Source organism: Mustela nigripes, chromosome 17, assembly GCF_022355385.1.
Source record: "Mustela nigripes isolate SB6536 chromosome 17, MUSNIG.SB6536, whole genome shotgun sequence".
Taxonomy (NCBI): domain Eukaryota; kingdom Metazoa; phylum Chordata; class Mammalia; order Carnivora; family Mustelidae; genus Mustela; species Mustela nigripes.
Window position 1 is genome coordinate 11,911,719 of NC_081573.1, and position 52,852 is coordinate 11,964,570.

General features: G+C 45.5%; 1 protein-coding gene, 1 long non-coding RNA gene and 1 pseudogene across 3 annotated transcripts; all 3 read left to right on the forward strand.

Moving 5' to 3' along the window:
• Positions 1 to 3,125: 3,125 nt before the first annotated feature.
• On the forward strand, positions 3,126 to 8,038 carry LOC132005237 (uncharacterized). Its single transcript, XR_009400770.1, has 3 exons — positions 3,126 to 3,551; positions 5,324 to 5,630; positions 7,451 to 8,038. It is a non-coding gene; the product is annotated as an uncharacterized LOC132005237 (long non-coding RNA).
• Positions 8,039 to 9,346: 1,308 nt separating this feature from the next.
• LOC132005924 (zinc finger protein 17-like) lies at positions 9,347 to 16,675 on the forward strand (annotated as a pseudogene).
• Positions 16,676 to 22,463: 5,788 nt separating this feature from the next.
• On the forward strand, positions 22,464 to 32,921 carry LOC132005120 (zinc finger protein 548-like). 2 transcript variants are annotated; one of them, XM_059381918.1, is made up of 4 exons: positions 22,464 to 22,749; positions 24,663 to 24,704; positions 27,751 to 27,877; positions 29,456 to 32,921. In XM_059381918.1, the coding sequence occupies exons 1-4, from the start codon at positions 22,735 to 22,737 to the stop codon at positions 30,994 to 30,996; spliced, it is 1,725 nt and encodes a 574-aa protein (XP_059237901.1). In that variant the 5' UTR covers positions 22,464 to 22,734; the 3' UTR covers positions 30,997 to 32,921. The 2 variants fall into 2 exon arrangements, with proteins under 2 accessions (XP_059237901.1, XP_059237902.1); XM_059381919.1 differs by lacking the exons at positions 22,464 to 22,749; positions 24,663 to 24,704 and adding an exon at positions 24,958 to 25,522.
• Positions 32,922 to 52,852: the final 19,931 nt, after the last annotated feature.

The following is a 52,852-nucleotide window of genomic DNA, read 5'->3' on the forward strand; positions in this document are numbered from 1 at the left end:
ACTGAGATCATGACCTGAGCCGAAGGCAGCGGCTTAACCCACTGAGCCACCCAGGCGCCCTCATTTTTCTTTCTTATCCTTGGTTTGGGATTAGTTTGGTCTCATTTTCTTTTTTTCTTTTTTTTTTTTTTTTAACATAGATGTTTAAGTTATTGACATCTGTCTTCATTTTAATAAGCTGTTTAAAGCTGTACATTTACCTCTAATCATTTTGTTTTGCTGTGGCACATTGACTTTTATATTAACATTTTTACTTTTATCAAACTCAACGTCTAAAAATTTTCTCTTGTTTCTCCATTTACACATAGAATCTTTGGTAGTATGTGGTTTAATAAAACCCTATTAAATTTTCAGGGCTGGTATCACAGAGCAGGAGGAATGCTCCTAATCATTCAGTCAGGGGCCCAGGTGTTAAAATTAAGGCTTGAAATAGAGAAAATGTATTTGTTAATTTAAATAGATTACATTCTGAGAAAGAGACTGAGCAATGGTGTCAGTTTTGTGTGTGTGTGTGTGTGTGTTTAAAGATTTTATTTATTTGAGAGGCAGAGATCACAAGTAGGCAGAGAGAGAGAGGTGGAAGCAGGCTCCCTGCTGCGCAGAGAGCCCAATGCAGGGCTCCATCCCAGGACCCTGGGATCATGACCTGAGCCGAAGGCAGAGGCTTTAACCCACTGAGCCACCCAGGTACCCCATGGTGTCAGTTTTTAATGTAGAAAGAGTAACCCACTCTATCAGGAATTGATTAGGATGACCATCGGTTAATTCATCTTGGTTATTAGGCACTTTTTCCTTCCTCAGAGCACCCTCATTGACCTTGCTTGAGGTGTTTTCTTTGTCTTGGTTTTTGTTTCATAAGATGGCACAATCCTTTTTCCAGTGTTCCTTCTATATACAGTATCTACAGGTATCTTTGTCAGTAAGTGGTTGGTTGGGAAGTGGGCCATTATCTGTTTGACCTGCAGGGACACAATTTAGAGTGGGTCCTGTCCTGTTTTTATTCTGGAGCCCTTTCAAAATGTGCTGCTATGTGCTAGAGTTCCTCTAAAGGGACTGTTTATTATTCCAATTTCTGTAAGTGCTTATTGACCAGTCACAGATCACTTAAGACACAACAGAACAACTTCCTTTTTTCCTTATCTTTCTGGCAACTCTGTAAGTATTGTGTGTTCCTCTCCCTACACAGGCCGTTGCTGCACGATGTTTTCAGGTATTAAAAATAGTCACATTTTGGGACCAAACCAAGAATGAAGCCAAGGTTGCAGTCTCTGCCTCATTCTCTAACTCCCTAAACTCGGTGACTCTTGCTCAGACTTCACTGATCTTAACTCTACCCCCACTTGTCACAGATATATTTCTCTAGAACGATTTTTGCTTTTTTCCTTGAAAAACATTTTTTTTTAAGATTTTATTTATTTATTTGACAGAGATCACAAGCAGGCAGAGAGGCAGGCAGAGAGAGAGGAGGAAGCAGGCTCCCTGCTGAGCAGAGAGCCCAATGCGGGGCTTGATCCCAGGACTCTGAGATCATGACCTGAGCCGAAGGCAGCAGCTTAACCTACTGAGCCACCCAGGCGCCCCCCTTGAAAAACTTTTTTTTAAGATTTTATTTATTTATTTGACAGAAATCACAAGTAGGCATAGAGGCATAGAGGCAGGCAGAGAGAGAGAGGAGGAAGCAGGCTCCCCGCCAAGCAGAAAAACATTTTTAATAGCATTCAATATTATCAATTTCACAAGTGTTTTTCCAGAGATAATCTCCACTCTCTGTGCATTCACCGTTGCTGCAGTTACAGATGAAACGATAATCACTAACCAGCAAAGAGATGAGACTATGGCTACTCAACTCTTTTATCTCAGGGATAGGATGTCCTCCTGTTGCACACATGGCCAAGTTGTCAGGAAGGCATACACTGTTAAGGTAGAAGATGGCATGTGAGAAGTCTTTTTTTCAGATAGGTTTCAGAGTTTTTTTTTTTTTTAATAGGCTGTAGTTGTCTCTACATGTTACTTTTTTTTTTTTTTTTAAAGATTTTATTTACTTATCAGAGAGAGAGAGAGAGAGAGAGCAAGCACAGGCAGACAGAATGGCAGGCAGAGGCAGAGGGAGAAGCAGGCTCCCCGCTGAGCAAGAAGCCCGATGTGGGACTCGATCCCAGGACGCTGGGATCATGACCTGAGCCGAAGGCAGCTGCTTAACCAACTGAGCCACCCAGGCGTCCCAGGTTTCAGAGTTTTAAAGACATGGGACATATCTCAGATATTCAGTAATTAATATTATGTGAATTGAAGTATTGTTCTCTAGGTTGGAACACACAGGAGGAATGTTTTCAGTGGGAATCAGAGGCGCATCCTCACCCTTTCTAACTGCTTCAGGGCCTTCTCAAACCCCTCTTTCAATTTCCCCACCACAGCCCTGTCTGGAGGCCCTTCCTCCCTTCCACCCCCCTCCCTTCCCCTCCCCTCCCCGTCTTCCCTCCCTCCCTATCTAGTTAGTTAGTTAGCTGGTTGGTTAAGGGCAAAGGGAGAGAATCTCAAGCAGATTCTGTATGCTGAGCATGGATCTCCAGGCAAGGCTGGATCTCATGACCCTGAGATCAAGGCCTGAGTTGAAATCAAGAGCCCCACACTTAAAGGACTGAGCCACCCAGTCACCCCTGGAAGTTTTTCTTTTCTTTCTTTTTTTTAGTTTTATTTATTTATTTGACACAGAGAGAGAGATCTCAAGTAGAGAGGCAGGGGGAGAGAGAGGGGGAAGCAGGCTTCCCGCTGAGCAGAGAGCCCGATATGGGGCTCGATTCTGGGACCCTGGGATCATGACCTGAGCCCAAGGCAGAGGCGTAACCCACTGAGCCACCCAGGCGGCCCTTTGGAAGTTTTTCCTATGAAACTATTGGAGCCTGTAAAAAGGATTCTAAAGGGTCAGTATTCCGGTCTTTGGCAAGCAACAAGATAGCTGAGAGCTACTCGAGGCGGCGAGTAACGTCACGGTGTGCTGTGTCCCTTTCTGTGTGCAGGCTTTTGGAAATACGCTGCGATTCCCGGAACCTGGAAAAAAGAGGTCTCGGGAGGTTTCTGTGACGCCTGCCTATCTCTCCTTTAAGAACCAGCGAAGCCCCGCCCCCTGCAGAACCCGGAACTCCATTTCTCAGAGCTCTCCGTACTTCACCGAGCCTTTATCCTCTGGCAGGAATTACCTACGGCCTGTGTCTGCGCAGTAGCGGCGCGGAAACTACATTACCCAGAAGGCCGTGCGGCCGCAGCGGCGGGGACAGCCCCCCTCCCAAGGTGTTCACGCGTGCGCTTCGGGCGGGGGCGGGATTTCCGACGACGCCCCTGTAGTGTCGGGTTCTACTGTTGTTCTTGGGACCTTTTCTGGTTTAATGCGACCAGAGTCGTGACTGAAGTACACGGAAAGCGCGGGGAGAGGCGTTGTCCCCGTCGCGGAGGCCGCTGCGAGGCTCTCCTGTCTCCGCCCGGTCGCCCGCCGCTCCCCGCCCCACTCTTCCCGCCGGTCGTTGGTGGAGGACGCGCCGATGAAGCCGGCTCCGGTGGGTGCTGCGACCCCTAGACCCCCAGCCGCCCGCCCCCCGCCCCGAGCGCTGCAGCGGGATGGAGGGGCGCCCACACAGCTCCCCGCAGCCGGGCCGGCGGGGTGGGAGCAGAGGGCGCCCCGGCGTACGGTCCCAGCTCCGTCGGTGCGGTGGGGCGTGGCGGGGGAGGGCCCGGCAGGTGCTCCTGAGTCGGGGCCGGGTGGTGGGGGGAGGCGGGCCTCTCGCGGGTGTGGGGAGCGGAGGGCGAGGCGGAGTGCCGCCTGCAGTGGCGGCCTGGGCAGCCGGGGCGTGGGCAGCCGGGTCCGCGGAGGGTCGGAAGGGGCGGGGATGAGAGAGGCCCCTGCGCAGAGTCACAAGTTTAACGCAGGGGAGCGCAGGATGGGGACCGGAGCGGAGATAGCGGAGCAGAGATGAGATCCTGCGTGGAGTCCACAACGGAACCCACGGGGTTTCAGGCCGCATTACACACACCTGTAAGTAGAGGTAGCGAGAGAAGGGCCATGTCCAGGCTTCTTGGCCTGAACATCTAAAGGGTGGAGGGTGGGGAGCAAGCCCAGGGAGTAGGAGGTGGGAGATCCTGAGTTTGGTTTTGGACTGGGCGATGCTGAGATACCGCGGATGGAGATACAGTACTCATACATGAGTACTTGGAGGTAACAGGCTGGAGGACAAGAGGGGCTGGGCTGTCAGGAAGTGGGGGTTGTACACTGCGGCAGAGCAGGGCCTGAAGGCAAGATCAAGGAGCGAGTCCTAAGGTGGTTATTGCTGATGGGCTCTGTGGTGTCAGGAGGGCTGAGATGGAGCGTGTAGGGGATTCAGCATCCTTAATGCTCCGTGAAGGAGCGTACCTGACATAGAAGGTGTTCTGGCCTGTGCCTAGAAAAGCATGCCTGGAGGCTGTAAGTTTGCTGGCCTGGGTGGGGGTGGGTGTATGGACTCTCAGCCCTGCAGGTCAGTTGATCCCTGTGAGACCAAGGAATAGTCATATTTGGGGAGCAAATGTGTCCCAGACAGGGGCACTGTCATCTCCTCCACCTCTGAGTGTCAGAGGAAGGAAGGAGAACTTCAGTAAAGGGGTCCTGCGAGCGCCCTTCAGGGGATTATGTAGGAGGTGGGGTTGTTCGCAGAAGGGAAGAGTAGCTGAGCTGCCTGCTCAGACTCTCCCTACAGCTGATTGTGTGTTGTGCGTGAATGTATGAAACATTTATCGGTTAAGACATCAGGTAACCAGTTGTCATCTCTATATGTACACATGAGGAGGCAACTAGAAGTTAATTCCTTCAATAAGGTAAACATGGCAATACTTAATAAAATTGCAAAATTAATTTATCTGTGGTATTTGCCAACCATAGAATGTTATATATCACATCTTCTGAAAAATTTAAAAAGCAGAAGTAGTGCAGACCCATGTTTTTAAAACCCTGTCCCTTTATTTGCACTGACAACATACAGAATTGCTAATCCCACAGATAACAGTGGCTGCCAAGTTGTGTATTAATCGTGTTTAATACTGTTATCAGCTCTGTGAGGTGGGGACCACCGTTAACCCCATTTTTCAGGAAAGGAATTGAAGCTCAGGAGACTCAGTCCCTCTGCAGTCACATAGCTGCAGGACGTGCACCGAAGGATATGGCACCGAAGTCAGAGGAGCTGAGAGCTTAGTGATCAGACGGAGATCACTGTGCTCCAGCGTGGGCAGGGGTGGTCCAGTTCAGTCTGTAGGATCCTATGATGGTTGCACCTTTCTCATGGCCTCCCTCTTCCCACAGGTTCCCATGGCGTTTGCAGAAATGCTTATGGACCCTGTACGGGTGAATGGAGGATGTGACAGACCTTCACGCACCCCAGTTGTCACCCTGATGGTTTTGCTACTCCCATAGAAAGAATGGTGGTATCCTGAGATTGTTCACCTGGACTTCTTCCTCCCTTGGGCCTAAAATCCCTGTGGTTTCACCAAAGCTCAGGGTTTTGAACTGAGCCCTGGATCCTATGGAGTGTTGCCCATTTCTGGCAGCTGATGGGGTGAGATGTGGAAGGGCGTCCTGAGCACAGGTTCCGGATTGCTCAGGTGATGGGGTGAGAGTTGGAATGCCCAGGGAACTGCAAGGCTCCTGTGTATGGTGGGAATATGGGGTGGGAAGGGGAGTGCTGGGGGTGGAGGCACACAGTTACCAGATCCACAATCACAACACTGGGTCGTGAGCCTCTGATCTGAAGGAAGTAGGAGCTAGAGAAGGTTTGGAGCAGAAGAGCCTGGTGATACCATTCAGAGCTGAAAGGGCTCTGTCTAGCCGCAGTGTGGATGAGAGGCTAAGTGAAGGTGGGAATAGTGAACTGGTGACACTGCAGGTGAGTCCTGCTGATGGCTGGACAGGGGGTGGTGGCTGGGGAGGTAGAGGACTGGTGCCTTCTGGACAGTTCTTCTGCACAAATTGCCCACGGTTAGTGATGCGGCAAGTGAGGGCGTCTGGGTTGTGAAGTGGGGGTAGTCAGGGACAGCCCCAAGGCCTTTGGGTTTCCCTGGAAGTTTGGATGTTCTGTCAGTTGAGATGGGGAAGTGAGTAGTCACAGGGCTTTTCAGAGGGAATAGGAGGTCAGGTTTTGTCACCGATGTCACAGATGTTCCAGAGACTCCTGAGTAGGGGTACCTAGTTGGCGAGGGACACACAGGTCTGGAGTTTTGGGGAGGCATTCACATTGCAGACAGCCACAGCACAGTGGCCGGAATGTGGACTGAAGTGTCGCTGTGCCTCAGTTTTCAGAGAGGGGATCATGAGGTTGTGCAGGTGAGAAGGGGCAGAAGGAGGCCAAGAACTGAATCCTTTTTGGGAGCCTGGGTGGTGGTAGTGGACGTCACAAAGGCAGGCGAGAAACCAGAGTGGGGGACGGGGGTTGCAGGGAGGTGTGCCTCTGAGGGGTGCAGGTGGAGTCTGAAAGGCTCCCGGGGTCAAGGGTAGGAGGTAGGTGTTGAAGCATCTGCACGAAGGCGGTCAGATGTCGGTGAGCTCAGGACAGGGCTCATTATCTCTTCTTGGACTCATCAGCGTTGTGGTGACTCTTGGTCAAACCCGATTGTTTCGTTCAGGCTGGTAGAGGAGTTGAGGTTAAAATGGAACGGCCAGCAGCGTTGCTAGGCCTGCGGTGGGGAGGTCAGTATGCTGGGCTCTGGATGTGGGTCAGGTGAACACAGGCTGTTCGTGACTGCCTGCAGGACAGCGTGTGCAGCGGCAATGTAGCTGAGGACCAAGAGTCTGTGCAGTACTGACGTTAGGTTTGGGAGGGCGAGTGTGCCACAGGTGGCAGGGCCAGGTGGGGAGAACCACAAAGGGACCCTAGTGGTCTCTGGTTCTAAGGAACTTGGGTTTCTGGGGCAGGATGGGGCCACATTGGCTGTTGATTCCATTTGCAAACGACTTCCCAGACCCCACCCACACAGCGGCGTGCTGGGCAGCTGTGGCGTTGCCTGCAGAGCAGGCTGGAGGGCCTCAGCACTGAGTGGCCGAAGTGGAGGGGCCAGATCCGTAGCTGCAAGAGCGACACGTGGGCGAACAAGCACAGGAGTGTCTGACCCCAGGTCCTGGGCTGTGGTGCATATGGAGGAGAGATAAGTCCAGCTTTTGTTGTCTGGCAGGCAAGACCTGGGGGACCTGAGCCACATTTACTGATAGAGCAGAGTGCCTCCCCTTCCTGCAGCCCCAGAGCCTAGGTGAGGCTTTCTGTACCCTCCGCCACTTGTTCTCCCGCATTCTGGGTGTGGCGATCAGTGGCAGTGACAGAGAGAGGCCCGGTGCCACCAGACCTTGCATCTCTTCACATCGGGAAGTTGGGGTGGGGGGTGGTGCTGAAGATCCTGGGGGAGAAGCTGCACCTTGGTTGAACCGTCCCCATTTTGGCAGGGCCTTGTGGTTTTTACGAACGTGGCCATACACTTCTCCCGGGAGGAGTGGGGGCTCCTTGACGAGGCTCAGAGAAGCCTGTACCACAGTGTGATGCTGGAGACCTTGGCACTTTTGTCATCGTTAGGTAAGGCCCTTGCACCCACTGCAGTGTCCTGAGCTGGACGCTGGTTTTCTGTTTCCCAGGGGTAACTCTATCGTTCCCACCCACATCACAGTCACTGCTTCCCTCCTGGATTCCCAGCACACATTTATGGGAGCCAGGTCTGGGCCCAGTGCACTTCTGCTCCGAGTTTGTCTGAGAAATCCCAGTGGTCTTGCTCATCATCGATCTGGTGTTTGGCTTCATGCCGTCCTCCTCCTCACTGACATTCCTTGGGGCACACCTGTGCTGGCAGTTTCAGCCACTAGTGTGGTCTCTATTTGTACAGACCACTGGTTCTGCAAGACCCTCCTTTGAATTTGTTTTGCTTTTAGAATGTGGATGTTGTTTGAAGGATCACTGTGGGGGCATGCTTTCCACTCCCTTTTCCTGTGTTTCACCTGGGTTGGCCCATTCCAGGCCCCACAGAAGTGCTCATCTTGAAGAAGTCGGGGGGGTGGGGCTGGGTGCCTGACAGCGTGGCCATTACTCCATCAGTGGCAATAGGACATGGCCCTGGGGCTTGGGGGCTGGGGGCTGGGAATGGGTGTGGTATCGGGGCTGGGTTCCCCACTGTATGCTTCCAGGGACAGTGGTCATACCTCATTTCTACCTCCTCTTTCCCATGATCATTTACAACCCTGCATTTCCCTGTTCCCCTGCTTTTGTGGCTTCCGTCTGTCATCCTTTCCCTTTGGTCCCTTTACAGTACACTTGACATATGGCCTATCCTGAGGTATTGTGATGGCCGCACATATCTTTAAATACTCTATGAACACCGGCCACTGTGTTGCAGTCACCCATTTCTGCATTTCTGCGTAGGACCCAGTCTTGTGTCAGTGCTCAGCGGTCCCCAGCAGCTCCGGCCTTGTTGAAAGTCACCTGCAGAGGAGGAGGTTGGGGAGCCTTCCTCTCCTCCCCACACTTTCTCTCCCTCATGTCCTTCCCAGAGTGAGGGCTCTCCCATCACAGGGGCTTGCCAGGCTGAGCTCCGCACCACAGGGCTTCCTCTTCCTGTCTTGAATCCTCCTAGCCTGTCAGTCCTGTGGCCTCAGTGGGGCCACCTCCTGCCACTGAAGTCAGCTGGCACTTTCCCAGCATTTCTCTGCTTACAGGTTGCTGGCACGGAGCCCAGGACGAGGCGGCCCCTTTGGAGCAAGGTGATTCTGTAGGAGGGTCACAGGTCAGGACTCCAACCCAGAAGTCCCAGCCTTGGGAGCGGTGTAGCATGCTCTGGAAGGACTTTTTGCGCTGGGCTGAGCGTGATGGAACACGCCCTGAGCGAGGCCCGCAAACTTGTGGGGGAAAGCATTTGCAGCACCAAAAGCAACAAATTAGAGAGAAACTTTCCAGAAGCGGTGAGGGGAGGCGTCCGTTTGTGAAGAACTGCAGAGGTCACGTGACAGAGACAGGCTTTATACGCAGGGATAGTGGGAACGCCATCCCAGCCAGCTCAGGCCTTCTCCAGCCACAGGTTCCTCATGTTATACGAAAGCCATACTGGGACACAGGAGGTGGAGAGGCCTTTCTGAATGAGCAGAATTATTGTAAGTGCACCCCGTGTGGGAAAACCTTTAGCCATAAACATATATTTGTGGACCGTGAGAAAAGCCCCAGAAGAGGAAAGCTTTATGAGTACCGGGAGTTTGGGAGGGCCTTCCTCCGAAAGTCCCACCCCTGTCAGCACCTGAAAGGCTATGACGAAGATCGGCTTTATGAGAACCCGGAATGTGGAAGATTCTTCACACAGATAACCTGGCCTCGGTGACCATCAGAGTATTCACAGCAATCCGAGGCCTTTTGAGTGCAACCAATGTGGGAAGGGTTTCCTTAGACTTTCCCAACTTGTTGGTCACCAGAAAATCCACACGGGAGAAAGACCTTATGGTTGTAGTGAATGTGGAAAATTTTTTAGGAATCGCTCCACGCTCGTTAGACACCAGAGAGTTCACACTGGTGAAAGGCCACATGAGTGCAGTGAATGTGGGAAAGCTTTCACCCGCAAGCATAAACTTGCTGAGCACCAGAAAATCCACAGCGGCAAAAAGCCTTATGAGTGCAGTGAATGCGGGAAAGCCTTCAGCCGCAAAGACAAAGTCGTTGAACACCAGAAAATCCACACTGGAGAGAGGGCTTTTGAGTGGAGAGAATGTGGGAAATTCTTTATGGACAGCTCCTCATTATTCATCAGAGAGTTCACACTGGAGAAAGGCCTTATGAGTGCCACCAATGTGGGAAATTCTTTAGGTACTGCTTCACACTCATTCGACACTAGAGAATGCACACTGGAGAAAGGCCTGATGAGTGCAGCAACGGAGGAAGGCCTTCAGTTGCAGCTCCACTCTCACTGGATGTCAGGCAGATCACAATGGAGAAAGGCCTTCTTACTGTAGCAGGTGTGGGAAGTTTCTGTGCTACGACTCCAGTCTCACTGCACAACGGAGAGTTCACACGGATTTGAGAGTCCTTACAAGAACTGCGAATGTGGGGACATCTTCACTCACAGCTCTGGCCTCGTTAAACACTGTCAAGTTTGCAGCAGCGGAAAAATGCCTTAAGAGTGCGGTGGATGTGGGAGAGTCTAGCGATTTATGTCATTTTACACTAATTTGCATTTCTTTAATTTTTCTATATACTTGGAATCCTACAGACTACTTTTGCACAGCTGCTTTTCATTCAATTTTTGTATAAATGGACTCCTAAAGTGTATCCTCGTACAGCTAATTTGAGATTTATCCCTGTTGTGTCCATTCCTTTTTATCACTGAGTGGTCTTCCATTGGCTGTGTTATGACACAGTGTGTTTATCTTGCTGACCTACTACCAGAATGGATGTTATACATAAATACCTGAGAAGGGGGTGTCGCTCACAGCTGAATGTTTAACTTTTAAGAATTGGCCAAATTGGTTTCCAGTGTGAATGTGCCATTTTATACTCCCACCAGCTCTTTATCAGTGTTCCATTTGGAACACCTCTTTGTCAACAATAGGTATAGCCTGTCTTTTTTAAGTTAAAATAAGTGTATCATAGTCTTACTTAACCTACAATTCTATAATAATTTGTGGTACTATTTTTTTAAGATTTTATTTATTTATTTGACAGAGGTCACAAGCAGGCAGAGGCAGGCAGAGAGAGAGGGGGAAGCAGGCTCCCTGCTGAGCAGAGAGCCCGATGTGGGGCTCGATCCCAGGACCCTGAGATCATGACCTGAGCCAAAGGCAGAGGCTTAACCCACTGAGCCACCCAGGTGCCCCATGTGATACTATTTTTTATGTGCTTTATTGCTCTTTTGGCAAAGTGTCCAAATTTATTGACTTCTTTATTATCTAATTATTTCAGTAGACAGTTAATTTCAGACAATTTTAGATTTAAAGCAGAATTACTAAGATAGTACAGGAAGTTCTCATTTACCCCATACCCAGTTTTCCCGACCGTTAACATGTTATATCGATACATTTTATGCAATTGATAAATGAATATTCATACATTATTAGTAACAGGAGTCATGCTTGATTGAGATTTACTTAGTTTTTACCAAAATCCATTTTCTGTTCCGGGGTTCCTTCTAGGATATCACATTGCATTTAGCCCCCATGTCTTCTTAGGTTCCTCATGGTTGTGACAGTTTCCTTGTTTTTAGTAACCTTGACAGTTTGGGGTTTTTTAAAGATTTATTTTACGGTGCCTGGGTGGCTCAGTTGGTTAAGCATCTGCCTTTAGCTCAGGTCATGATTCCAGAGTCCTCAGATCAAGTCCGGTATCAGGCTCCCTGCTCATTGGGAAACCTGCTTCTCACTCTACCCCTCCCCTCTGCTCATGATCTCTCTCCTGTTCTCTTTCTGTCTCAAATAAATAAGCAAAGTTAAATTAAAGAAAAAAAGAAGGGACGCCTGAGTGGCTCAGTTGGTTAAGTGACTGCCTTTAGCTCAGGTCATGATCCTAGAGTCCCGGGATTGAGTCCTGCATTGGGCTCCAGGGGAGTCTGCTTCTCCCTCTGACCCTCTCCCCTCATGCTTTCTCTCTCTCTCAAGTAAATAAATAAAATCTTAAAAAAAAAAAAAAGATATATTTTAGAGAGAGAGTGGGGGGAGGGGCAGCTAGAGAGATAGAGAGAGCGTCCCAAACAGACTCCACACTTGAGTGTGAAGCCCAGTGGGGGCTCAGTCCTACAACCCTGAGATGACCACCTGAGCAGAAATCAGGAATCACACGCTCAGCCTATTGCGCCACCCAGGTGACAGTTTTTTATTAATGTGATAAAATATATATAACATAAAATTTATCCTTTTAGCCATTTTTCAGTGTACAATTTAAATGATCTTAAGTACATTCACAATATTGTGTTACCATCTCCACTATTGCTAGAACTTTTCATCATTCCAAGGAGGAACTCTGCCCATTAAACAATCCCCATTCCTCACCTCATCTCCAGCCTTTGTAATCTGTATTATACTTTCCACTTCCTTGATTTTCTTACTCTAGGTGCATCATGTCAGTGAAATCCTACAATATTTGTCCTTTTGTGTCTGGCTCATTTAAGCACATTTGCAAGGTTCATTAATGTAATAATATACATGAGACTTCCTTTCTAAGACTGAACAATATTTCATTGCATATATTTGCAACTTTTGATTTTCCACTCATCTGTTGATAGACATGAATCGTTCCCCTCTTTTGGCCTCTTTTGGCGTTTGCCAGAAATCCTCTGGCAGAAATGCTCTGAGCATTGATGTGCAAATATCTCAGTCCCTACATTCACTTTCAGGGAGGGTGGGTATGTAAAGAGTTGGCATTGTTCTGGGAAATAAGGATCATATGGTGATTCAAAATTTTCAGGATCCATTGAAGTGTTAGCACCAAAATTTTAAGCTTAAATATTTTCTTATGTCCAGTGTCCTTATATTATTCTTGTTTTTCGTTTGCTCTGCTTCCCAAACTTTAGCTTCTATCAGAATCCCATGAACACAGACTGCTGGGTTCCACCCCCAAAGGTTCTCATTGAGTCAGAAGTAGGAGAATTCACATTTCTTTTCTTTTTTCTTTTTTTAGATTTGATTTATTTGCCAAAGAGAGGGAGCACAAGCATGGGGAGCAGCAGGCAGAGGGAGCAGCAGGCTCCCCCCACCAAGCAAGGACTCCATCATGACCTGAGCTAAAGCAGACACTTAAATGACTGAGCCACCCAGGCGTCCCTGAGAATTCCCTTTTCTTTTTTTTTAATATTTTATTTATTTATTTGACAGAGAGAGAGATCACAAGTAGGCAGAGAGGCAGGCACGGGGCGGGGGGGTGCAGGCTACCCGCCAGGCAGAGAGCCTGATGTAGGGCTCGATCCCAGGACCCTGAGATTGTGACCTGAGTCAAAGGCAGAGGCTTAACCCACCAAGCTGATGAAGTCCCAGAACCTAAGTCAGGTTCAGTGGGGTGAGGAGGTTCAGAGCCGACGACTAAAGAAAGAATTCTTAAGACATCGTTGGTGCAAAAGGTGATTTATTAGAGCACGGGGACAGGGCCCGGGGACAGGGCCTGTGGGCAGGCGGAGATGCGGCTGCCCCGGGTTGTTAGGAGTGGTTGGTTATATACACAGGAGTTGGGTAGGTGAGGACAAAGGGGTGTTCAGAAGGGCTATTGGGGCAAAGAATACTATCAGGATATTGAAGGCTTAGTTGCTATCAAGTAAAGACAATTGGAAGTCTGGTGGAATGTTACATTCCTGCTATCAAGCATCCTTGTTAATGAGATTTAGGTTTAGAAAAAATTTAACTTTATTTACTTTTCCTTCTACCTCCGCCTCCTTCAGTTTTTTATGGAGGGGAGGGTGAAATTAGGGCTTGAGGAACTGAGTTCTGTGTCTTTGGAAATTGGGCTATTGATAAGGTAACTTCTTTGTTATAATCTCAAGGAAATTTGCAAACCAAGGGAGACTTCTGTCGTGCAGGATTGTGATCTCAGCAAGTTAACTATTTATCATTTTATGGCAGTCAGGGGTGCCTGAGCAATGCTACACATATGGAGGGGAGCGGGAGAAGAGGGGGTGCAAGGCGCCAGCTTTTGCTTTGTCCTCAGCCAGCCTCCTGTTTCCTCATCAAAGCTACCCAGGTGCCCCAAGAATCCACATTTCTAACAAGTTCCCAGTTGGTGGTGGTACTGTGCACCGTGTGAGGACTGCTGTCTCACTCTATTTTGAAAATATTGCACATATTCTATATATTTTTCCTATTTCCATATATACTTTTCCATAGTCTTTTCATGGCATTGTTTGATTCCTTCAGGATTTACAACTAGGAAAGAAGTTGGTATCTTTCTTAAATATAAATCTTCACAAAATAGCAAAGCAAAATTGCAACTGCCCCTCAGAACAATGTGTTACTTAAACTATAACCCCTGGAGGTACGAGGATACACTTTAGGAGTCAATTTATAACTAGTTACCAAGCACATTTAGATACGCCCTTAAGAAAAACATACTGGCAACACGTCTTTGACCATGAAGCTGGGCAGCTGGGGATGCCTGGCCCGCCCAGGGCAGAACGCAGCCTGTTTCAGGGAAACCTAGAGAGCACGGGTCAGCTCAGGGTGGAACGAAATACCGAAATACCGAAATACCGCCTGCTTCCCTTTTCCGCCCCGTCGCTCCTTTGTCTTCCCAGAAGCGCTATTGTTATTAGATGAGTCCTTTGAATGTGCTTGGTTAACTATAAACTTGATCCTTCTCACTTTTCCACAAGACATGTGACTAATGTGTGACCTTCGGTTCTTCTGTTGGCTATTGTTTCTATAAAAGTGAGACTGTGGAGTAGCTCGGGACAGCAGTCTTTTCGACTGTTGTCCCCTGCTCCCAATCTCTTGCAGATGACTTATTTGTGCGTAATTCTTCTCCCGTTCGCTGACTGGAAGCGGCGCAAAATCACCATGAAGCAGTTGCAATGACTCCCTTGGGTTATTTTCCAGTCCAGTTCTTGTCTAGATATTTCCTAGCATGTAATCTTGTATAAGAATATATTTTATAGTAAGGCTAAACTACATTTTTAGGGATTCATGTTAAAGTTCAAAAGTAGAGAAATTAATTTACTTATGGACTTGCCCCCCTCCCAGGCAGTCAGATCCTTCTCAGTGGTGTGGTGAGATGTCACTGACTTTGCTGCTTTTTTGACACTTATCTTCATGTGTAATTTCCTCTGATCTCACCTATTAATGGGTTCTACTGCAGCAAGTAACTTACCTTCTGGACATAAAATAATACAGCAAAATTTGGCTGCTGTGAATAATTACACAAAACTATAAATTGTCTCATGGGATTTGAGGGATTTCATTGGGACTCTCCATTTGGCTATAATGTTGTAATAAAAAACACCAACAAAAAAGTTTTAGTACTCCCAAAATGAGCAAGACTGCATTATGTGTTAGAGCTGTATGAATGTATAAACAACAAAAGTACTTTTAAGTGTAGGCAATAACTGAGCAAAGAATAAGAAAGTGAAATTTAAAGTAAGTGATTGCCAATAAAACTTTATGAACCATTTGCCTTTAAACAAATGTCCACCAAGGCATTGTTTTAGAATTTTCTCTTTTTACTCGAATACTTTTTTATAGTGTTTTCAAGGTATACTTTTGCATCGTAAAATTTCTTTTTTTTTTAAAGATTTTATTTATTTATTTGACAGACAGAGATCACAAGTAGGCAGAGAGGCAGGCAGAGAGAGAGGAGGAAGCAGGCTCCCTGCTGAGCAGAGAGCCCGATGTGGGGCTCAATCCCAGGATGTTGGGATCATGACCTGAGCCGAAGGCAGAGGCTTTAACCCACTGAGCCACCCAGGCGCCCCGCATCGTAAAATTTCTTAGAAACGTTTTAAATAATCATTTTTATAGTGATAAAAATAATATAAAATGTATTATTTTAATCACTTTTAAGTATTTGGTTCTGTTGCATATTAGAATTATCCAGAAAAACAGCACTAAACTGGTGTATGTCTGTACATATACATCTGTATAGAGAGAGATTTATTTTAAAAAGATTGGGTGACACTATTATGTCGGCTAAGCAAGTCCAGAATCTTCAGGGTAACCTGGCAGACTGGAGACTCAGGGAAGAATTTCAGTGCAAACCCAAAGCAGTCATAGACAAAATTCCTTCTAAACTTATGCAAGTTACTGCTTGTCTATTAATGCCTTTCAGTGGATGAAGCCTACCCTCATTACAGGAGGGTAATCTGCTGATTGAAATGTTAATTCAAAAAGCACTTGAAAGAAACATCCAGAATAATATCTGACCAAATAATGTGGTTGCCATGGTCTAGCCTAGTAGACCCACAAAATCAACCATCACATGTGGTATTAAGTACGTCGCAGTCCGTCTTCAGAGCTTTTTTAGTTTCCCCAACTGAAATGTTTTTGTATCATTAAACACAATCTTCCCAGCCTCACTCCCCCCAGGCCCACGAAAACCACCATTCTACTTTGTATCTCTATTGTCTATGAATTTGACTACTCTAAGAACCTCATATAGGAGAAATCGTACGTTTGTCCTTCTGTCACTTATTTCATTTAGCATAATAGCTTCATTTTGGACATTTTGACTACAAATATATAGTATAGAAAAATCTTGAATTAACGCTTATCACTTCTTCATTTTTTATGAGCTATTTTTCTAGACTTGTATCACCCGGGTTTGATCAAAATTTATAGCTCGGTCCCATTGTTGTTCTAAAGTGGTCTGTTTTTTTCTTGTCAGTTTGCAAGATTTTCTTTATTCTGTGATAAAGTGCTTTATTTTAATGTGACTAGTTAATGGATTATTCTAAGTATTAGTCTCACTAAATTTTCCTCATTCATAGGTTCTATGCTCATGTCCCTTATTAAAAAAAAAAGTTTTAGATTTTTTTAAAGCATCCTCTGAAATGAATTTACAGCATTTTAATTCATAGCTAGTTGTATCCATTATGTTATTCATCCCAATCCCATGTACTCTTTCACATGTTTTGTATTTTATAGTTATTTTGAGTTGAAATCCTCATTACTTATATGACTCTAATGTTGTTCTTTCTAGTTTTTAATAAAACATATGCATGCTTTATTTTACTCAAACTATTTTTAAAGATTTTTTTTTTATTTATTTGATAGAGAGATTACAAGTAGGCAGAGAGGCAGGCAGAGGGAGAGAGGGAAGCAGGCTCCCCACTGAGCCAGGAGCCTGATGGTGGGGCTCCATCCCAGGACCCTGAGATCATGACTTGAGCCGAAGGCAGAGGCCTTAACCCACTGAGCCACCCAGGTGCCCCTACTCACACTATTTTAAATTTTTACAATAAACTTATAATGCTTTTACTCTTCAGGTACCTAAAATACATCCTATGAGGTCATGGTCCACTAGGGGGTATCTGTCCAGCCATATGCTGAGGATGGGATTGACTGTTGCCGTGCACTGAAAGTAAAACACTCAGACTCAATACTGAGCAGATGTGCAGGACTGCCTCCAGAGGAGAACAGCAGCTGCACAGGCATAAACATGGTTTTTATTAAAAATCTTATCAGACAGGGGCGCCTGGGTGGCTCAGTGGGTTAAAGCCTCTGTCTTCGGCTCAGGTCATGATCCTGGAGTCCCAGGATTGAGTCCTGTGTCAGGTTCCCTGCCTCCTCCCCTCCCCTCCCACCCATGCTTGCGCTCTCTCTCTCAAATAATAAAATCTTTTTTTTTTAAGTTTACTTTTTAAAAATAAACATTAACTACTAACTCACCTATAGGATATGTGCAGTTATTCAGAAAGTACGTATAGAAAAAAGATTGGCTATAATTACCCCTACCCTCTAGAGCCTCGTAAGGGTCATGAGAGCTTTGTTTCAAATAACATTGCGTATGGTAAGTTGAGGCAAAACTGATGCCGAGGTTTCAGCAAATGCCTTGGACTCATGCCCAGAGGTTCAAAGGATATTTTCTAAAATTAACTCCACAGGGGCGCCTGGGTGGCTCAGTGGGTTAAGCCGCTGCCTTCGGCTCAGGTCATGATCTCAGAGTCCTGGGATCAAGTCCCGCATCGGGCTCTCTGCTCAGCAGGGAGCCTGCTTCCTCCTCTCTCTCTGCCTGCCTCTCTGCCTACTTGTGATCTCTGTCTGTCAAATAAATAAATAAAATCTTTTAAAAAAATTTTTAAAAAAATAAAATAAAATAAAATTAACTCCACAGTTGAGTTCAGGCCTTAGTTTTTGCCCCTTGTGTATGGTTGAACCTGGCAAGAATAAAGCCCTCCCACACCAGTCCTGCTGATAACACTCACTTCCATCTTCCACTTCCAGACAAAACTTCTTCTTTTTTTTATTTTCAGTTTTTGAAAATCTTAATTCCAGTGTCGTTAACATACAGTGTTGTACTAGTTTTGGGTGTACAATATAGCATTTCAACAGTGCAGGCAGAACTTTCTCTGAATTTTAAATATTTGGAAACTGGTGAACATAAATGCAAAAGTCCTCGAAGAAATGCTAGCAAACCACATTCAGCGGCACCTTAAAAGTTTTACACTATGATGAAATCGGCTTTTTCCCTGGGCTGCAAGAATGACTCAGCTTATGCAAAAGAATAAATGTAATACTCCACATTAACAGGATAAAAATCATGTGATCATCTCAAATAAATGCAGAAAGAGCATTTGACAAATTTCCACATCCTTTTATGATAAAAAGTTGGTAACAAGTAGAGGGGTATACGTTAGCATAATAAGAGACATATCAAAAAGCACATAGCTAACATCATACTCAACGTTGAAAAGCCAAAATCTTTTCCTCTAAGATTATGAATAAGGGTGCCCATTCTCTCCACTTTCATTCAACATAGTACTGGAAGTCCTAGCCAGAGCAACTGGGTGAGAAAAAGAACTGAAAGGCCTCCAAAATGGAAAGGGAGAAGTAATGTCTGTCTGCAGATCTTACATGTTGAAAACGTGAAAGGTTGTACCAAAAGAAACTGTAAAAATTAGTAAATCGATTCAGTGAAATTTCAGAATATAAAATCAATACACAAAAATCAGTTTTGCATTTCTACACACTAGCTTTCTGGAAAAGACATTAATAAAACAATCTGCTTGATAACAGTGACAAAAAGATTAGTTCAGAATACATGTAAGGAAAGAAGTGAAAGATCTGAACACTTAAAGCTATAGAACATTGATGAAAAAAATCAAAGATACAAATAAATGTGAAGATATTCCATTTTTCATTGATTAGAATAATTAATAATGTTAAAATGTCTGTTCTACCCAAAATAATCTACAGATATTTGAATGCAATCCTTGTCAAAATTCCAATGACACTTTTCACAGAAATAGAAAAAAATCTAAAATTTATATGGAACCACAAAAGACACTGAATAGCTCAATCTTGAACAAGGGAAACAAAGCTGGAGGTATCAAACTTTCTGTCTTCAAGCTACACTACAAAGTTGTACTAATGAAACTAGTACAGTACTGGCGTCAAAACAGACACAAAGACCAATGGGAAAAAAGAGAGAGCTTGGAAATAAACCCACACATATAAAGGCAGCTAATTTTTGACAAAGGAATCAGGAATATACAATGGGGGAAAGGATAGTCTTTTTAATACATAGTGTTGGAAAAACTGGATATCCACATGCAAAAGAATTAAATTGGACCCATATTTTACACCATAGACAAAATCAACTAAAGATGAATTAAAGGGGGCACCTGGGTGGCTCAGTTGGTTCAGCGATGGCCTTCAGTTCAGGACATGATTCTGGAGTCCTGGGATCAAGTCCCACATCGGGCTCCCTGCTTGGTGGGGAGTCTGCTTCTCCCTCTGATCTCTTGCCTCTCATACTTTCTTTCTCTCTCATTCATTCTCTCCCCCGAAAAAGATGAATTAAAGACTTAGACATTAGACCTGAAACAGTAAAGCTAGAAGAAAACATAAAGGGAAAGTTCCCTGACATTGGTATTGAAAAGAATTTTTAATTAACACCAAAGCACAGGAAATGGGTGGGACTACATCAAACTAAAAAGTTTCTGCACAGCAAAGGAAACAACAAAATGAGAAGGCAAGGAGTTTATGCTGTTTTCATGTGTACTGAATAGCAAATGCCAAAATGCATGTGTCAGTTTGTGGTGAGTGTTCTGAAGAGTTGGCTTTACCCTTCCAAAGGTATTTGGGTGGTATGCAATTGTTCACTCAATATTGAAAATGATGAGTAGGGGCCCCTGGGTGGCTCAGTGGGTTAAGCCTCTGCCTTCGGCTCAGGTCATGATCACAGGGTGGGATCGAGTCCTGCATCGGGCTCTCTGCTCCGCAGGGAGCCTGCTTCCCCCCCCTCTCTGCCTGCTTCTCTGCCTACTTGTGATCTCTGTCTGTCAATAAATAAATAAAATCTTTAAAAAAAAAAAAAAGCAAATGATGAGTAGTCAAGTTCACACTTCTCTCAGGAGCTTTCCCAAGTGTAGTCTAAAACCAGTTCCTGGGGGCACCTGGGTGGCTCAGTGGGTTAAAGCCTCTGCCTTTGGCTCAGGTCATTATCCCAGGGTCCTGGGATCGAGCCCCATTGAGCTCTCTACATAGCAGCCAGCCTGCTTCCTCCTCTCTCTTTCTATGCCTGCCTCTCTACCTACTTTGTCAAATAAATAAATAAAAACCCTTTTAAAAAATAAAAAATAGGGCGCCTGGGTGGCTCAGTGGGTTAAGCCGCTGCCTTCGGCTCAGGTCATGATCTCAGGGTCCTGGGATCGAGTCCCGCATCGGGCTCTCTGCTCAGCATGGAGCCTGCTTCCTCCTCTCTCTCTCTGCCTGCCTCTCTGCCTACTTGTAATCTCTCTCTGTCAAATAAATAAATAAATCTTTAAAAAAAAAAAATAAATAAAAAATAAAAAATAAAAAATAAAACCAACTCCTGTATGCAGAGGGTAGGGAGAGACCAAAGAAAGAGGCCAGTCCAGATTGGTAGGTGGCTGTTTTAATAAGCAAAGGGAATGTAGTATGAGGCTTGTCTGGGGCAGCAACAAGACGAATGGATCCCTGCACCGTGTGTCAAATCTGAGAAGTTTATGAAGAGGCCTTAACTGGGTTCAGTCCCATATGTTGTGCAGGTGTTCTCAACACCACATCATGATCTCAAGGCTGTGTCCTTGGAGCAGTCTCTGGGAGGGAGAAAGACAAGCAGGACCCACATTCCAAGGACAGTGAGTGGGTGAGGAGCCGTGGAGTGCCCGGGGTCTAAGTCACAGGTCAACTGGTGGTCTTATCTTTTTGGTGACGTTTTCCAACAGGTAAAAAACCAGTGTATACTAACAGTTAAACATGAGAAATGTCGGATTTCCTTTAACAGCAAAGAAAATGATTAAAATAACATTTTGTATTACCTAACTGAAACTTTATGCCTGTTGGTTAGTAACTTCTCATTTCCCCCTCCCTCTAGCTCCTGTCACCATCATTCCACTCTTATGAATTTGACTAGATTCCTCCTCACCTAAGTGGAGTCATGCAATACTCGTCTTTATACTGTGTCTGGCTTATTTCACTTGGCATCATCTCCTCAGGGTCTATCATGTTGTCACGTATTGCAAAACTTCCTTTTAAAAAACTGAGTAATATTTTTGTTATTTGTGTATATTGTGTTTTCATCCATTCACCTGTTGATGGGCATTCAGTTTGTCTCCACATCTTAGCTATTGTGAATCGTGTCGCAGTGGACGTGGACTTGCTAATATCTCTTCCAGGTCCTTTTGTGTGTGTGCTTGGAAATGGAATTACTGCATCGTGTGGCAGTTCTATTTCCAGTTTTTTTGAGGAACGTCCATGGTGTGCTCCATAGCCCTCTACGATTTTGCATCCCCACCGACAGTGTGAAAGGGGTCCAGTTTCTCACATCATTGGCAAGACTCGTGTTCTGCTTTTTGGATAATAGTTCTCCTGTTGGGTGTGAGGTGATGTCTCATTGTGGTCTTGATTTGCACTTCCCTGATGATTAGGGACCATGAGCATTTTCTCATATACCTGTTGGCCATTTGTGTGTCTTTGGAGAGACGTCTGTTCTCTGGGTGTTGAGTTTGATAACTTCTTTTTTTTTTTTTTTTTTTTTTTTAATTTTGTCAGAGAGAGAGAGAGCGCGCGCTCTCAGAAGCAGGGGAAGGGGCAGGCAGAGAGAGAGGGAGAAGCAGGCTCCTCGCTTAGCCTGGGAGGACCCAGGACCCCGGGATCATGACCTGAGCCGAAGACAGCCGCTTAATGACTGAGCCTCCCAGGCGCCCTAGATTTCCAGTCCTTGGAGGAATTGACAGTTCGGCTATGGAGTCGTGGCATTTTAGGAAACAGTACTCTCGGGGTTCAGTCACTGAGTGGTTCTGCGTGCTGGAAGGACGTTTTCCGGGAATCAGAAGCACAGCGTCACCCTTTCCACCTCCTTCGGGCCGGTCGTCCCGCCCCCGTCTCCCCTCCACAGCTCCGTCGGAAGCCTTTTCTTCCCGTCCTGGTCCAAACGGACCGCTGGTTAAAACGGACTCCAGAGATTGTATTTGAAAAGGGACAAGGTCGCAGACAGCTGTAAGTGGACGTGGTGCCGGGATGCGGTGCGTCCCTTCGGACGTGTGGCCCTGAAGCGCTTCCCGTGCTTCTTAGCCCACGAAGCAACCGCGCCCCGACCGGTCTGTGACTTCCCAGCCTGCGCTCCAAGATATCCTGTAGGTCCCCTTTAAGAGCGGGCGAGACCCCGCCCCGTTGGGGGCCACGGGACTCCATTTCCCAGAGGTCCAGACGAGGCCTCACGTGCTTAATCCGCGACGGTAGGAGAGGGGACCTTTGGCTAAGAGAGGAGGGTGACGACGGTAGCGGAAACTACGATACCCAGAAGTCTGCGGGGCGCGGCGGCGGCGGCGGCGGCGGCTGAGCCAATGAAGCCTTGAGAGCGCGACGCCTGCATGCGTGCGCGCCGGGGGGCGGGACTTCCGGCGTTCCCTCTCTGTGTCAGTTGGTTGCTCTCGGTCTCGGGGATTCAAGGCTTCCAAGGCGTTTGGCGGTTGCGGAGGTGACGGGGCGGGAGAACGAGGGGAGCGGCGTCGTCCCCGTCGCGGAGGCCGCTACGAGGCTCTCCTGTCTCCGCCCGGCCGTCAGCCGCTCCCCGCCCTTCCCGCCGGTCGTTGGCGGAGGCCGCGCGGATGAAGCCGGCTCAGGTGGGTGCTGCGACCCCCGGCCCGCCAGCCGCCCGCCCCCCCGCCCCGAGCGCTAGCAGCCGGATGGAGGGGCGCCCGCACAGCTCCCGGCAGCCGGGCCCGCGGGGTGGGAGCAGAGGGCGCCCCGGCGTACGGTCCCGGCTCCGTCGGTGCGGTGGGGCGTGGCGGGGGAGGGCCCGGCAGGTGCTCCTGAGTCGGGGCCGCGGGGTGGGGGGAGGCGGGCCTCTAGCGGGTGCGGGGAGCGGAGGGCGAGGTGGAGTGCTGCCTGCAGTGGCGGCGTGGGCAGCCGGGTCCGCGGAAGGTCGGAAGGGGCGGGGATGGGAGAGGGCCCTGCGCAGAGTCACAAGTTTAAGGCAGGGGAGCGCAGGATGGGGACGGAGCGGAGACAGCGGAGGAAACACTGCAGCCCCCCGCCCCGGGGGCAGTTCTGATGGCTGCTGGGCCAGGGCGGCGGCGTCGGCAGGAGATGCGATGAGATCCTGCGTGGAGCCCACAACGGAACCTACGGGGTTTCGGGCCGCATCACCCACACCTGTGAGCAGAGGTAGCGAGCGAAGGGCCATGTCCAGGCTTCTTGGCCTGAACATCTAAAGGGTGGGGGTTGGGGTGGGGGAGCGAGCCCAGGGAGCAGGAGGCGGGAGATCCTGAGTTTGGTTTTGGGCTCGCCAATGCTGGGATACCGCGGATGGAGATACTCATGAGTGCTTGCAGGTAACGGTCTGGAGGACAGGCGGGGTTGTTCTGTCAAGGATGCAGAGGGCGTGCACTGCGGCAGAGCAGGGCCTGAAGGCAAGATCAAGGAGCGAGGCCTAAGGTGATTCTAGATGGTGAGGGAGGCAGAGGCTGAGAGTTTGTGGGCAAGGCATGGGAGGCAGTTGTCCGCATCCCTGACGCTTCCTTGTAAAAAGAGCAGATGTGCTGTAGGAGAGGTCTGTCCCCGTGTCTTTAGGAAGGGAGGTGTTGGGGTGAGGAACTTCCCTCGGGTGGAGCTGGTGTTATGTGCTAGTGTTGACTGTGTGCTTGCGGCTCAGCTGACCCTCAGGACCACTCCCAACGGAACAAAGTAAAGGTCAGCCAGGCTGATGGAGCCTCAGGATCCCAGACAGGGGACTGCTTCCTCACCCCTCAGGGCAAGACTGATGAGCTGCTGTCCAGTCAAGGGCCTCCAACAAGCTCCCTGAGGGTTATGTAACAGGCAGGTTTTGTTGCTGTATGGACTATGAGCGTGTCCCTCTGCTCAGCCTTTTCCTACAACTCGTTACCTTAAAAACATGTAACAAAATGCATTGACTTAAGTACTCATTAATCAATATTATTTTAAATATGTACGCAGAGGTAGACAGAAACAAACCCATTCTGCAAGTTAAATTTATACAAACACTTAATAATTGATTTGACATTAAGTTACCTGTTGTTTACAGTGTAAAATTTTATGTATGATATCTTTTTTTTTTTTAAGATTTTATTTATTTGGCACAGAGAGAGATCATAAGTAGGCAGAGAGAGAAGGGGAAGCAGGCTCCCTGCCAAGCAGAGAGCCTGATGTGGGGCTCGATCCCAGGACCCTGAGATCATGACCCGAGCCGAAGGCAGAGGCCCAACCCACTGAGCCACCCAGGTGCCCCTATGTATGATATCTTCTGAAATCTTAGAAAGTGGTAAAAACGAAGACCTCAAATTTCAAAACCCTAGTACTTCATTTGCACTGCAAATGTATACAAAAGTATTGATCCTCTGGACAGGAACAGTTGTCACCCTGCTGATAAAAGCAGCCATTTTCTGGAGGAGCTGGACTTGGGCCACCAGGCTGAGATCACTCTGCTCCAGGGCAGGGCAGGAGGAGTGGTGGTCCAGCTCAGTTCATGACATCCTTCCATGGTTACTCATTTCTCATGATCTCCTCCCTCCCATAGGGTCCAGCGGTGGTGGCAGAAATGCTTATGGACCCTGTGCAGGTGAGTGGAGGGGGTCCCTCCTTTCAGCCATCCTGGTTGTCACCGATATATGTACCCTCAGAGAGTGATAGTGTCCTGAAGCTTCTCTTACCCTTCTCACTCTCTTAAGTCTGAGTACCATGTGCTTTCCCCGAGTCCAGGATCATGTATTTAGATTACATGCAGAGCAGTTCCCGTTTCTAACCCGTGATGTAAGATGCGGCACTCAACCCTGGCCACAGGATTCAGAATGTTCACACGCTTGGAGGTGAGACTTAGCTGGGATGTTCAGGAAACCGCAGGTCTCTCTTATAGCTGGTGAGAATGGGGAGCCAGGTTGGGTTTGACTGGGGTGCACAGGTGTCAGACCTTGAGTGACAGCTGGGGCTCTGGACCTCTAATCTGTGGTTGCTGGGAAGTAGGGAAGGTTTGAAACAGAAGAGAAGGTGTTGTGTCGGAGATTTTAACAAATTCCCTTTGGCTGCAGAGAGGAAGACAGATGGGCAGGGAGGGGATTGTAAGTGAAATGCTGGCGGCAGTCCAGGTAAGCGATGTGGCAGCGGCTGCCCAGGACCGGTGGCCATGCATGTAGAGGAGCCGTTGGTTTCTGAATGTGTGTTAAACAGCACTCCTCATATTTTGAGATGTGGAGACTCGGGTTGATGAGGAAGTGGGCTAGTGGGAAGAGTCCAGGATGCCCCCAGCTTTTGGCCTCGTTAGGAAGGATGGATGCTTGAACTAAAACGGAGGAAGTCCATGGTAGGAATTTGCAAGGGGAACGTGAAGAGTCAGTTTCTGTCTGTCACAGAAGTCCCAGAAATTCCAAGGAAAGGTGTCAGGTAGGTGCTTTATGTTCTTTTTAAAGATTATATTTATTTGAGCGAGAGTGAGCATGTGGAGGGGGGAGAGAGAAGCTGACTCTGCACTGAGCAGGGAGCCCAACACAGGGCTCCATCCTAGGACCCTGGGATCATATCCTGAGATGAAGGCAGATGCTTAACCAACTGAACCCCCTGGTGCCCCTCAAGTAGGCACCTGAACACAGAGTTTGGGGGATAGAGTTAAGCTGGGGACAACCACAGCACGGTGGCTGGGTTGTGGGCTGGGTGGAAGCTGTGGGTCAGATTGAGGAGGCAGCATCTCTAGGTTATGGGGGTGACGCCATTTGAAGAGCATGAGTGAGAATGAAGGGCCTGAGTACTGGGGTTTTTTGTTTGTTTTTAAAAGATTGATTGGGGGCGCCTGGGTGGCTCAGTGGGCTAAAGCCTCTGCCTTTGGCTCAGGTATGATCTCAGGGTCCTGGGATTGAGCCCTGCATTGGGCTGTCTGCTCAGCGGGGAGTCTGCTTCCCCCCTCTCTCTGCCTGCCTCTCTGCCTACTTGTGATCTCTTTGTTGAATAAATAAGTAAAATCTTAAAAAAAAAAAAAAAAAGATTGATTGATTTGTTTGAGAGAGAGAGAGAGTGCCTGAGTGCAGGGAGGGGCAGAGGGAGAGAGAATCCCAGACCGACTCCCTGCTGAGTGCAGAGCCCAGCAAGGGCCTCCATCCCATGACCCATGAGATCATGACCTGAGCTGAAACCAAGAGTCAGATGCTTAACTGACTGAGCCACTCAGCTGCCATGTCTTGATTGGGCACCTGGTTGGTGGTGGGGCATCACAAAGCTGAGGAAGCTGAGTGTGTGTGTGTGCGCGCAAGAGAGAGAGAGGGACACGGGGAGAGAGAAAGAGACCGTGGACGTAGGAGTGAGAAAGTCTTCTGAGACCGGACTGCACCTGCACAGATGTTGCAGGGGAAGCCGGCCAGCCTGACATCGTGCTGGACCTCATGTGGAGTGGGTGTGGGGAGTTGCGGGTGCCTGGCCTTCAGATGAGAGAGGAAGGTTCTAACTGCTTAGGGGACAGCTGGTGTGATACAGAAGTGGGGAAGGGCTGAGAGTGTGTGATGTCCTCACATGGGCAGGTGGCTGGTGGTGACGCCGGAAGCCAGGCCTGATAGGGAGACCTTCAAACCAGGCTTGGGCTGGACCTGGTGCTGGGTGCCTTGGGGACTTCGTTGTTCAGGGGCAGGGCCGGGGCTGAATCAGATCCGGGATGTGTTTGCCTATTAGTTCGTGAAGGAGATGCCTGTGGTATGGGCCGGGGGTGTCTGGAGTTGTCACTGTGGAGGAGTCAGGGTTGTGTAGAGGGGCTGAGTCCAGCGACCAACATGCAGGTGAGGCAGAGTGTGAGTGGTTGGCTCAGGGTGCTCAAGGGAGAGGGACAAGTCCAAGTTTGACTTGAGTGTCTGAGTCTCACCTCTCAGACAAGACTGGGGGGACCCCCAGGGCAACTGGCTGTCGGGCCCTTTACCTAGATGATGTTCTTCTGCCCCTTCGCTCCTCATGTTTTACACCACCTTCTGGACTCAACTGGTCAGTGGGAATGAGGCGAGAGCAGGCACCAGTGCCACCAGCAGCTGGTAACTCTTCTGCACTGGGAAGTCAGGGAGGAGGACAAGCGGGGGCGGGGAATATGTGCGGGAAGGACATAAAGGCCTGGAGAGAAGTGTATCCCATACTTGCACCCACGGGAGTTTAATTTATGGAGGTGGATGAGTGATGACATGGAGACCAATGATACTGAAAGGAGGTTCTTACTCTGTTTCTCAGGGGTTGGGAGCACATCAGGTACAGGGCCACGTGGCCAAGTGCCCAACTTGGTTAGGAGGCATATATGCCAGCAGAGGGACGCCTAAGGTCAGAGCCTTTATTGAGCTTTCTGGGAGAAATGCCGGAAGAGTGGGGTGAGAAGCTTGGTGACGACTATTTTCTGTAATTTCCCTCTAAGTGGGGTAGAAGGGGCATCCCTGGCTGTCTGGTACCCGGTCCTGCTTGATTTTGGGCAGGGCAAGTGTGGCTTGGGGTACAAGTTCAGTGTGGGCTGCGGATTGCAAGGGAGATGGAGAAGCACATCTGGCTGTTTGTTTAGTGTATGATTAGCGGATGGTGAATAGCTAACTAGAGAATGCACGAGGCACAGTTCACAAAGGAAGCTGCTTGTGAACCAGATGTTCCAACTTCGGCAGAGCCGTGTGGTCTTGGAGGACGTGGCCATCTGTTTCTCCCAGGAAGAGTGGGGCCTCCTTGATGAAGCTCAGCGTTTTCTGTACCACACCGTGATGCTGGAGACCTGTGCACTTCTGTCCTCCGTGGGTAAGGCCTGCACCGCCCCTGCCACGTCCCGAACTGGGCTCTACTCTTCCCCTTTGGTTGAGGGGCAGCTCTGCCTTTCCACAACGAGACTGTGGATACTACTTTCTGTCGCGGTTTCCTGGCATCTGTGTTACTGGTGCCAGGCCTGGGCCATGCACCCTGCACCCACTCTCCTGATGCAGTCCCGTCCCTGCTGCTTGGAGCACTTGCAAGATCAGGCTCAGAAGTCAGAGATGTTCAAGTTTGTCTTGGAGATCCCTCAGACCGCCCTTGTCCCTGGTTGGGTCACCATGTCTAGATGCATGGAACTATAATGCCCCGGGCTTTCCCTTTTCCTCTTGCTGACATTTCTTGGGTTCTCCCTGTGCCAGAAATTTCAGGCACCAACCTAATTACTGATTTGGGGGTACACTGGGTTGTTTCTATAGCCTCTCCTGCGAAGTTCTTGTAATTTTAAGATGTTGGATATCCTGTGTTGGGTTGCTTGGGGTCACGCTGGCCTTGCCTTTTCCTTTCTTTCATCTAGGACTGGCCTGTCTCAGGTGTCACATCAGTAGTACCTACCATGTGGATATTACTGTGTCAGTGGCAAAAGACACTCAAAAGTGTGTGGCCCTGGTGCGAGGGAACAGTTGAAGGGTGTGTCAGAGTTGGGGATCTGTCCTTTGTTCACCACTGATTGAAGCCAAGGTCAGGGGCCACACCTCATTTCCACCTTTTTCTCCACTTTCATGTCTACTCTGAATTTGAATCCTCCTCCTAGCACAATCCAACACCTGCAGGCCTTGGCCCCTGACTGTGTCACTGCTCCCTGGGCAGGGTTCACCAACGTCTGAGCTATACCGAGGATATGGACTGGTCCACACATACCCTTAAGTAGTTCTGGAGTTGCAGTGTGTCCACGTGGTTCATTATTTCTAGGTCTGTTTAGTTTTCTGCACCAGGCTCACCGGTCACCAGCAGCTATGGCCCTTTGCACAGCAGGAACTCGAAAACCCTGCGTCTCCTCCCTGCACGGCATCTGCTCTGTCTTGAGTGTTTGTGCCCCACCACCCGCCACCAATGCATATGTTGCAACCTCATTCCCAGTGTGATGGTGCTGGGAGATGGTGCCTTCGAGGCATGCTTAGGTCGTGAAGGCAGAGCTCCCACAAATGGGATTAGTGCTCTTGTAAAGGAGACTCCACAGAGCCCCCTAGCCCCTTCTGCTGGGTGAGGACATGATGAGAAGTTGGCAGCCTGGAAGAGGGCCCTCACCTGGCCGTGCTGGCACCCTGATCTCGGAATTCCAGCCTCCAGGACTGTGAGAAATAAATTTCTGTCGTTTGTAAGCCTCCCAGTCTGTGGGATTTTGTTGTGTCAACCCAGATGGACTAAGACAGGACCCTCCCTTGTGTCCTTCCCCAGAGTCAGGGCTCTCCCATCACGGGGGCTTGCCAGGCTGAGCTCTGCACCACAGGCCTTCCTTTCCCTGTTCCCGTGGTCTCCTCCGTGGGTGTGTCTAACAGATATTCCCCATGGGGCCGCCACCTCTCACCAAAGTCAGGGGGCAATTTACCAGCATTTCTCTGCTTACAGGTTGCTGGCACGGAGCCCAGGACGAGGAGTCCCCTTCAGAGCAAGGTGATCCTATAGGAGGGTCACAGGTCAGGACTTTAACTCCAGGCCCACCCACCCAGAAGTCCCCGCCCTGGGAGTTGTGTGGCCTACTCTGGAAAGACCTTTTGCGCTTGGCTGAACATGGTGGAATGAACCCTTACCAAGAGTTATCTGTTTGTGGGGCAGACCTGCACCAGCACCAAAAGGAGCAGATTGAAGACAGATTTTCCAGAAGGGATGAGGGGAGTCCTTCCTTTCCAGTGAACGACAGCGTTCGCGTGGCAGGGAGTAGCTTCACATGCAGCAAAGGCCTTCTCCAGCACCTGACCCCTCACCATGCGCTGAAACCAGACAGGGACACTGAGCATGGGGAGACCTTTGAAGCTGGACAAAATGATTACAAGTGCACTGAGTGTGGGAAAGCCTTCAGCCAAAAACAGGTCCTTGCCAAGCACCAGAAGATCCACACTGGAGTAAGACCTTATGAATGCAGCAGATGTGGGATGGCCTTCATTAGAAAGTTTCACCTTGTTCAGCACCAGAAAATTCACACCGGAGAAAGGCCTTTTAAGTGCAATGAATGTGGGAAACTCTTTAGGTACAACTCCACACTCATTAGTCACCAGAGAGTTCACACTGGATTAAGCCCTTATGAGTGTAGCAAATGTGGGGAGTTCTTTAAGTACAACGCCAACTTCGTGAAACATCAGAGAATCCACGATGGAGAAAGGCCTTACGAATGCAGAGAATGTGGAAAATTCTTTAGGTACAACTATCGATTGATACGACATGAGAGAGTTCATACTGGAGAAAGGCCTTATGAATGCAGTGAATGTGGGAAATTTTTCAGGTACAGCTCCACATTCATTAGACACCAGAGAGTTCACACTGCAGAAAAGCCTTATGAGTGCAGTGAATGTGGAAAATTCTTTAGGTACAATTCCACACTCATTAAACATCAGAGAGTTCACACTGGAGAAAGGCCTTATGAGTGCAGTGAGTGTGGGAAATTCTTTAGGTATACCTCCACACTCATTAGACATCAGAGAGTTCACACTGGAGAAAGGCCCTATGAGTGCAGCTTATGTGGCGAATTCTTTAGGTACAAGTCCAAGCTCATTAAGCATTGGCAGAGTCACACTGGAGAGAGGCCTTATGAGTGCAGCGAATGCGGGAAATCCTTTAGGTACCACTGCAGACTCATTAGACATAAGAGAGTTCACACCGGAGAAAGGCCTTATGAGTGCAGTGTCTGCGGGAAATTCTTCCGGTATAACTCCAATCTCATTAAACATTGGAGAAATCACACTGGAGAGAGGCCTTACGAGTGCAGCGAATGTGGGAAAGCCTTCAGCCACAAGCATATACTTGTCGAGCATCAGAAAATCCACACTGGGGAAAGGCCATATGAGTGCAGCAAATGTCAGAAGGCCTTCATTAGAAAGTCCCACCTCGTTCATCACCAGAAAATCCACAGTGAAAACAGGTCTGTGAGCACTTTAAATATGGGGAAATCTTGAGATACAACTTGAAGCCACTGACCAGAGAATTCCATTGGCAAACTCAGGAGTGCGGAGAATAGAGTGAAGCTTTAGGCACTACTCTAAACTCAGTACCCGGAGGAGCGCCTTACGAGGACAGCGGATATGCAGCATGGTTTTGGTACAGCTTGCCACTCATTAGGCATCAAGAGGTCATGGGAAGAAGACCTTCTGAGGGCCGTCAGTGCGTAGCCTTAGCACAACTCCAGCCTCATTACACATCAGAGAATTCACGATGGAAAAAGACCCTATTTGTGCAGCAGACAGAGGCCTTTGTTCATCTCAAACTCCAACCTTGTTCCTCACCAAGAAGTTCACACTGCGCCAAAGAGCATTGCAGAGGGGGAAAGACTTCAGCCAAATATCTGCTCTGACCTGTCCTGCTGAAAGACACTTCATTTCACATTTATGTTGGGGCAAAGTGCATGTAGCAGTTTACCCTGTCTTTGAATCGCACAGTTTAGTAGTTTCAAAAATTCACATATTTATGCAACTAATTTCCAGAATTCCCTTCATCTGGCAAAACTGAAACTGTATCCATGGAGCAGCTCCTCCTTCCCCTCCTGACCACCCCCGGCAGCTGTGGTTTTACACCCCGTCTCTGTGAACTTGACTGCTCCAGATACTATATGTCAGTGGAATCAGACAGTATTGGTCTTTTTGAGACTGGCTTGTTTTTCTTGGCTGGATTTCTCAATTTGTCCAGCATTTCCTTCTCTGAGCATTTCCTTCTGTTTTGAGAAGGGATCAGAGTTAACAAACCTAAGATACAGGGAAGGGTGTTGATGGAGTCAGTACAACTTTGCCAGATGTTATATGATTTCCAGAGGAAGAGGAGATCCAGATTTTATATGGAATCTTTATTTCTAAACAGATTTATGGAGGTATTGACATAAACTACATTTATTAAAAGTGCAAACTATATATTTTTTTTAAGATTTTATTTATTTATTTGACAGAGAGAGATCACAAGTAGATGGAGAGGCAGGCAGAGAGAGAAAGAAAGAGAGAGAAGCAGGCTCCCTGCTGAGCAGAGAGCCCGATATGGGACTCGATCCCAGGACCCCGAGATCATGACCTGAGCCGAAGGCAGCGGCTTTAACCCACTGAGCCACCCAGGTGCCCCAAACTATATTTTCTTATATGTGTGCACAGTGGGAGCATCACTGGAGTCACCATGACTGATCCATAGGCCCTGTAGTTTCCATTAGCCCCATTTCTATTCTCTCTCCCAGCCCTACCCACTTGCCAGCCCTGGGTGGCACTTCAGTTTGCATTTGCTAGAATTTTATATAAAGGGTATCCAACAGTTAACTCCTAAATAGCTGTTTTCACTAAGTGCATATATGTATTTTTAGTATTATCCATGTTGTGTGTGCAAAAGCGTGGCATTCAATAACAAGCAAGGCTCTGTGGCATATGTTAGAGCCACATTGTCTATACAACAAAGGTGATCATCACTGAGTGAAAGAGTTGTTTAGAATGGGAGGGTGAGGGGCGCCTGTGGGGCTCAATCATTCAGTGCTTGCCTTCCGCTCAGGTCATGATCCAAGGATCCTGGGATCGAGCCTTGCATCAGGCTCCCTGCTCAGCAGGAAGCCTGCTTCTCCCTCTCCCACTCGTCCTGCTTGTATTCCCTCTCTTGCTGTGTCTCTGTCAAATAAATAAATAAATCTTAAAAAAAAAAATGGGAAAGTGAAGTTTAAAGTAAATTTAAGTTCAGTTTCATATTAATTCATTTTCAAAAGTTTTTGAACCATCTGAACCACCTTTCTAGAAAATTCTTGTTTGGCCTTTTTTCTACCAGTGTTTTTAAGCTATGTCTTTGTATCATAAAAATTCTTACAGTATTTAAAAAAAACATTTGTTATTGTATAAAACACACATAAAGTTTATCAACTTGTTATTGCTAAGTGTTCAGTTCTGTGGTATATAAGGTTCCTCAGAGAAACAACCATCAGGGTGTATGTGTAGAGAGAGAAGGGAATATGTGTTTTTTTAAAGACTTCTCTAAAGCTTTTGTGATGGCTTGGCAAGTAGAAAATCTGCAGGATGGGCCAACAGGCTGGGAATCGAGGAAGTGTTGACATTCTGCTGGTAGGATTTCTTCTTGCATGAGGTCATCTTTTTGTCATGTAATCTTCAAACCAGGTGGCTCATTGAGAAATTTAGAAAGTGCAGCAACAAGCGTTATAGAATAGGAAATGGAAAGAAAACAGTTTGAGAGTGAGACATGGGAAACAATTCCCGATTCCACTCCCTGATTATATTTGTCAAATCTCAACATGCACAAAATATTTAATGAAAAAATTATATTTATATTTACATTTAACACTTTCTGTTTCATGAATCACTAAGTTCTATACCTGAAAAAAATCTTAATGTATATGTTAACTATCTAGAATGTAAATAAATTGAAGTTTTAAAAAAAACTTCATAAAGATCATTAGTCAAAATTTTAAGATTGGGGTGATTGAGAAGATATTAAAATATTGAAATGATCCTAGTTTTAGATAATTATAGACATGCACATTCTAAATTCTTAGTAAGAAACGAGTTAGAGGGGTGCCTGGGTGGCTCAGTGGGTTAAAGCCTCTGCCTTCGGCTCAGGTCATGATCCCAGGGTCCTGGAATCAAGCCCCACATCGGGCTCTCTGCTCAGCAGGGAGCCTGCTTCCTCTCTCTCTCTCTCTCTGCCTGCCTCTCTGCCTACTTGTGATCTCTCTCTGTCAAATAAATAAATAAAATCTTAAAAAAAAAAAAAAGAAAGTTAGAGACTAGAACAAGATATGAGAAGACAGGGACTTTTGTGTTCTAGCATGTAAGAAGCTGGAAATTGCCATTAGATCCTGACAAGTAAAAAGCTGAAAATAATGGAAGATCAACAACTCTTCTTAGTCTATAAGACAAGTGAGGTGGCAAGATAAACTCCTGTTCCCCAGATTAGTCCAACAGGAACAGAGAATGAAGGAAACCCAGGAGCTGACCCTCCGCCCTCCTCCATGAACCCCAATGCTGTGGTAGGAAAACCTAAATCAACACACATCTGGGAATTTTCCTCACACTGAATATCAGAGAAAAACACTCGTGTGCAGGGAGAGGGACAAAGGAGCCATTTTGAAAAATATCTGGACATTCTGTTCTTAACAGGACTGCTCTTGGAAGAATCAGCTGGGGATTTTTCAGAGCCTCGGAAATACCCAAATCCAGACCACTCTAGCCATCTTGTCCTACTTGGGGTGCTGGAACTGGGGAAAGTGTATGAAATTCATAGGCCAGAAGCAAAGTCTTACTGAAAGACAGACCTAATTCTAGTCCTATAGTATGTTTCCTCTCATGACACCAGTTACCACCACATTGCAAAACTTCTATTTATAGCAGTTCATTTTACCAGTGCACCATGTCCCAAGTGTTAAGAAAAAGTTACAATACATACTAAAAAGGCTAAAATCAAAATTTGAAGAAGCAGAGCATCAGAACCAGACACACAAGGCAGGGATGTTGGAATTGTCAGACCAGGAATTTAAAACAACTGTCATTAAGATGCTAAGGGCTCTGTTAAAGTAGACAGGAAGAACAGATTGGTAATGTAAACAAAGTGATTGAAAATCGCGGGGGGGGGGGTAGCGTCAAAAGCACTAACAAAACTGAAAAATGCCTTTAATGGGCTTGTTGGTAGACTAGACAGACATGACAAAAGAAATGAGCTTGAGGGTATTTCAGTAGAAATGGTCAAAACTGAAAAGCAAACATACAGAAAATACTAAAAAAAAAAAAAAAGAATATCCAAGGACTATGTAACAACTGAAACTATGTAACATAAATAATAATACCAGAAGGAAATGAAAGAGGAACAGAAGAAAGTTTTGAAACAATAGTGGCTGAGAATTTCCCCCAAAGGAAGTCAAATTTAAACATTCAGGTACCATTCCAAGAAGCTCAGAGAACACCAAGCAGGAAAGATGCTAAAAGAAAAAACTACACCTAGGCGTATCATTTTCAAACTACAGATAATCACAGATGGAAGAAAAAATCCTGAAAGAAGTCAGAGGAAGGAAACACTTCACCTGTAAAAGAGTAAAGGTAATGACATCCAACTTTTCAGAAACCATGCAAGCAAGATGAGTGGAGGGCAATATTTAAAATGTTGAGATAAGAACCCTACCAATCTAGAATTCTATACCCTGTGAAATTATCCTTTCAAAAGTGAAGGAGAAATAAAGGATTTCTCAGAAAAACAAAAATGGATAGAATTTGTTGCTAGTAGACCTGCCCTGCAAAAAATATATATATATATAAAGTTCTGTAGAGAAAAGGAAAACGACATAGCTCAGGAGCTCAGATCTATAAAGAAAGCAAGCAAGCATCAGAAAAGGAATAAATGAAGGCAAATTAACATTTGTCTTATTCTTAACTGATCTAACACATTACAGTTAATCTAACTAACACATTACAACTGATCTAACATTAGTTCGTCCAAAAAATAAATAGCAATAATGTACTTAAGTATATATGTGTGTGGATATACACATACACACACACACACACATAATGAATAACAGCAACGACACAAGGGAGAGACAGAGGAATCAGTATTATTTTGTTATATTAAGGTACCCACACTACCTGTGAAATGGTAGTGTTATTTGAAAGTGGATTTGGGTTAGCTGTAGAGATATACTGTAACCTATACAGTAATGAGTAAACAAAGTAAAAAAATAACTGTTACATTGAAAAGGAGAGTAAATGGAATCCATAAAATGCTCAAACTACAAAAGGAAGGAAAAGGGTTGAGGACAACAATAGGAACAAATTACAAGGGTAACAAATAAAAAAAAAAACGATAACCACTGTGCTAGATTAGTAATCCAACTATATCATCAATTACTTTGAATGTCTAAATGCAATCTGAAGAAAGATTGTTAGAGTGCATCAAAACACAAGACCCAAGTATATGTTGTTTACAAGAAGCTCACTTTAGGGACGCCTGGGTGGCTCAGTTGGTTAAGCAGCTGCCTTCGGCTCAGGTCATGATCCCAGCGTCCTGGGATCGAGTCCCACATCAGGCTCCTTGCTCGGCAGGGAGCCTGCTTCTCTCTCTGCCTCTGCCTGCCATTCTGTCTGCCTGTGCTTGCTTGCTCTGCTCTCTCTCTCTGATAAATAAATAAAGTCTTTAAAAAAAAAAAAGATTTTATTTATTTATTTGAGGGGAGGAGATAGGAACTGGGAGCAGCAGAAGGAGAGGGAAAAGTAGACTCCCCACTGAGCAGGGATCCCGATTCAGGACTCCATCCCTCGATGCTGGAATCATGATCTGAACCAAAGGCAGATCCTTAACGACTGAGCCACTCAAGTGCTCCCCGTTTCTCTTTCTTATTCTTCACTCTTGCTCCCTGGGATTGCCTTCCCCCCAAAATTATCTGCACACAATCTTTTGTCTGCTTTTAGGAAGACCCACAAGATAATATAAAAAAGGCACTTGGCATAATTCAAACCTAATTTTACCTATTTAGCTGCCCAACAGTTGGCACCTTATCTTACTTAATATAGAAATACTGGGGTGCCTGAGTGGCTCAGTCATCAAGTGCCTGCCTTCCGCTCAGGTCACGATCCTGAGGTCCTGGGATTGAGCCCTGAATCAGGCTCCCTGCCCAGTAGGAAGCCTGCTTCTCCCTCTCCCACTCCCCCTGCTTTGTTCTCTCTCTCTCGCTATTACTCTCTCTCTCTCTGTGTCAAAAAAACAAAAACAAAAACAAAAACAAAAACTTAAAAAAAATACAGATATACTGAGGTTAAGAATAGTGCTACTACTTCACCTATGATTTAATAGGATTTTGAAGTATTAGCCAACACATACATAAGAGAAAGCATTTTAGACAAGAAATATAATAATGGAAAAAGAAGAGAGAAAAGGTTCTCTATTTAGCAGTTTACCTGGCAGTCGGCACATCTGTCTTTTGCTCCAACACTGTTTGGATGGAACATATTCCAGGAATCCCCTTCTTCCTGCCTTGGAACACTTCAATATCTTTTCCATTCCCAGCGGCAGGACCACTTCCTCATCCATCCCCTTTCTTCCAGACCAGCTAACACCATTGTGTGTGTGTGTGTGTGTGTGTGTGTGTGTGCATAGCTACACTTACTGCCAATACCTGAGCTCCCAAATATGAGTTAATCAGAATAATTCGCATAATTCAGAATTATTCCACCAACATGGAGGCTGCTGTCAACCACTAGGTTCATCCACATCCTCTGGCCTCCACCTCCTCTGCTGGGCTCCTCTTTTGAGATTTACATGTGTCTGGAGGGGTTGGCCCTCTTTCAGACATGCGGAAGCCAACTCAAGACGAGTGAGGCAAAGCCGTGGACACACAGAAAACACCACACCCTGGGAGGGAAAGCTGAACCAGGCCCTTTGGCGTCTGCCAGCCCCGGCTTCTGCCCACTCAGAGCTCCACTTCCTGGAGAACCACTTCCTAGATGAAGTGAAACTCACCAGGAAGATGGCGACCACCTCTTTCACCTCCACAGGCCAGCCAGACGCTAGGCTGGGCGAGGATCTCTTCAAAAGGCTCATCCCTCAAGTAAGACTAAGAGCCTGCAGAGCCCGGCAGCCTTTGAGGGGCCCCTCTGGTAACCCCCTCGTGTCCCAGCTTCTGCCTGAGCCTCTCCCTGCAGCTACCAGGTGACTTTTCAATCCCCTGTAGTCCTGCCCAAGCCATGGACCAAATGGAAACAATAACGTCTTTTGCAGAAAACACCAGCACACATACACACAAAGAACAAAGAAAAATTTATCTCTGTTTTTAGATAATATAATTATTCAGCTGGAGCATCCAAAAAGGTTGAAAAAAAAATAATCACAAGGATAAGAAAATTTAGTAAAGTAACATGATATAAAATTAACGTGTAGAAATCAATAACCTTTATATATATATAAACAGTAAGCAACTAGAAAGTATAATGAAAGAGAAGATCCTTTTTTTTATTTTTTTTTAAGATTTTATTTAACAGAGAGAGATCACAAGTAAGCAGAGAGGCAGGCAGAGAGAGAGGAGGAAGCAGGCTCCCTGCCAAGCAGAGAGCCCAATGTGGGGCTCGATCCCAGGACCCTGGGACCATGACCCGAGCCGAAGGCAGAGGCTTTAACCCACTGAGCCACCCAGGCGCCCCAAGAAGATCCTTTTAAAAATAGCAAAAAGGGGCATCTGGCTGACTCAGTCAGTAGAACATGAGACTCTTGATCTCTGAGTGGTAAGTTTGAGCCCCACACTGGACAGAGAGTTTACTTAAAAAAAATTTTTTTAATCTTTATTTTTAATTTTTTTTATTTATCTGTTTGAGAGAGAGAGCATAAGCCAGGGGAGGGGCAAAGGGAGAGAGAAAGGGACAGACCTCCCCGCCCAGCACCAAGCCTAGCATGGGTGTTGATCCCTGGACAGTGAGCTCATCACCTGAGCTGAAGTCAGATACTTAGCCCACCGAGCCACCCAGGTGCCACTTTTTAAAAAAATCTTTAAAAAAATAAAAGCAGAAAGGGCTGATAGGGTGGCTCAGTCGGTTAAGCATCTGCCTTTTGCTCAGGTCATGTTGTCAGGGTCCTGGGATCCAGCCAGCATCCCATCCCACTTCTGCTCAGCAGGGAGTTTGCTTTTCTCTCTCCTTCTGCCCCTCCCCTCCAACTTGTGTTCTCAAATGCTCTTCTCTCCCTCTCTCAAACAAATAAATAAAAAATCTTAAAAAAAAAAAAAAAAGCATGGGGCACCTGGGTGGCTCAGTGGGTTAAAGCCTCTGCCTTCGGCTCCGGTCACGATCCCAGAGTCCTGGGATCAAGCTCTGCATCGGGCTCTCTGCTCAGCAGGAAGCCTGTTTCCCTTTCTCTCTCTCTGCCTGCCTCTCTGCCTACTTGTGATCTCTGTCTGTCAAATAAATAAATAAAATCTTTAAAAAAAAAAAAAAGCAAAAAGAAACTAAATTATCTGGTGTAGACCTAAAGAAAATGTGCAAAGCTGTATTAGTGTAAACTCCAAAACACACATTAAAGCCATAAAAGTGGGCTTAAACAAATGGAAAGATGTACCATCCTCTGGAATAGAAAGCATTATTATCATAAAGATGTCAGTTCTCCGTAACTTCTGTAATACATTAATCATGACTTCAGTGGTAATTACCACTATCAGTTTTGCTTGTTTTATAGAGTTGAACAAGTTTATTATATAATGTATTTATATTATAAAGCTAGTACACTTCTTTAAGAAAGAGAAACATGGAGAGGCTAGCCTCCAAGACATTATAACATTAAAGTCTCTATAATTAAAACAGTATAGAAGTGACACATGAACAGACAGACAGACCAATGGAATTGAATAGGAAATCCAGAAATAGACCTAAGTGTAAAAGGAAATTTGGCATACAAGAAAGGATATATCTCAAATCAGTGGGGGAAAAGACAAACTTTTAAATAAGTGGTGTTGAGACAACTGTGTACCCATATGGAAAAAGATAACATGAGATTCATTCTTCTCATGTACTGGAAAATAAACGATACATGACTAGGAGACCTAAATGTGAAAAACGAAAATGTAGAAATACTAGAAAGAAACCAGAATGCACTCCTTTATAGCCTGGGAGTGGGGAAACATTAATAATTTTACAAATCAGAAGAAACACAAAAAAGATGAGAAACTTTACTACATAGATATAAATATGCTTTTGCAGGAGAGAGAGGGAGAGAACATAAATTTTCAAAAGAGAAATTGACAAACTGGGAATAGTATTTACAATTTATATCACAAAGGGCTAATAATTCTAATATATGATATGAAGTGCTCCTGATTTTTAAAATGAGATAAATATATGAACATAGAAAAAGAAATGCAAATGGCAAAGATGCTCGATCTTTTTTATAATAAAGGAAGTGCATATTAAAATTACCCTGAGATAACGTTTCTTCCCTATCAGATTGGCAAAAATCCAAAAGTTTGACAACATACTCTGATGGTGAGATGTGGGGAGCTGGGCTCTCTTATATGTTTCTCATGGAATGCAAAATGATACAATCTTTATGGAAGGCAATTTGGCAAAATCTAGCAAAATTAAATATGCATTTACCCTTCGATTTAGCAATCCTACTTCTAGGAATCCATGCTGAAGATTCACAGGTAAAATTATGATCCAACATGCAGACAGCATTTTCTAACCCTACTTAATAAAAAAAACCTGCAAACAATGCAAAAGTCTATCAGTAGGGAACTGGTTGAATGTTATATTCATGCAATCAAGTACTGTATAGATATAAAAAGCAATGAGATTCTCTATTTCTATGGACTGAATTGTGTCCCTTCAAAATTCACCTCTTGAAGCCTTAACTCCCAATGTAATCATTTTTGGAGATGGGACCTTTGGCAGGTAGGTTTAAATGAGATCATGAGGGTAGAGCCCTTATAATAGTAGTAGTGTCCTTATTTATTTATTTGAGAGAGAGAGCACAAGCAGGGGAAGTGTCAGAGGGAGAGGGAGAAGCATGCTCCCCGCTGAGCAGAGAGCCTGTTGTGGGGCTCGATCCCAGGACTCTGGGATCCTTACCTGAACCAAAAGCAGACATTTAACTGACTGAGCCACCCAGGTACCCTCGCACTAACGTCCTTATAAGAAGAGACACCAGAGAGCTAATTCTCCTTCCCTGCCATGTGAGGACACAGCGAGCAGGAGATCACCTACCTGCTAGAGAGAGAGAGCTCTCACCAGAAATTAACCATGCTGGCATCTTAATCTTGGACTTCCAGCCTCCAGAACTGGAAGAAAATTAAGTTTTGTTGCATAAGCTATCCAGTCTGTGGTATTTTCTTTGGAAACAAAAGATGCGTCGGATAAGGTCTACCTCTGTGGAGTGATTCCAAAATATACTGCTAAATGGAAAAAAGCAAGATATAGAATATTGCCTAATATGCTATCCTTTGGGTAAGAAAGTATATAAACATGAATATACAAATATATTTGCTGATATTTTCATAAGGAAAAATATGAAAGCATAAACGGTCACCTACAGTGCAGTCTTTCCCAATCTTTTTGCTCTAGAGGAACTCTTGGAATTTTTTTTTTTTTTAAAGGAAGCTCTGTGCACAATATGGAGCTTGAACTCACAATCCTGAGACCGAGAGTTACATGTTCTACTGACTGAGCCAGCCAGGCACCTCTTGGAATGATTTTAAAGTCTTAGGGAATCCCCGCATAAAAAATTGTACATACAACTCACTGTACATTAGCATGATAAGGAAAATGTAGACATAATAATCCAATAATAATCATTGATGTTCTTTTGAGTAAAGAATATTTTTTTCTGGTGAAGTATGCATTTTGCTTAACTGATTAACACACTTTTTTGTGTGTGGTTCCTCCAATCCACAAAGGATGTTAATTCCAATGCAAGTCACTACTGTAAGTAAAGAAAACTTATTCTTTCCTTTAAAAGAGATTCTTACCTGAATACATTATCCTAGAAGATCTAAAGTCTTATTACAAATTTCTACTATTGAAGATGTTAGTGAAGTGTGATAAATGGTATGTGTGTCTTTTTCCGTTGAAAAATTTTGACAAACTTCCTTGAAAAAAGTAAAAAATAAAAAAGTAGTTAACTTAGCTTAATATTTAACTGATTTCTTTATAAAAAATTTTTATTTTTACTTTTCAAAAGATTTTATTTTTTTACATAATTTGTTTTTTAAAAAAATTTATTTGAGAGAGAGAGTATACATGCAGAGGGAGAAGGAGACTCCCTACTGAGTGGGGAACTGGATAAGAGGCTCTATCCCACAACCCTGAGATCCCCTGAGATTGTGACCTGAGCCAAAATCAATGGTCAGATGCTTAACCAACTGAGGTGCCCAGGTGCCCCAAGAGCACACACATGTTTTCAAGGAATCTCTAGAGACACCCAGCCTAAGGCTCAAACTTATAACAAGAGATCAAGAGTCACATATACTACCAACTGAGCCAGCCAGGGGTCCCTACACAAAAATTTTAAACAACTTTATTGAGATGAAATTTACATACCACACAATTTACCCATTGCATGTGTTCAACTCAGTGGCCCTTAGCACATTCACAAATGAAGGTGATTACCACCATAGTCGATTTTAGAACATTTTCATCATCCAAAAAAGAAGTCCCAGCTTGATGGGAGAAGATGCAGTCACATTGCAAAGGGGCAAGCATACAACAAGGAAAGGAATTCATGACCACAGGGGGGCAAAAAAAAAAATCTATCACAAGCAGGGACGTCATATTGTGTCAGAAAACCAAAAGCTGTAGAAGACAAATGGAGTCATATGAAAAGGACACAAGGAACAACCCGAAGAGGCTTCCACAGGCCTAAGGTGGGACAACTGGAATTTCCTTTAAGACACTCCAGAAAAAAACAAAAAAAAAAAAACAACAAATCTGGGCTATGGATGGATGGATGAAATAAGATTGGCAGAATGTTGAGAAAAGTTGGAACTGAGTGGTGGATACATAAAGGTTCATTTTACTAGATTCTTACTTTTGCTATATTTGAGTTTTCCTTAATCCAAAATTTTTAAAGTAATATATTTAGTCTAAAAAATTTTAGGAAATATAGCGGTGCCTGGGTGGCTCAGTCGGTTAAACATCTGCCTTCAGCTTGGGTCATGATCCCGGGGTTCTGGGATTGAGCCCCTAAATTGGGCTCCCTGCTCAGCGGGGAGTCTGCTTCTTTCTTTCCTTTTGCCGCTTTTCTCCCCCTCCATGTGCTCTCTCTCTCTCTCTCACACACACTCTTTCTCAGAGTCTTTTTTAAAATTTAAGAAATACAGAAATACAATGAGTATAAAAATTATTGGCTAATCCCACCACTTAGAAATATGATTGTTAACACTGGACTGTTCTTCTAGGCTGTTCCTGTTCACATTTGCAAGTCCTGGCCTCTCCAGCATTGCTCAGGAGTATCCTTAACCATCATCAAAAAAAACACAGGCTTGGGCTGTCCCCTCCACTGCCTCTCTGCCTACTTGTAATCTCTGTCTGTCAAATAAATAAATAAAATATTTTAAAACAAACAAACAAACACAGGCTTCTGCTACCTGTGGGAGAAGCAAATTGGCACCAACAGCTTGGAGGCTCTGTCCTTGGCACTGTGGTTTTGGGCACATGTCTGAAACTAGTTTTTTTGTTTTTTGTTTTTAATTTGACAGACAAAGATCACAAATAGGCAGAGAGGCAGGCAGAGAGAGGAAGGGAAGCAGGTTCCCCGCTGAGCAGAGAGCCCAATGTGGGGCTTGATCCCAGGGCCCTGAGATCATGACCTGAGCCGAAGGCAAAGGCTTTAACCCACTGAGCCACCCAGGCGCACCTGAAACCAGTTTTTTTGCCCCAACTCAGGATCTTACTGCGGCAAGTCCCTTCTGCCCTCACATGGGTGTCTCCTTGAACTCCCTTACCTGCTGATCTCTGCACAGTCTCTCAGGCCACATACCCACAAAGGGAATTGTAAGTATGCCGTAAACACACACACACACATAAATAGAGTTTAATGTAAGCTCATGCCAAACATGGACTTGAACTCACAACCCCAAGATCTACCGACTAAGCTAGCCAGATGCCCCCTAAAGCCATATTCAAATTCAGTCCATCCTAAACATACCTTACACATTTGGAGACACTCTGTCCCCCCCTTTATATATTACTGGGTAACAAGAAGACTGAAATTTTTTAATTTATATGGATTTATTTTGCAAACTTGTCAAATCAGGATCATACCCTGCTTTGTTCATGTACCATGAAATATACTTTATACTATGATTTTTAGTGTTGGCATCATTTTCTGAAGCCTGTGTGTTATAAAAAAGGTTTTATTTATTTATTTAACAGACAAAGAGAGGGCACAAGCAGAGGGGGCGGCAGGCAGAGGGAGAAGTGGGCTCCCCGCTGAGCAAGGAGCTGGATATGGGACTGGATCCTGCAACTCTGAGATGATGACCGGAGCCGAAGGCAGATGCTTAATCAACAACCACCCAGGCGTCCCTTCCATAGCATTTTTCACAGCTCTAAGTAATGCTACAATGGATGATTTTGTAAATAAACCTTCCCTACCTCTTTATTTCCTTAGTATATGTTTCCAGGAATGGGATTACTGGAGCAAGGCATTTGAACATTTAAAAACTCCTCACACGCACATGTGTAACATTTTTAAATGTTGTCAATATGCTATGTGAAAAATGGTGTCTTCCTTTGATTTGCTCTTCTTTGATTATTACTGAATATAATTTTAATGATGTTGGGGAAAGCTCAGGAGATATGAAAGGGAAAAAGGACACTGAGCTCTCTCTTTTGAAGGAGATGTGTGTGTCATATCAACTTTGGCAGTTGGTAGAAGTGAATGGTAGAGTGTTGGGGATAGACAGACTTGGGCTTGAAGTCTAGAACCTTCCAGAAGTGACCCTGGGCAGGTTTCTTGTCTGTTTCTGCATCTGGAGGAATGGAGTCATGGGAGCTTTCCCTCCCTAGTGTCCTGTGGAGACCTCCTGAGGCAACCCACCCACGGCTCAGCTTTTGCCTGCCCTGGAGTAAACACTCAGCACTCCCTGTCAGGGTCACGGCAAGTACGCACATGTGGAGGTATTCCAAAATGTTAACAGAGTTTAGAGCTGGGTGGTAGTATTTTGTGTGATTTCTTTTTCATCCCTTGCCTGTATTTTTCAAGTTTTTTTTTTTTTTATATTGATCACATGTTCCCTTAATGCATTCAAAAAACTTTTTCAAAATCTCTTTTTTTTTTTTTTTTTAACTGCAGCTCCTCCCAGCTGCAAGGCCTCATTCCCCAAGGTTTGCAAACTGTTTCAGTGCTGAGCCGGCCCCCCAGACAGCGGACCCCCGCCCCACCCGCAGCTGCCTGCCCCAAGTCTCCGCAGGCTTCGGGGATCAGCGTCTCCGGGCCGCCTGCCAGGGGCACAGCTGTGACCCCTTGCAGCTTGAGCTGCTCCAGCCACGGCAGATCGAGGGCCTGCCTAGCCCGGGAGAGGGTCCTGCCGGAGCTGAGCAGGGATGAGGGAGCCAAAAACGGCTGGGTTAGCCCCAGCCCATCCGTACCACCATCTGTGTTTCTGGCCTGGCAATCCCCAGCGGGCCTGGGATTATTTTTAGACTTGACAGAGGCCTTCCAGATCACCTGCCTGTGGTTCCGCCTGGGCTCCACGGGAGACTCATTCAGGAAGCGTCTTGAAACAAACGGATGCCTGAGCCCCACTCGAGACTATTAGAGTCCCCCAGTGGTGGACACTGCCCTCGGCTGGGTGATTCTGCTGGGCAGACTCTGCATTTCGTGGTTGGGGAAGCGGAGGCCGGGAAGCCAAGTAGCATCACGTGGCCCACAGTGGGATATCACACAGACCTCAGTCTGGTAACGCAGACAGATCGTCCTCGTCGTCCTCCCCATGTCGTGAGAGGCTTGAGTGGTTCACAGAGATTTCCTCAGACATCATGAGTGCACGTAACATGGGGTAGAGAAGGCAGATGCTTTGAAGACCAGGAAACCGAGGCCCAGATGCGTGAATTCTAAGTCCGAGATGGAGTCAGAACTATAGTCTGACAATGCCGGAGACACCCCACCACAGGACTCCTTCCAGAGGGAGACACTCAGGTGAGAACACCTTGGAGGGCTGCATTCCAGACCCATGGTATCAGCACATCTGGGTTTGAGAGAGACTAGGTGCAGTTTCCAGAAACTCCTCAGGGAACTAAAGTCTGAGCATCATTTCAAGTGTGTCCACTGTGGTGACCTGAAGCTAAATAGCAACAGAATATGCTTATTTAAAATTTAATCTTAATGGGGAGGGGCAGATTTTTCCATTCAAGATGGCTGAACAAGAGAAAAACCTCAAAAAAATTGTAATACTCTCAGAGAGATAGGATACTATGTTTATTAAACTAGAATAAGATGGTATTTAATTTTAAAGAAATGATAACATTGAAAAATAAAATTCTCAGTGGCCGTACTTTTTAACCCAAAATCTTGGCCTAGCCACACTAGCTATTAAATATACATAAAGACATTTTCAGACTTTCAAAGTAAAAAATAATTGACCTGCAAATAAACACACAAAGAAATCTGTCCTTTCTCAGAAAGCTACTGTGCATCACACCTAGAAACCAACCAGTTCAGACCGGAGCTAAGGGACAAAGGCCAGAGGAATGTAGGATGGAGGTCTCCGGGAAAACAATGGACAGGATGCTTGTGAACCTATGGAAAATCTTATTAAGAGGCATTGTATGGAGCTGTAGGGGAAACCTTGGCCAGAGAGTCAGAGAAAATAAAACAAATGAGGAGGAATGAGCAGGGTTTCCTGGCTGGCTCATTTGAAGAAGCATGTGACTCTTGACTTCAGGGTCCTGAGTTCGAGCCCCACGTCCGGTGTAAAGATCACTAAAAAAAAAAAAAAAAACTTAAAAAAAATTTAAAAAGAAAGAATGAGACAAATACATAAAGTAATGTTAGATAGCAGGGGAATGCATGTTAGGGATGCCTGGGTGGCTCAGCTGGGAAAGCTCCTGCCTTCAGTTCAGGTCATGATCTCAAGGTCCTGGGATTGAGTCCCACCTTTGGTTCCTTGCTCAGCAGGACACTGCTTCTCCCTCTGTTTGCTGCTTCCCCTGCTTGTGCTGGTACTCGCTCTCTCTCTCTCAAATAAATAAATAAAAACTTAAAAAAAAAATCCATAACCTCCAAAGGTAATTCCAAAAATGTCTGACTTGGGTCACCTGGTTGGCTCAGTCAGTAGAACATGTGACTCTTGATTTTCGGGTTGTGAGTTTGAGCCCCAGGTTGGGCGCAAAGATGACTTAAAAAAGAAAAATGTTTGGGTACCTGGGTGGCTCAGCTGTTGATCATCTGCCTTCAGCTCAGATCATAATCCCAGGGTCTTGGAATTGAGCCCCTCATCAGGCACTCTGCTCTGTGGGAAGCCTTCTTCTCCCTCTCCTACTCCCCCTGCTTGTGTTCCCTCTCTCGCTCTCTCTCTCTATCAAATAAATAAATAAATAATTTTAAAAAAACGTTTGACCCAATAGCATCTTTGGATGAATATCAGAAAGGAAGGAGATATTTACAGCACATATGCTAATAAAAGATTATTATAGGGAGACTCTGTAAGGAACTCTTTCTTAACCATCAATAACTGGAAGGGGATGTCAAATCCAAAAGGAAAATTTGCAAAATATATAAACAGGAATCCTGAATAACTCACAAATCTATGAAAAGTTTCTCACTAGAAACCAGAAACACAAATAAAATAAAATAAAATACCATTAATAAAAACGAAATACCAGGACACCTGGGTGACTCAGTTGGTTAAGCATCTGCCTTTGGCTCAGGTCATGATCCCAAGGTCCCGAGATCAAGTCCTGCATCAGGTTCCTTGCTCAGTGAGGAGCCTGTTTCTCCCTCTCCCTCCTGCTGTGCTCTCACTCTATCAAATAAATAAATAAAATAAAAAATAAATTTTAAAAATTTCAACATAGAGTTATACGGGCCAGCAATTCCACTCCTAGATATATATTCAGGAGAAAATAAAACATGTCCATATGAAAACTTGTATGTGAATGTTCATAGTACCATTATTAGAAACAGCCAAAAAGTGGAAACAATGTAAATGTTTATCAAACTTTGAACAGATAAACAAAATGTGGTATATCCATACAATGGAATGTCATTCAGCAGAAAAGAAAGCAGAAGCAAAGAAAGTAAGGGTGAAGTATTGATCGCTACTGCAACACAGATAAACCCCGAAAACAGGCTAACTGAAAGAAGTCAGACTCGAGGACCACATTCTAGTATGATTCCATTTATATGAAATAATCAGAAGAGGAAAATCCACAGAGACAGGAAGCAGATTTGTAATTACTCGGGGCTGGGGGAGGAGAGGGGAGAATGGGGAGTGACAGCTGCTGGATATTGGGGTTCCTTTTTGGGGGAACAAAAATGTTCTAAAATCGTGTTGATAGTTGCACAACTCCATAACTATATGAATTGTGTACTTTAAATGGGTGACTCATACGGCATGTGAATTACATTTCAATAAAGCTGCTTACAAAAAGATATCAATCCAGCAATTGAATTCCTTGGTATGTACCCAAATGAATTCAAAACTTGTGTCCCCACAAGAACCTGGACAAGGATGTACATAACAGCTTTATTCATAATTGTCCAAACTGGGAAACAAAAATGATACCCTTCAGTAAGTGAATGGATAAACAAACCGTGGTCTGTCCAGACAGTAGAATATTATTCAGCGCTAAAACGAAATGAGTTATCAACCCATGAAAAGACATAGGGGAAACTGAAACGTTTATTCCTAAGTGAAAGAAGCCAATCTGAAAAGGCTGTATGTATACTGTGTGATTCCAGCTATCTGACATTCTGAAAAAGGCCAAGTTATGAAGACAACAAAGAAATCAGTGGTGGCTAGGGGTTGGGGGAGGGAGAGATGAACAGCGGAGCAGAAGATTTTTAGGGCAGTGAAACTACTCTGTACACTACAATGGTGGATACATGTCATTGTACATTTGTCAAAACAAACAGAATGTTCGCCATCAAGAGTGAACCCTGGGACGCCTGGGTGGCTCAGTCATTAAGCATCTACCTTCAGCTCAGATCATGATCCCAGGGTCCTGGGATCGTGGAGGCCCGCTTCTTGCTCCCTGCTCTGAGGGAAGCCTGCTTCTCCCTCTCCCACTCCCCCCTGCTTGTGTTCCCTCTCTCACTGTCTCTCTCTCTGTCAAATTAATAAATAAAATCTTAAAAAAAAAAAAAGAGTGACACCCTAATGTACACTATGAACTTTGGGTAATAATGATGTGTCAATCAATGTAGACTCATTACTTTTAATAAACGGACCACTCAGGGGTGTGTGGGGGTATCTGGAAACTCTGTACTTTCTGTTAGACTTTGCTGTGAACCTCAAACTGCTCTAAAATTAAAACCTATTTTAGGGGATGCCTGGGTGGCTCAGTGGGTTAAAGCCTCTGCCTTTGGCTGAGGGCATGGTCCCAGGGTCCTGGGATCAAGCCCCGCATCGGACTCTCTGCTCAGTGGGGAGCCTGCTTCCCCCTCTCTCTCTATGGGCCTCTCTGCCTACTTGTGATCTCTCTGTCAAATAAATAAAATCTTAAAAAAAAAAAAAAGGTAAAACAAAAAAAAAACCTATTTTAAAAAAAGAAAAGGAAAGAAAGTGGCAATCACTTATATTGTTAAGGAAAAGATATTAGATCCTCTTCTGGGTTCCAAAATTGCTTTGAGAAATCTACTGCCTGTCTAATTGTAGTTTCTTTGTAGGCAAACTATTTTCTGTGGTCTTTAAAAAGATCGTCTTAGATAAGCTCTATCTTAGGATTTCTGCAGTCTCCCTGCACTGTGTCTAGGAGTTGCCTTCTTTTTGTCTTATTTCCTGAAGCTGTGACTCTGGTCTGCTCTCAGTGCCAGAACTTTCTCAACCATTCTTCAAAGATACCTCCCTTCCTAACTCTCTAGTCTCTCCTCCTGGAGTTCTGGTCCAATGCTGGACCTTCCCATTCCATCTTTCTTGCTTTGTAACTGTCTCTTTGTATTTTCCACCTCCTTGTGTCTCTCTCTCTTTTCATTCTGGATCATTTTTCTCTTCATTTTTGTGTAACCTGTTTAACCCTTTTGTTAAGGGTTAGGTTTATTTTTCTTTTCACTTTTTATTTTGAGACAATTGCAGATTCCTATGCAGCTTTAAAAAATGGTCCCATGTTCTCTTTACCCAGTTCCCCCAATGATAATGTCTTGCAAAACTACAGTATAGTATCAATAGCATGAATGTACCTAGAGGGTAATTATGCTAAGTGAAATAAGTCAAAGAAAAATACCATGATTTCACTTATATGTGGAATCTGAAACAAACAAAAGTGAACAAACAAATCCAGAAACAACCTTTTTTTTTTAGGGGGCGGGGCAGAGGGAGAGGGAAAGAGAAAATCTTAAGCAGGTTCCACTCCCAGCACAGCACCTATACGAGGCTTCATCTCACAACCCTGAGATCATGACTTCAGCCAAAATCAAGAGTAGGATGCCTAACTAACTGAGCCACCCCAGGCCCCCCAGAAACCTGACCGTTTTTTAAAAAAAGACTTTATTTATTTACTTGACAGACAGAGACCACAAGTAGGCAGTGAGGCAGGCAGTGGGGTGCGGGGAGCAGGCGCGGAGCAGAGAGCCCGATGAAGGGCTTGATCCCAGGACCCTGGGGTCAAGACCTGAGCTGAAGGCAGAGGCTTTAACCCACTGAGCCATCCAGGCACCTCCTGAAACATGACCATTAATAAGAGAACAAACTGCTGGTTGCCAGAGGGGAAAGGGATGGGGGATGGGCAAAATGGGTGAAGGGATGTCAAGGGTACAGGCTTCCAGTTATGGAATGAATTAAGTCATGAGGATGAAAGGTGGAGAACAGAGAATGTAGTCATTGGTGTTGTCATAGCATTGCATGGTGTCAGACGGTAGTCACACGTGTGGTGAACGTTGCATAAGGTATAAACTTCTCTGGAGTTGTTCGGTTATTATGTTGTACACTTGAAACTAATGTAACACTGTGTATCAATTATACTTCAATTAAAAAAAAAAAAACCTGGGGGTGCCTGGGTGGCTCAGTGGGTTAAGCCTCTGCCTTCGGCTCAGGTCATGATCTCGGGGTCTGGGATGGAGCCCCACATCGAGCTCTCTGCTCAGCAGGGAGCCTGCTTCCCTTCCTCTCTCTCTCTCTCTGCCTGCCTTTCTGCCTACTTGTGATCTCTATCAAATAAATAAATAAAAATCTTAAAAAAAAAAAAAAAAGCCTCTGCCTTCGGCTCAGGTCACAATCTCAGGGTCCTGGGATCGAGCCCTTCATCAGGCACTCTGCTCAAGTGGGGAGCCTGCTTCCTCCTCTCTCTCTCTGCCTGCCTCTGCCTACTTGTGATCCCTGTCTGTCAAATAAATAAATAAAATCTTAAAAAACTAATAAAAAATAAATAAAACACCTGGATTTCAGTATCATAACCAGGATATCAGCATCCATACAGTCAAGATATAGAACATTTCCAACACAAAAGGATCCCTTGGTGGCCCTATTAAACTCCTAGCCACTCCCCTCTCACCTCTACCCCCTCCTTAGCCCCTGGCAATCACTAATCCCTAATCACTGTCCCCCATGTCTATAACTGTGTCATTTTAAGATTATATAAATGATATCACACAGCATGTAATCTTTTTTTTTAAATGTTATTTATTTATTTGAGAGAGAGACAGTGAGAGAGAGCATGAGCGAGGAGAAGGTCAGAGAGAGAAGTAGACTCCCCATGGAGCTGGGAGCCCGATGTGGGACTCGATCCTGGGACTCCAGGATCATGACCTGAGCCAAAGGCAGTAGTCCAACCAACTGAGCCACCCAGGGGTCCCAGCATGTAATCTTTTTGAATCAATGTTTTTTCACTAGCATAGTTCTCTGGAGATTCATCTCCTTATTCTAGTTTTCTGAACAGGTATTAAATTTTGTTAAATACATTTCCTGCCTCAATTGATATGCCCACATGATGCTTCTTCTTTAGTCTGTGGATATGGTGGATACCAGTGTTTGATTTTTGAATATTGAACCAGCCTTGCATTCCTGCAACTCCACTTGCTCATGGGATATAATTTTATATATTGCTAAATTCTATTTGCTAATATTTGTTAAGGATTTTTATGTCTCTGTTCATGAGAGAGCTTGGTCTGTCTGTTGATATTTTGTTTCAACAATTGTATTTTTAATTTCTAAACATTCTACTTAGTTTACTTGAAAAACTGTTTTGTTATTGACCAACCCTTGTCACTTTCTCATTGTTGTGTTTCTTTTTTTTTTTCTTTAAAGATTTTATTTATTTATTTGAGAGAGAGACAGTGAGAGAGAACATGAGCAAGGAGGTCAGAGGGAGAAGCAGACTCCCCATGGAGCTGGGAGCCCGATGTGGGACTTGATTGCGGGACTCCAGGATCATGACCTGAGCTGAAGGCAGTCGTCCAACCAACTGAGCCACCCAGGCGCCCTCATTTTTGTGTTTCTATGGTGATAACAGATCATTAGCTCGTGTTTGGTTTATCTTAATCTGGGAAAATCCCAAGACTTTACATTGGGTATGGTTTCTTCCGAATAGATTTGCATTTCTTTCTGCTGGCTGCTGCAGAGCCAGTTGCTTGGGGCCACCTCAGTCCCCTTTGCACCTCTCCCCACCAGAATTTCAGGCTTAGCTCCCTAACCCCACCCTTTGCTGCTGGCCCAAGACTCAATCTCCCAACATCAGGCTTCTGTAAGCATTTACTGTCCAAGCAACTCTACCTCAAAGGACTCTTCCCCTTTGAAGATTACTCTTATTTCTGGCAAACTCGGCAAAGCAACACATATAATGGTTTTTGTGGGAGGTCCTTTAAGCCTCTCTAGTTCATGATGCATTCTGGCAACAGAATGAGATTTCATTTCACATCACAAGCCATTTCACAGAATGGCAAACACTTCAATGCCCAACACCTCAAACATTGAGGGCATGAGCAGATTAAACCCTTACGCATGGTTGGTTGGAACATACACTGGGACAAACCACTTTGAGGAGCTAGTTGTTATTATCCAGAAAAATTGAAGATGCACATTTTCTTCATTCTATTCCTGGTACATATTCTAGAGAAACTCTGCCACAGATGTCCGGATAGTCACATACAAGAATATTCATCATGCAAAGAATAAATGAAACAAGATGGGATTGGGAGGGAGACAAACCATAAGTGACTCTTAATCTC

Excerpts from the sequence above, each read along its gene's own strand:
- LOC132005120 (XM_059381918.1), top strand. Across the intron at positions 24,705-27,750 it reads TGCTTATGGACCCTGTGCAG|AGCCGTGTGGTCTTGGAGGA; the intron begins GTGAGTGGAGGG and ends CAACTTCGGCAG. Across the intron at positions 27,878-29,455 it reads TGCACTTCTGTCCTCCGTGG|GTTGCTGGCACGGAGCCCAG; the intron begins GTAAGGCCTGCA and ends CTCTGCTTACAG.